This window comes from Oncorhynchus mykiss, chromosome 9, assembly GCF_013265735.2.
Source record: "Oncorhynchus mykiss isolate Arlee chromosome 9, USDA_OmykA_1.1, whole genome shotgun sequence".
NCBI lineage: Eukaryota > Metazoa > Chordata > Actinopteri > Salmoniformes > Salmonidae > Oncorhynchus > Oncorhynchus mykiss.
Window position 1 is genome coordinate 517,501 of NC_048573.1, and position 59,056 is coordinate 576,556.

Below are 59,056 nucleotides of genomic sequence, written 5' to 3' on the forward strand. Positions count from 1 at the left end.
GGTAAAGTAATAAAGAAGGTGAAATATTTTGGGTAAAAAAACAGATTATAAGTACAGGGCATTCAGAAAGTATTCAGGTCTCTTCCCTTCTTCCACATTTTGTTACAGCCTTATTCTAAAATTCATTAAATACTTTTTCGCCCCTCATCAATCTACACACAATAACCCATAATGACATAGTAAAAACAGTTTTTTTTAAAGATTTTTGCTAGTCAGGATCAAGGGAAAGATGGATGGAGCAAAGTACAGAGAATCTTTGATGAAAACCTGCTCCAGAGCACTCAGGACCTCAGACTGGGGCGAAGGTTCACCTTCCAACAGGACAACGACCCTAAGCACACAGCCAAGACAACGCAGGAGTGGCTTCTGGACAATTATCTGAATGTCCTTGAGTGACACAGCCAGAGCCCGGACTTGAACCCGATCAAACATCTCTGGAGAGACCTGAAAATAGCTGTGCAGCGACGCTCCCCATCCAACCTGACAGAGCTTGAGAGGATCTGCAGAGAAGAATGGGAGAAACTCCCCAAATACAGGTGTGCCAAGCTTGTAGCGTCATACCTAAGAAGACTCAAGGCTGTAATCACTGCCAAAGTTGCTTCAACAAAGTACTGAGCCAAAGGGTCTGAATACTGATGTAAATGTGATATTTCAGTTTTTGTTGCTTTGTCTTTTGGGCTATTGTATGTAGATTGATGAGGGGGAAAAAACTATTTCATCAATTTCAGAATGGCTGTAACATAACAAAATGTGGAAAAATATCCAAGGGGTCTGAATACTTTCCGAATGCCCTGTATATATTGACCTATAATAAAGTATGAGAAGGATTGTTCACTGTGTTTCACCATCATGTAGGTTTTATGTATTGTAGATCAAATGTGTTGAAAAGTGGGTTTTTTCTCAGACATAAATTAACAATTCCAGGTGAAGGCCAAAGGTCATAGTTTTCTGGGGGGGGGGGGGGGGGGGCACTATTGCATGAATACAATATTGCCCTCGTGCTTTACTGGTGACTAAAGCCATGGCAAAACGGTGCAAAACGTCTGTCAGCTCAACTGGTTAAACCCCCGGGGTCTCTCTCCCAGGCTGCAGGACATGGAGATTCAGTACCGGAGGGAGAAGGAGGAGGCTGACCTATTACTGGAACAACAGAGACTGGTGAGACTGACTGACTGACATATTACTGGAACAACAGAGACTGGTAAGACTGACTGACTGACCTGTTACTGGAACAACAGAGACTGGTGAGACTGACTGACTGACATATTACTGGAACAACAGAGACTGGTAAGACTGACTGACTGACCTGTTACTGGAACAACAGAGACTGGTGAGACTGACTGACTGACCTGTTACTGGAACAACAGAGACTGGTGAGACTGACTGACTGACATATTACTGGAACAACAGAGACTGGTAAGACTGACTGACTGACCTGTTACTGGAACAACAGAGACTGGTGAGACTGACTGGCTGACCTATTACTGGAACAACAGAGACTGGTAAGACTGACTGACTGACCTATTACTGGAACAACAGAGACTGGTAAGACTGACTGGGGGTTGGTACAGGAGAGAGAAGGAGGAGGCTGACGTATTACTGGAACAACAGAGACTGGTAAGACTGACTGACTGACCTATTACTGGAACAACAGAGACTGGTAAGACTGACTGGCTGACCTATTACTGGAACAACAGAGACTGGTAAGACTGACTGACTGACCTATTACTGGAACAACAGAGACTGGTAAGACTGACTGACTGACCTGTTACTGGAACAACAGAGACTGGTGAGACTGACTGACTGACTGACTGACTGACTGAGGGTTGGTACAGGAGAGAGGAGGAGGAGACTAACCTGTTACTGGGACAACAGAGACTGGTAAGACTGACTGACTGACCTGTTACTGGAACAACAGAGACTGGTGAGACTGACTGACTGACCTGTTACTGGAACAACAGAGACTGGTGAGACTGACTGACTGACCTGTTACTGGAACAACAGAGACTGGTAAGACTGACTGGGGGTTGGTACAGGAGGGAGAAGGAGGAGGCTGACCTATTACTGGAACAACAGAGACTGGTAAGACTGACTGACTGACCTGTTACTGGAACAACAGAGACTGGTAAGACTGACTGACTGACCTATTACTGGAACAACAGAGACTGGTGAGACTGACTGACTGACTGAGGGTTAGTACAGGAGAGAGGAGGAGGAGACTAACCTGTTACTGGGACAACAGAGACTGGTAAAACATGATGTGTGGATTAACCCTCTCCTCTCCTCAGTATACAGACTCAGACAGTGGAGACGACTCTGATAAGAGATCCTGTGAAGAGAGCTGGAGACTGATATCTTCACTCAGAGAGAAACTACCTGCTAACAAGGTACACACACATAGTTATATAACTACACTACCAGTCAAAAGTTTGGACACACCTACTCATTCAAGGGTTTTTCTTTTCTTACGACATTGTAGAATAATAGTGAAGACAACAAAATTATGAAATAACACACACGGAATCATGTAGTAACAAAAAAAGGGTTAAATAAATCAAAATATATTTTAGATTATTTGAGATTCTTCAAAATAGTCACCCTTTGCCTTGATGACTGAGGAACACACTCTTGGCATTTTCTCAACCATTTCAATTAACAGGTGTGCCTTGTTAAAAGTTCATTTGTGGATTTTTTTTCCTTCTGAATGTGTTTGAGCCAATCAGTTGTGTTGTGACAAGGTAGGGGTTATTTGGTAAAAGACCAAGTCCATATTATGTCAAGAACAGCTCAAATAAGCAAAGAGAAACAACAGTCCATCATTACTTTAAGACATGAAAGTCAGTTAATACGGAAGATTTCAAGAACTTTGAAAGTTTCTTCAAGTGCAGTTGCAAAAACCATCAAGCGCTGTGATGAAACTGGCTCTCATGAGGACCGCCACAGGAAAGGAAGACCCAGAGTTACCTCTGCTGCAGAGGATAAGTTCATTTGAGTAAACTGCAGCTCTGATTGCAGCCCAAGTAAATTCTCCACAGAGTTCAAGTAACAGACACATCTCAACATCAACTGTTCAGAGGAGACTGCGTGAATCAGGCCTTCATGTTCAAATTGCTGCAAAGAAACCACCACTAAAGAACACCAAGATGAGACTTGCTTGGGCCAAGAAACACTAGCAATGGACATTAGACCTGTGAAACTCTGTCCTTTGGTCTGATGAGTCCAAATTTGAGATTTTTGGTTCAAACCGCAATATCTTTGTGAGACGCAGAGTAGGTGAATGGATGTTCTCCACATGTGTGGTTCCCACCGTGAAGCATGGAGGAGGAGGTGTGAGGGTGTGGGGATACTTTGCTGGTGACACTGTCTGTGATTTCTTTAGAATTCAAGGCAGACTTAACCAGCATGACTACCACAGCATTCTGCAGCGATACACCATCCCATCTGGTTTGCACTTAGTGGGACTCATTTGTTTTTTAACAGGACAATGACCCAACTCACCTCCAAGCTGTGTAAGGGATTTATGACCAAGAAGGAGAGTGATGGATTGCTGCATCAGATGACCTGGCCTCCACGATCACCCGACCTCAACCCAATTGAGAGGGTTTGGGATGAGTCGGGCCGCAGAGTGAAGGAAAAGCAGCCAACAAGTGCTCAGCATATGTGGGAACTCCTTCAAGACTGTTGGAAAAGCATTCCAGGTGAAGCTGGTTGAGAGAATGCCAAGAGTTTGCAAAGCTGTCAAGGCAAAGGGTGGCTACTTTGAAGAATCTCAAATATAGAATACATTTTGATTTAACACTTTTTTGGTTACTACATGACTCCATATGTGTTATTTCATAGTTTTGATGCCTTCACTATTATTCTACAGTGTAGAAAATAGTAAAAATAAAGAAAAACCCTTGAATGAGTAGGTGTGTTTAAACTTTTGAATGGTACTGTACATGTATATGTTGTAATTCTATAGGTCCAGTCGATAGTAAAGCGTTGTGGCCTGCCCAGTAGTGGTAAACGTCGGGAGCCACTCAGGGTCTATCAGATCCCTCAGCGTCGCCGAATCAGCAAAGACCCCAAACGGGTTACCATCAGAGACCTGAGGATGCAGGCGGTCAAAGAGATCTGCTACGAGGTACAGTATTGTTACCACTCCAAATACAACACCTCACTGGCTCTGTCCCAGTCACATTACTGTCAAGAGATCTGCTACCAGGTTTTTAAAATGTTTTATTTAATCTTTATTTAACTAGGCAAGTCAGTTAAGAACAAATTCTTATTTACAATGACGGCCTACACCGGCCAAACCCGGACGACGCTGGGCCAGCTGTGCCTCATTCTTCTGAATACCTAACCCTGGGATAGAGGTTTATTTTTCAGCAAGACAATTCCACACATTTTAATGCAAAAGATGCACCATAATCTAAAAGGTGTGGAGTTCCTGAGTGGTCTAGTCTTAGTCATGATTTACATCTGAATCTAGTCCTGATTTACATCTGAATCTAGTCCTGATTTACATCTGAATCTAGTCCTGATTTACATCTGAATCTAGTCCTGATTTACATCTGAATCTAGTCTTGATTTACATCTGAATCTAGTCCTGATTTACATCTGAATCTAGTCCTGATTTACATCTGAATCTAGTCTTGATTTACATCTGAATCTAGTCTTGATTTACATCTGAATCTAGTCCTGATTTACATCTGAATCTAGTCTTGATTTACATCTGAATCTAGTCCTGATTTACATCTGAATCTAGTCCTGATTTACATCTGAATCTAGTCCTGATTTACATCTGAATCTAGTCCAGATTTACATCTGAATCTAGTCCTGATTTACATCTGCATCTAGTCCTGATTTACATCTGCATCTAGTCCTGATTTACATCTGAATCTAGTCCTGATTTACATCTGAATCTAGTCCTGATTTACATCTGAATCTAGTCCTGATTTACATCTGAATCTAGTCCTGATTTACATCTGAATCTAGTCCTGATTTACATCTGAATCTAGTCCTGATTTACATCTGAATCTAGTCCTGATTTACATCTGAATCTAGTCCTGATTTACATCTGAATCTAGTCCTGATTTACATCTGAATCTAGTCCTGATTTACATCTGAATCTAGTCATGATTTACATCTGAATCTGAGGTCCTGGGGTGAATAGATACATATTAACCCTGGACTCTGTGTCTCTCCCTATAGGTTACCTTGGGTGATATTAATAGATACATATTAACCCTGGACTCTGTGTCTCTCCCTATAGGTTGCCTTGGGGGATTTCCGTCACTCTCGTCAGGAGATTGAGGCTCTGTCCATTGTGAAGATGAAGGAGCTAACCAGGATGTATTCTAAGAAAGACAACACAGAAGCAGACAGCTGGAGGGCTGTGGCTCAGGATGTCTGGGACACCGTGGGGATAGGGGAGGACAGGAGGGAGGAGGTGGAGGAGGGAGGAGGAGGGGCAGGGCCTGGGGGTGTGTACGACCTGAAGGCTCATATTGATAGGCTGACGGATGTTCTACAGGAAGTAAAGATTCAGAATAATATGAAGGTATGTCTCTCTTTTTATGGACTCCTCAATTAGTGTCAGCTGCTTGCTGTTGTGCTGTGCTATTTTGGTACTGATTGTACGTTTATAGACTTTTAAAGTCTCTCTCATCTCTCTCTCTCTGTGTGTCTCTGTGTGTCTCCCTCTCATCTCTCTGTCTCTCCTCTCTCTCTCTCACTATCACTCTTTCTCTCTCTCTGTGTCTGTCTCTCTCACTCTCTCTCCCTCTCTCTCTGTCTGTTTCTCTCTCTGTCTCTCTCTCTCTCTCTCTCTCTCTCTGTGTCTCTCTCTCTCTGTGTCTGTCTGTCTCTCTCTCTCTCTCTCTGTGTGTCTAATTGTGATTGGTTGTGATTCTGATTCTAATTGTGATTGTTTGTGATTCTAATTGTGATTGGTTGTGATTCTGATTTTAATTGTGATTGGTTGTGATTCTGATTCTAATTGTGATTGGTTGTGATTTTGATTCTAATTGTGATTGGTTGTGATTCTGATTTGTATTGTGCTTGGTTGTGATTCTAATTGTGATTGGTTGTGATTCTGATTCTAATTGTGATTGGTTGTGATTCTGATTCTAATTGTGATTGTTTGTGATTCTAATTGTGATTGGTTGTGATTCTGATTTTAATTGTGATTGGTTGTGATTCTGATTCTAATTGTGATTGGTTGTGATTTTGATTCTAATTGTGATTGGTTGTGATTCTGATTTGTATTGTGCTTGGTTGTGATTCTAATTGTGATTGGTTGTGATTCTGATTCTAATTGTGATTGGTTGTGATTCTGATTCTAATTGTGATTGGTTGTGATTCTGATTCTAATTGTGATTGGTTGTGATTCTGATTCTAATTGTGATTGGTTGTGATTTTAATTGTGATTGGTTGTGATTCTGATTCTAATTGTGATTGGTTGTTAATCTGATTTTAATTGTGATTGGTTGTGATTCTGATTCTAATTGTGATTGGTTGTGATTCTGATTCTAATTGTGATTGTTTGTGATTCTGATTCTAATTGTGATTGGTTGTTATTCTGATTCTAATTGTGATTGGTTGTGATTCTGATTCTAATTGTGATTGGTTGTGATTCTGATTCTAATTGTGATTGTTTGTGATTCTGATTCTAATTGTGATTGGTTGTGATTCTGATTCTAATTGTGATTGTTTGTGAAGGATGAAGAGATCAAAGCTCTGAGAGACAGGATGGTCAAGATGGAGAGCATTATACCTACTGGACAGGTAGAGAGACACACTGCACACCACACTTTAAATGTTTTTTATTCAACCTTTATTTAACTAGGCAAGTCAGTTAAGAACAAATTCTTATTTACCAAAAGGCCTCCTGTGGGGACGGGGTTGGGATTCAAATACAATATAATACAATATAAATACAGGACAAATCACACACCACGACAAGAGAGACACCACAACACTACATAAAGAGAGACACCACAACACTACATAAAGAGAGACACCACAACACTACATAAAGAGAGACACCACAACACTACATAAAGAGAGACACCACAACACTACATAAAGAGAGACAACACAACACTACATAAAGAGAGTCCTAAGACAACACAACACTCACTACATAGAGAGAGACACCACAACACTACATAAAGAGAGACAACACAACACTACATAAAGAGAGTCACCACAACACTACATAAAGAGAGACACCACAACACTACATAAAGAGAGACACCACAACACTACATAAAGAGAGTCCTAAGACAACACAACACTACATAAAGAGAGACAACACAACATTACATAAAGAGAGACAACACAACACTACATAAAGAGAGACACCACAACACTACATAAAGAGAGACAACACAACATTACATAAAGAGAGACACCACAACACTACATAAAGAGAGTCCTAAGACAACACAACACTACATAGAGAGAGACACCACAACACTACATAAAGAGAGACAACACAACACTACATAAAGAGAGACAACACAACACTACATAAAGAGAGACACTGCAACACTACATAAAGAGAGTCCTAAGACACCACAACACTACATAAAGAGAGACAACACAACACTACATAAAGAGAGACACTGCAACACTACATAAAGAGAGACACCACAACACTACATAAAGAGAGACACTGCAACATTACATAAAGAGAGTCCTAAGACACCACAACACTACATAGAGAGAGACACCACAACACTACATAAAGAGAGACAACACAACACTACATAAAGAGAGACACCACAACACTACATAAAGAGAGTCAACACAACACTACATAAAGAGAGACAACACAACACTACATAAAGAGAGACACTGCAACACTACATAAAGAGAGACACCACAACACTACATAAAGAGAGACAGCACAACACTACATAAAGAGAGTCCTAAGACAACACAACATAAAGAGAGACACCACAACACTACATAAAGAGAGACACCACAACACTACATAAAGAGAGACAACACAACACTACATAAAGAGAGACACCACAACACTACATAAAGAGAGACAACACAACACTACATAAAGAGAGACAGCACAACACTACATAAAGAGAGACAACACAACACTACATAAAGAGAGACACCACAACACTACATAAAGAGAGACACCACAACACTACATAAAGAGAGACAACACAACACTACATAAAGAGAGACACCACAACACTACATAAAGAGAGTCAACACAACACTACATAAAGAGAGACACCACAACACTACATAAAGAGAGACAACACAACATTACATAAAGAGAGACACCACAACACTACATAAAGAGAGTCCTAAGACACCACAACACTACATAAAGAGAGACACCACAACACTACATAAAGAGAGTCCTAAGACAACACAACATAAAGAGAGACACTGCAACACTACATAAAGAGAGACACCACAACACTACATAAAGAGAGACACCACAACACTACATAAAGAGAGTCCTAAGACAACACAACACTACATAAAGAGAGACACCACAACACTACATAAAGAGAGACACCACAACACTACATAAAGAGAGACAACACAACACTACATAAAGAGAGACCACAACACTACATAAAGAGAGTCAACACAACACTACATAAAGAGAGTCACCACAACACTACATAAAGAGAGACACCACAACACTACATAAAGAGAGACACCACAACACTACATAAAGAGAGACACCACAACACTACATAAAGAGAGACAACACAACACTACATAAAGAGAGTCCTAAGACACCACAACACTACATAAAGAGAGACACCACAACACTACATAAAGAGAGACACCACTACATAGAGACAACACAACACTACATAAAGAGAGACACCACAACACTACATAAAGAGAGACAACACAACACTACATAAAGAGAGTCCTAAGACAACACAACATAAAGAGAGACAACACTACACTACATAAAGAGAGACACTACAACACTACATAAAGAGAGACAACACAACACTACATAAAGAGAGACAACACAACACTACATAAAGAGAGACACCACAACACTACATAAAGAGAGACACCACAACACTACATAAAGAGAGACAACACAACACTACATAAAGAGAGACACCACAACACTACATAAAAAGAGACACCACAACACTACATAAAAAGAGACACCACAACACTACATAAAGAGAGACACCACAACACTACATAAAGAGAGACACCACAACACTACATAAAGAGAGATACTACAACACTACATAAAGAGAGACACCACAACACTACATAAAGAGAGACAACACAACACTACATAAAGAGAGACACCACAACACTACATAAAGAGAGACACCACAACACTACATAAAGAGAGACACCACAACACTACATAAAGAGAGACACCACAACACTACATAAAGAGAGACAGCACAACACTACATAAAGAGAGTCCTAAGACAACACAACACTACATAAAGAGAGACACCACAACACTACATCAAGAGAGACACCACAACACTACATAAAGAGAGACCTAAGACACCACAACACTACATAAAGAGAGACACCACAACACTACATAAAGAGAGACCTAAGACACCACAACACTACATAAAGAGAGTCCTAAGACAACACAACACTACATAAAGAGAGACACCACAACACTACATCAAGAGAGACACCACAACACTACATAAAGAGAGACCTAAGACACCACAACACTACATAAAGAGAGACACCACAACACTACATAAAGAGAGACAACACAACACTACATAAAGAGAGACAACACAACACTACATAAAGAGAGACACCACAACACTACATAAAGAGAGACAACACAACACTACATAAAGAGAGACAACACAACACTACATAAAGAGAGACACCACAACACTACATCAAGAGAGATACCACAACACTACATAAAGAGAGTCCTAAGACACCACAACACTACATAAAGAGAGTCCTAAGACACCACAACACTACATAAAGAGAGACACCACAACACTACATAAAGAGAGACACCACAACACTACATAAAGAGAGTCCTAAGACACCACAACACTACATAAAGAGAGTCCTAAGACACCACAACACTACATAAAGAGAGACACCACAACACTACATAAAGAGAGTCCTAAGACACCACAACACTACATAAAGAGAGTCCTAAGACACCACAACACTACATAAAGAGAGACACCACAACACTACATAAAGAGAGACACCACAACACTACATCAAGAGAGACACCACAACACTACATAAAGAGAGACCTAAGACACCACAACACTACATAAAGAGAGTCCTAAGACAACACAACACTACATAAAGAGAGACACCACAACACTACATCAAGAGAGACACCACAACACTACATAAAGAGAGACCTAAGACACCACAACACTACATAAAGAGAGACACCACAACACTACATAAAGAGAGACAACACAACACTACATAAAGAGAGACAACACAACACTACATAAAGAGAGACACCACAACACTACATAAAGAGAGACAACACAACACTACATAAAGAGAGACAACACAACACTACATAAAGAGAGTCCTAAGACACCACAACACTACATAAAGAGAGACACCACAACACTACATAAAGAGAGACAACACAACACTACATAAAGAGAGACAACACAACACTACATAAAGAGAGACACCACAACACTACATAAAGAGAGACAACACAACACTACATAAAGAGAGACAACACAACACTACATAAAGAGAGTCCTAAGACACCACAACACTACATAAAGAGAGACACCACAACACTACATAAAGAGAGACACCACAACACTACATAAAGAGAGACACCACAACATTACATAAAGAGAGACAACACAACACTACATAAAGAGAGACAACGCTACATAAAGAGAGACCTAAGACAACACTACATAAAGAGAGACCTAAGACAACACTACATAAAGAGAGACAACACTACATAAAGAGAGACAACACAACATAAAGAGAGACACCACAACACTACATAAAGAGAGACAACACAACACTACATAAAGAGAGACAACACAACACTACATAAAGAGAGACCTAAGACAACACTACATAAAGAGAGACCTAAGACACTACATAGAGAGAGACACCACAACACTACATAAAGAGAGACAACACAACATTACATAAAGAGAGACAACACAACACTACATAAAGAGAGACAACACAACACTACATAAAGAGAGTCCTAAGACAACACTACATAAAGAGAGACACTGCAACACTACATAAAGATAGTCCTAAGACAACACAACATAAAGAGAGTCCTAAGACAACAACATAGCATGGCAACAACACATGACAACACAGCATAATAGCAACAACACATGACAACACAGCATAGTAGCAACAACACAGCATAGTAGCAACAACACATGACAACACAGCATAGTAGCAACAACACAGCATAGTAGCAACAACACATGACAACACAGCATAGTAGCAACAACACATGACAACATAGCATAGTAGCAACAACACAGCATAGTAGCAACAACACATGACAACATAGCATAGTAGCAACAACACATGACAACACAGCATAGTAGCAACAACACATGACAACACAGCATAGTAGCAACAACACATGACAACACAGCATAGTAGCAACAACACATGGCAACACAGCATAGTAGCAACAACACAGCATAGTAGCAACAACACATGACAACACAGCATAGTAGCAACAACACAGCATAGTAGCAACAACACATGACAACACAGCATAGTAGCAACAACACATGACAACATAGCATAGTAGCAACAACACATGACAACATAGCATAGTAGCAACAACACAGCATAGTAGCAACAACACATGACAACACAGCATAGTAGCAACAACACATGACAACATAGCATAGTAGCAACAACACAGCATAGTAGCAACAACACATGACAACACAGCATAGTAGCAACAACACATGACAACACAGCATAGTAGCAACAACACAGCATAGTAGCAACAACACATGACAACACAGCATAGTAGCAACAACACATGACAACATAGCATAGTAGCAACAACACAGCATAGTAGCAACAACACATGGTGCAAACATTATTGGAGTATAAAGTACAGTGATATGTCCTATAAGGAGCATTGGTGGCAAATCTGATGCCCGAACGGTAAAGAACATCTAGCTGCTCGAGAACACCCTTACCTGCCGATCTATAAATTATGTCTCCGTAATCTAGCATGGGGAGGATGGTCATCTGAATCAGGGTTAGTTTGGCAGCTGGGGTGAAAGAGGAGCATTTACGATAGAGGAAACCAAGTCTAGATTTAACCTTAGCCTGCAGCTTTGATATGTGCTGAGAGAAGGGCAGTGTACCGTCTAGCCATACTCCTAAGTACTTGTATGAGGTGACTACCTCGAGCTCTAAACCCTCAGAGGTAGTAGTCACACTGATGGGAAGAGGGGTATTCTTCTTACCAAACCACATGACCTTTGTTTTGGAGGTGTTCAGGACAAGGTTATGGGCAGAGAAAGCTTGTTGGACACTAAGAAAGCTTTGTGTAGAGTGTTTAACACAAAATCCGGGGAAGGGCCAGCTGAGTATAAGACTGTATCATCTGCATATAAATGGATGAGAGAGCTTCCTACTGCCTTAGCTATGTTGTTGATGTAAATTGAGAAGAGAGTGGGGCCTAGGATTGAGCCTTGGGGTACTCCCTTGGTGACAGGTAGTGGCTGAGACAGCAGATTTTCTGACTTTATACACTGCACTCTGTGAGAGAGGTAGTTAGCAAACCAGGCCAAAGAACCCTCAGAGACACCAATACTCATTAGCCGGCCCACAATAATGGAATGGTCTACCATATCAAAAGCTTTGGCCAAGTCAATAAAAATAGCAGCACAACATTTCTTAGAATCAAGGGCAACGGGGACATCATTGAGGACCTTTAAGGTTGCAGTGACACATCCATAACCTGAGCAGAAACCAGATTGCATACCAGAGAGAATACTATACCATACTACTAGACATCAAGAAATCCAGTCAGTTGATTATTGACAAGTTTTGTCCAACACTTTTGATAAACAGGGCATAATAGAAATAGGCCTGGAACGGTTAGGATCAGCTTGAGGAAAATTGTTTAATGCATTTTAGAATAAGGTTGTAAAGTAACAAAGTGGAAAATGTCAAGGGGTCTGAATACTTTCTGAAGGCACTATATACACACACACACACTATACACACACACACACTATACACACACACACACACACAATACACACACACACACACACACACACACACACACACACACACACTATACACACACACACTATATATACCTCTCTCTTATCCTTCCTCTCTCTCTCTCTCATCCCTCCTCTCTCTCATCCCTCCTCTCTCTCTCTCATTCCTCTTCTCTCTTCTCAGGAGGAGGACATGGAAAATGACGAGGAGGAAGGGGGCGGTTCCCAATGTGATGGTGACGGGGTCGATGATGACGGACAGCCCAATCCACCCAATGAGAAGAGAGTAGTTAAGCTGATGACAGACGACCCAGCCTTTAGACGAGGGAGGATGAGGTGGCTGAAACAGGAACAGACCCGACTACAGAACCTTCAACAACAGAATATTACTAAAAGACTCAGACAGGTTTGAATACACTCCACCTTCTTTAGTATAGTCCCTGGGACGCAGCTCCACCAGGGGGCCTTGTAGTATAGTCCCTGTGACGCAGCTCCACCAGGGGGCCCTGTAGTATTTTCCTTGTGACGCAACTCCACCAGGGGGCCCTGTAGTATAGTCCCTGTGATGCAGCTCCACCAGGGGGCCCTGTAGTATAGTCCCTGTGACGCAGCTCCACCAGGGGGCCCTGTAGTATAGTCCCTGTGACGCAGAATATAAACCATTATATCTTTCTTCTCCTCCTCCAGAACACCCAGAACTCCCCAACCCCCAACACCCCTCTGGTCCCAGTGCACCCCCCCCCTGTGGTCCACCTCCCCGGGACCGGCCGCTTCATCCCCCCACAGGACTGTAAACTCAAGTTCCCCTTCAAGAGCAACCCCCACCATCGTCTCTCATGGAGCCCTGCCACTGCCCTGATGATGCTGGGGGAGGGGGGGATAGATGGTGAGTGGGAGGAGCGGGCAGAGGGAGGAGGTGGAAAAGCAACTCCCTCTCCTCCTCCTCCTGCTGCTCTCCTCCCACTCCCCTTCCAGATGGTCCCTAGAGGCCACACCCCCTCCCCACACCGCACCTGGCAACAACCACAACAGTACCGTAGCAACAGTAACCATGGGAACCCACACTTCCCAGTTCCAGGGCAACAGCAGGGGCCGCCTCCGTGGCGATATAGGCGGAACTCCCTGGACAGCTCCCCGCAGGGCAACAACAACAATCACCAGGGAAACAACTACCCCGGCAACCCCAACAACAACGGAGGTGGTCACCAGGGGCGACCGCGTTATCGTGGAGGAGGGGGGATGGAGGGAAGAGGAAGGGAGAGGGATCAGAGAGGAGGAGGAGGAGGGAGGTTTCAGCAGGGGGGAGACAGAGGAGGGTACCATCACCCCTACTACATCCCTCCTCACCAACACCTCTACCACAGCAGCAGTAACCACCACCCTCCACCAGGGGGCCACATTTCCCCCCAGGGAAGAGGAGGAGGTGCAGGGTGGTTTCAGGAGGGGTACAGCACCCCCCCTCGCATGAAGAGGCAGTTTAGTGCCCCCGATCTGAAGAGCAAGGAGACCCCTGTGTGACCTCTCACCCCTGACCCCACACACAGACAACCTTCCTATAAGGACACTGCATATCCAGCTGACAGGCTTATGACCTGTCATAACACTACATACTGCTGTTATAACTGATGCTACTACACTACATGGTGTATAATGTAGCTATATGGACTGGGGCATGTGTGTGTCTGCATGCTTCGGTCTCTGCCATTGTGTAATTGAATACAGAACAGAGTGTGTGTGTCAACGCTTTGCTTAGCACACAACAATGAGTCTGCACACTCTGTGTCCCTCACACACAACACTAAATAACGCCAGTGTGTGTGTGTGTATGTGTGTGTTCCTGCTGTAGTGGTTAGCGTTCTCATATACAACAGGTCTTTTTACATATTAGTTCTGAGGGTCTTTCTGAAGGTCAGCAGTTCTGTTTTAGTTGTTGATACGTTTTCATGCACCCGCAGGGCATTATGGGAGGTGCCTTCGGCGGCCTGGCCCACACGACCGTACCTGCTTTCCCGTCCAAATTACATTGATCCTTTATTTGACCTGGACGCGCGGCAACACAAAGACCCATCAATCTCAGATAAAGCATCCGAGTGACAGAAACAGCACCCCTCTGTCTGTCTGTCCCCTCTGTCTGTCTCCTCTGTCCCCTCTGTCTGTTTCCTCTGTCTGTCCCCTCTGTCTGTCTCCTCTGTCCCCTCTGTCTGTTTCCTCTGTCTGTCCCCTCTGTCTGTCTCCTCTGTCCCCTCTGTCTGTTTCCTCTGTCTGTCCCCTCTGTCTGTTTCCTCTGTCTGTCCCCTCTGTCTGTCCCCTCTGTCTGTCTCCTCTGTCCCCTCTGTCTGTTTCCTCTGTCTGTCCCCTCTGTCTGTCTCCTTTGTCTCCTCTGTGCCATCTGTCCCCTCTGTCTGTCTCCTCTGTCCCCTCTGTCTGTTTCCTCTGTCTGTCCCCTCTGTCTGATCTGTGTCCTCTGTGATACTATTTCTGGCCAGACAGCATCAGAGACATATAGTAACATTGAGGGGTGCTGATTGGCTCGAATGCTTTCTCCAGTGAGATAGTTACAGCGGAGAGGAAGTCTCTCCAGAATAAGCCCAATGCGTTTCTATGGGCATAATATGCAGACCTAAGCATGTCGCCTGCCTACCTGCCATTAGGACAACGACTCCCGTTGTTAGGGCGGAGACATGAGCATCTAGTCATTATATACAGATCTCTGGTTTCAGCGTCTTGGGAATTGGACAGTTGGCAGGTGCACAGGTCTCTGTTAGGATACTTCCCTTAAAGAAAATATATGTTTTGCCAAAATTATATAATTACTCCTGTTGTCCATTTTTTCATTGTCTTTTGTTTGGTGCGCTAAATGTGAGCAATGAGCATGTGTCTGGTTTCTCTGCCCTGATAACGTTGAGGGAGAGCATGTGTCTGGTTTCTCTTCCCTGATTGTGTTGAGGGAGAGCATGTGTCTGGTTTCTCTTCCCTGATAGTGTTGGGGGAGAGCATGTGTCTGGTTTCTCTGCCCTGCTAGTGTTGAGGGAGAGCATGTGTCTGGTTTCTCTTCCCTGGAAGTGTTGAGGGAGAGCATGTGTCTGGTTTCTCTGCCCTGATAATGTTGAGGGAGTGTGCGCACCTGAGCATGCCTAGCAGTAGGCCTACCTGGCCTGCTGCGTGCATATGTAGAAAAGCTCATTTGGGATGTCTGATTGTCTTAGCCACCACGTCCACAACTAACATTTTTTTTTACATCTATTGCGAACGATAATAGTTCCTCACGGTTTTTGAAAAAAACCACTCCTGGCCAATGAGAATCACCCAGCCCCGGGGTGAAAAAACCACTCCTGGCCAATGAGAATCACCCAGCCCCGGGGTGAAAAAACCACTCCTGGCCAATGAGAATCACCCAGCCCCGGGGTGAAAAAAGCTAAATATCATGATCTGATGATCGCATATATCCAGTGGAAATGGCAGAAACTGCTTTCTGTCCCGACCTCACTGGGCCGAAATAGTTGATACAATGTTGCAGGTTCGCTTGCCTTTGGGCTGGACTCAGTTGATGATCAAGTCAAGAACAATGGAAAGGGAGGCAGACAGCAGAGTAGAGAGATGAATGCGATTGAAAATGAAAGAATAAATATTTTATCGGGATATTTTTTGACTGTTTTTATTTGTTGGCTTTAGGAATATGTATTTTACTGAGTAGATGACGGGCGTTTTAGGTCTACTGCTATATTGACCTATAGACTATCTCTGAGTTCTAGGCTCTCATTTCTTTAGCAGCCAATGAATCACAGTGTATCAATGTGTCCATATGGCAGAGGCTCTCGCATTGGTTTCATTTTTAACCTTTAGATTTGTATGATTAACCATGTGACAATGATTTTGAGAAGTGAAAATGTTATTATTAAAATTAAACTTAAATGCACATACGCAAATCAATTGTAATCTTCCCCAAACTTAAAACTCATGTGCCGCCTGTGGTCTTTATATAACATTCATTATAAAAACATGCCGCTGGTCAAAAGCCCATCCAACTGATTTGTTCTGCCACCTGCGCTGTGCACCAGAAGAGATTTCAATGAAGATGGTAGTTAGATTCTTTCTGTATGAAGAGTTAGATTTGATGTATGAAGAGAACTTCTATCACAGAACAGACGCAAGTGTCTGGGTTGTTTCTGCCTTACCAGACGCCGTGATGGTTTAGCATGCTAGCCTGTTAGCATGTGTTAGCCTGAGTTAGCCATGCTATCATCGTAATGGTTTAACATGTTATACTGCGCTAAACAGGTTAGCATTTGTTAGACTGTGCTAGTCAGGTTAGCATGGGTTAGCCTTATGCTAGCCGGGCTCTTGTATTAGCCTGTGTTAGTGTGGGTTAGCCTTAGCCAGCATTTGTTAGCCTTGTTGTTATAATGTATCATAGCTGCATTCAACCCAAAGAGAGCAGAGCAGCAGGAAAGAAGCCTGTGGTGGAGCCCCCTAGTGGCTGGGAGGAACCACAGCACCCTGCCTCAGCTCAGCTGTACAGAGAGACCAGGTCAGGTATATACACTACAAAGGACGTAGTTGGATTCATAGTGTTGCTATAGAAACAGTCTTGGAGATTCTACCTCCATATTGACTTTGGGAATCAGGTTGGGAATATATTTCTGGGATATCAGGATCAACAGGAGCTGGCATCGTTGGGAATTGTGAATATGGCACACACCTTTGGGATTATATTGAGTTTTTATAATATTCTGTGTTACTATGGTTACTGCCGACTAGGACTTTATAAGACTATAAGAATCAGAGGATGAACTGAAATGACCATTGAATTACAGATAGCCTTCAAAGGCACAATCTGGAGAAGGATGGAGGATGGAAGGAGTAGACTGGAGGAGATTGAGCAGAGGAAAGCAGGAGAGAGATGGAGGATGGGATGGTGTAAAGTAGGAACTATAACCAAGTAGGAAGAGACGAAGTTAGGAGGAATGACCCCTGACACCCTCTGCAGGGAGCAGGGGCTTCTGGGAGATGACTAGTGGAGCTTTTCCACACTTTAACCATTTGACCTTTGATATGAACCAATGGGAAAGCTCCGTTCGGCCTCACGCATGGCTATGGAGTCACCATGACGATGACAAAAAACACAGGATGTGGTTCTGATTGGCCGGCACTGAGACGCAGACAGGAATGGGAGTGTCTTGGAACCCCCCCGCCCTCTCTGCTCTCTGACCAATCACAGGACAATCTGAGCATTGCTTTCTGGAAGTCGTATTTTCCTTGTTTTTCTTTTATCTGCTGTGTCTCTGACCATAAGCCTTCTCCAGTTTAATATTAGATTGGCTTTGTCTACATGTAATCTGCCTTGTGATCTCTTCAATAATGATCTACTGCTCTGCTGATACACACCGTCACCCCCCCCCGTCACCACCACCCCCATCACCACCACCCACGTCACCACTACCCCCAGTTACCCCCCCCCACCCCCCCACCCCGTCACCACTACCCCCAGTTACCCCCCCCCCATCACCACTACCCCCTCGTCATCACCACCCCAGTTGTACTCGAAGCTGCTGAAAGGAGCATCTGTGTGTTGCGCTCATGCTAACCGCTTGTGTGTGTTTGGGAGGTGTTCTTGATTTAAAGATGAAAGTGTGTTTTTAATTTGAATATCCTGTTTGTGTGTTAGTTTGGGTCTGGAGGAGGAGGGGGGAGTCACTGCCATGGTAACCAGACAGTAGAACCATCAGTAGAACTCTCAGGGTTCCGTGAGGTTCTAGAACTCCTCTGGTGGTTCTGTGGACTGAGACCACGCCCCCTCTAGCTGGTCTTTCTTTCGTCGTTCTTTTCATTTCTGTGTTGTTTTATTTCCTGCTTTGATGGTTGTTGAGGCTGAATGTGATGATGCAACGATGTGGCAATAAAGATTGACAGAGTCAAACTGATCAACACCGTCTTTGTCTCTGTGTTTTATCCAGTCCTCAACAGTGACAGCTGTTATTTCATCTCTGATACCTCCGCTCTTCTCTGGGTTTGACAGACAGACAGACCAAAAACCCGCTGACACTCGGCAGTCTGTGGAATGAGTTTGACCCCGCTGTACTACAAAGACCCACCTCTTACCTTCTGCTGAACGTTACTGCTGTGCTGTGTCTGTGTGTAGCAGCAGGCTGGTACAATACTGACAAAGCTGAGAACAGGAAACTGTTTTATACCCCTCCTGTGACATAAAACAAACTCTGGTTAGAGAATGCCTTTTGGCACAGATACAGGTTCAGCTTAACGTCCTCAAACCCTCACAGTAACCACTAGGAGGGAAATACAAAGCTGACCTCAGATCAGTATCCAGAGGGTGACTTCATCACTTCACCGCAAACAACTGCTCTGCTTGCTCTTTCCCCTAAGGGCCCCTCCCACCGTGAATTCTTATTGGCCAACTGTCCTGAAGTAGAGGTAACCGCTGGCGATGATTGTCAGCAATGATCTAAGGCAGCGTTTCCCAAAATAGGTCATCGAGACCTGAATAGGTGCACGTTTTGGTTTTTGCTTCAAACACTACACAGCTGATTCAAATTATCAAAGCTTGATGATTAGTTGGGGGGAAGAGGTGGAGAAGGAGGGAAGGATGGGGAGGAGGAGAAGAGGGAAGGATGGGGGAGGAGGAGAAGAGGGAAGGATGGGGGAGGAGGAGATGAGGGAAGGATGGGGGAGGTGGAGAAGGAGGGAAGGATGGGGAGGAGGAGAGGAGGGAAGGATGGGGGAGGAGGAGAAGAGGGAAGGATGGGGGAGGAGGAGATGAGGGAAGGATGGGGGAGGAGGAGATGAGGGAAGGATGGGGAGGAGGAGATGAGGGAAGGATGGGGAGGAGGAGATGAGGGAAGGATGGGGGAGGAGGAGATGAGGGAAGGATGGGGGAGGAGGAGAAGAGGGAAGGATGGGGGAGGAGGAGATGAGGGAAGGATGGGGGAGGATGGGGGAGGAGGAGAAGAGGGAAGGATGGGGGAGGAGGAGATGAGGGAAGGATGGGGGAGGAGGAGATGAGGGAAGGATTGGGGAGGAGGAGATGAGGGAAAGATGGGGGAGGAGGAGATGAGGGAAGGATGGGGGAGGAGGAGATGAGGGAAGGATGGGGAGGAGGAGATGAGGGGAGGATGGGGGAGGAGGAGAAGAGGGAAGGATGGGGGAGGAGGAGAAGAGGGAAGGATGGGGGAGGAGGAGATGAGGGAAGGATGGGGGAGGAGGAGATGAGGGAAGGATGGGGGAGGAGGAGATGAGGGAAGGATGGGGGAGGATGGGGGAGGAGGAGAAGAGGGAAGGATGGGGGAGGAGGAGATGAGGGAAGGATGGGGGAGGAGGAGATGAGGGAAGGATGGGGGAGGAGGAGATGAGGGAAGGATGGGGGAGGATGGGGGAGGAGGAGAAGAGGGAAGGATGGGGGAGGAGGAGATGAGGGAAGGATGGGGGAGGAGGAGATGAGGGAAGGATGGGGGAGGAGGAGATGAGGGAAGGATGGGGGAGGAGGAAATGAGGGAAGGATGGGGGAGGAGGAAATGAGGGAAGGATGGGGGAGGAGGAGAAGAGGGAAGGATGGGGAAGGATGGGGGAGGAGGAGAAGAGGGAAGGATGGGGGAGGAGGAGATGAGGGAAGGATGGGGGAGGAGGAGATGAGGGAAGGATGGGGGAGGATGGGGGAGGAGGAGAAGAGGGAAGGATGGGGGAGGAGGAGATGAGGGAAGGATGGGGGAGGAGGAGATGAGGGAAGGATGGGGGAGGAGGAAATGAGGGAAGGATGGGGGAGGAGGAGAAGAGGGAAGGATGGGGAAGGATGGGGGAGGAGGAGAAGAGGGAAGGATGGGGGAGGAGGAGATGAGGGAAGGATGGGGGAGGAGGAGATGAGGGAAGGATGGGGGAGGATGGGGGAGGAGGAGAAGAGGGAAGGATGGGGGAGGAGGAGATGAGGGAAGGATGGGGGAGGAGGAAATGAGGGAAGGATGGGGGAGGAGGAGAAGAGGGAAGGATGGGGAAGGATGGGGGAGGAGGAAATGAGGGAAGGATGGGGGAGGAGGAGAAGAGGGAAGGATGGGGGAGGAGGAGAAGAGGGAAGGATGGGGAAGGATGGGGGAGGAGGAAATGAGGGAAGGATGGGGGAGGAGGAGAAGAGGGAAGGATGGGGGAGGATGGGGGAGGAGGAGATGAGGGAAGGATGGGGAAGGATGGGGGAGGAGGGAAGGATGGGGAAGGATGGGGGAGGAGGAAATGAGGGAAGGATGGGGGAGGAGGAGAAGAGGGAAGGATGGGGAAGGATGGGGGAGGAGGAGATGAGGGAAGGATGGGGAAGGATGGGGGAGGAGGAAATGAGGGAAGGATGGGGGAGGAGGAGAAGAGGGAAGGATGGGGAAGGATGGGGGAGGAGGAGAAGAGGGAAGGATGGGGAAGGATGGGGGAGAAGGAGATGAGGGAAGGATGGGGAAGGAGGAGATGAGGGAAGGATGGGGGAGGAGGAAATGAGGGAAGGATGGGGGAGGAGGAGAAGAGGGAAGGATGGGGAAGGATGGGGAGGAGGAGAAGAGGGAAGGATGGGGAAGGATGGGGGAGGAGGAGAAGAGGGAAGGATGGGGGAGGAGGAGAAGAGGGAAGGATGGGGAAGGATGGGGGAGGAGGAAATGAGGGAAGGATGGGGGAGGAGGAGATGAGGGAAGGATGGGGGAGGAGGAGAAGAGGGAAGGATGGGGGAGGAGGAGAAGAGGGAAGGATGGGGGAGGAGGAGAAGAGGGAAGGATGGGGGAGGAGGAAAAGAGGGAAGGATGGGGGAGGAGGAGATGAGGGAAGGATGGGGGAGGAGGAGATGAGGGAAGGATGGGGGAGGAGGAGAAGAGGGAAGGATGGGGGAGGAGGAGAAGAGGGAAGGATGGGGGAGGAGGAGATGAGGGAAGGATGGGGGAGGAGGAGATGAGGGAAGGATGGGGGAGGAGGAGATGAGGGAAGGATGGGGGAGGAGGAGATGAGGGAAGGATGGGGGAGGAGGAGATGAGGGAAGGATGGGGGAGGAGGAGATGAGGGAAGGAAGGGGGAGGAGGAGAAGAGGGAAGGATGGGGGAGGAGAAGAGGGAAGGATGGGGGAGGAGGAGAAGAGGGAAGGATGGGGGAGGAGAAGAGGGAAGGATGGGGGAGGAGGAGATGAGGGAAGGATGGGGGAGGAGGAGATGAGGGAAGGATGGGGGAGGAGGAGAAGAGGGAAGGATGGGGGAGGAGAAGAGGGAAGGATGGGGGAGGAGAAGAGGGAAGAATGGGGGAGGAGGGATGAGGGGAGGATGGCAGAGGAGGGATGGTCCTAGAGAGAGATTGAGGCTGAATAATGCAGTGTGTTATGGTTAGGGACAGTGTGTTAGGGACAGTGTGTTATGGTTAGGGACAGTGTGTTTTGGTTAGGAACAGTGTGTTTTGGTTAGGGACAGTGTGTTTTGGTTAGGGACAGTGTGTTATGGTTGGGGACAGTGTGTTAGGGACAATGTGTTATGGTTGGGGACAGTGTGTTAGGGACAGTGTGTTTTGGTTAGGGACAGTGTGTTTTGGTTAGGGACAGTGTGTTTTGGTTAGGGAGGGTGTGTTTTGGTTAGGGACAGTGTGTTTTGGTTAGGGACAGTGTGTTTTGGTTAGGGACAGTGTGTTTTGGTTAGGGAGGGTGTGTTTTGGTTAGGGACAGTGTGTTTTGGTTAGGGACAGTGTGTTTTGGTTAGGGACAGTGTGTTTTGGTTAGGGAGGGTGTGTTTTGTTTAGGGACAGTGTGTTGTGGTTAGGGACAGTGTGTTTTGGTTAGGGACAGTGTGTTTTGGTTAGGGACAGTGTGTTTTGGTTAGGGACAGTGTGTTTTGGTTAGGGACAGTGTGTTTTGGTTAGGGACAGTGTGTTTTGGTTAGGGACAGTGTGTTTTGGTTAGGTACAGTGTGTTTTGGTTAGGGACAGTGTGTTGTGGTTAGGGACAGTGTGTTATGGTTGGGGACAGTGTGTTAGGGACAGTGTGTTATGGTTGGGGACAGTGTGTTAGGGACAGTATGTTGTGGTTAGGGACAGTGTGTTTTGGTTAGGGACAGTGTGTTTTGGTTAGGAACAGTGTGTTTTGGTTAGGGACAGTGTGTTATGGTCGGGGACAGTGTTTTAGGGACAGTGTGTTATGGTTAGGGACAGTGTGTTTTGGTTAGGGACAGTGTGTTTTGGTTAGGGACAGTGTGTTTTGGTTAGGGACAGTGTGTTTTGGTTAGGGACAGTGTGTTTTGGTTAGGAACAGTGTGTTTTGGTTAGGGACAGTGTGTTATGGTTGGGGACAGTGTTTTAGGGACAGTGTGTTATGGTTAGGGACAGTGTGTTTTGGTTAGGGACAGTGTGTTTTGGTTAGGAACAGTGTGTTGTGGTTAGGGACAGTGTGTTATGGTTGGGGACAGTGTGTTAGGAACAGTGTGTTGTGGTTAGGGACAGTGTGTTGTGGTTAGGGACAGTGTGTTAGGGACCGTGTGTTTTGGTTAGGGACAGTGTGTTATGGTTAAGCTAAATGGCTGGTTCAGTTAGCCAGTTCCTGTCGACTTGTTGCCATGGGCAGACCGATTTGAGACTGCATTATCTGTGGTAAGCGCAAACTTACGAGGCTGAATCGTCATCTGCTCTCAGTTTACAAACGTAACACTATGAGCCAGATGTACAAAGACGCTATGCGGGTGTCTTTGTCTACCGAGGTGTTAGAGAATACAGCTCCAGCAGAATCCCCATCCTCTGGTGACGAGACCAACCTTCCCCTGGGCAACTTCCAGGGATGGACGACAGCGGCCTTCTCCCCGGGCAACATCTAGGGATGGACGACAGCGGCCTTCTCCCCGGGCAACTTCCAGGGATGGACGACAGCGGCCTTCTCCCCGGGCAACATCTAGGGATGGACGACAGCGGCCTTCTCCCCGGGAAACTTCCAGGGATGGACGACAGCGGCCTTCTCCCCGGGCAACATCTAGGGATGGACGACAGCGGCCTTCTCCCCGGGCAACTTCCAGGGATGGACGACAGCGGCCTTCTCCCCGGGCAACTTCCAGGGATGGACGACAGCGGCCTTCTCCCTGGGCAACATCTAGGGATGGACGACAGCGGCCTTCTCCCCGGGCAACTTCCAGGGATGGACGACAGCGGCCTTCTCCCCGGGCAACATCCAGGGATGGACGACAGCGGCCTTATCCCCGGGCAACATCTAGGAATGGACGACAGCGGCCTTCTCCCCGGGCAACATCTAGGAATGGACGACAGCGGCCTTCTCCCCGGGCAACATCTAGGAATGGACGACAGCGGCCTTCTCCCCGGGCAACATCTAGGAATGGACGACAGCGGCCTTCTCCCCGGGCAACATCTAGGAATGGACGACAGCGGCCTTCTCCCCGGGCAACTTCCAGTCCTTTAGACAGACAGTAGGGTATATCTCCAGTCCTTTAGACAGACAGTAGGGTATATCTCCAGTCCTTTAGACAGACAGTAGGGTATATCTCCAGTCCTTTAAACAGACAGTAGGGTATATCTCCAGTCCTTTAAACAGACAGTAGGGTATATCTCCAGTCCTTTAGACAGACAGTAGGGTATATCTCCAGTCCTTTAAACAGACAGTAGGGTATATCTCCAGTCCTTTAGACAGACAGTAGGGTATATCTCCAGTCCTTTAGACAGACAGTAGGGTATATCTCCAGTCCTTTAAACAGACAGTAGGGTATATCTCCAGTCCTTTAGACAGACAGTAGGGTATATCTCCAGTCCTTTAGACAGACAGTAGGGTATATCTCCAGTCCTTTAAACAGACAGTAGGGTATATCTCCAGTCCTTTAGACAGACAGTAAGGTATATCTCCAGTCCTTTAGACAGACAGTAGGGTATATCTCCAGTCCTTTAAACAGACAGTAGGGTATATCTCCAGTCCTTTAAACAGACAGTAGGGTATATCTCCAGTCCTTTAGACAGACAGTAGGGTATATCTCCAGTCCTTTAGACAGACAGTAGGGTATATCTCCAGTCCTTTAGACAGACAGTAGGGTATATCTCCAGTCCTTTAGACAGACAGTAGGGTATATCTCCAGTCCTTTAGACAGACAGTAGGGTATATCTCCAGTCCTTTAGACAGACAGTAGGGTATATCTCCAGTCCTTTAGACAGACAGTAGGGTATATCTCCAGTCCTTTAGACAGACAGTAGGGTATATCTCCAGTCCTTTAAACAGACAGTAGGGTATATCTCCAGTCCTTTAAACAGACAGTAGGGTATATCTCCAGTCCTTTAGACAGACAGTAGGGTATATCTCCAGTCCTTTAGACAGACAGTAGGGTATATCTCCAGTCCTTTAGACAGACAGTAGGGTATATCTCCAGTCCTTTAGACAGACAGTAGGGTATATCTCCAGTCCTTTAAACAGACAGTAGGGTATATCTCCACTCCTTTAGACAGACAGTAGGGTATATCTCCAGTCCTTTAGACAGACAGTAGGGTATATCTCCAGTCCTTTAAACAGACAGTAGGGTATATCTCCAGTCCTTTAGACAGATAGTAGGGTATATCTCCAGTCCTTTAGACAGACAGTAGGGTATATCTCCAGTCCTTTAGACAGACAGTAGGGTATATCTCCAGTCCTTTAAACAGACAGTAGGGTATATCTCCAGTCCTTTAAACAGACAGTAGGGTATATCTCCAGTCCTTTAGACAGACAGTAGGGTATATCTCCAGTCCTTTAGACAGACAGTAGGGTATATCTCCAGTCCTTTAGACAGACAGTAGGGTATATCTCCAGTCCTTTAAACAGACAGTAGGGTATATCTCCAGTCCTTTAGACAGACAGTAGGGTATATCTCCAGTCCTTTAGACAGACAGTAGGGTATATCTCCAGTCCTTTAAACAGACAGTAGGGTATATCTCCAGTCCTTTAGACAGACAGTAGGGTATATCTCCAGTCCTTTACAGACAGTAGGGTATATCTCCAGTCCTTTAGACAGACAGTAGGGTATATCTCCAGTCCTTTAGACAGACAGTAGGGTATATCTCCAGTCCTTTAGACAGACAGTAGGGTATATCTCCAGTCCTTTAGACAGACAGTAGGGTATATCTCCAGTCCTTTAAACAGACAGTAGGGTATATCTCCAGTCCTTTAGACAGACAGTAGGGTATATCTCCAGTCCTTTAGACAGACAGTAGGGTATATCTCCAGTCCTTTAGACAGACAGTAGGGTATATCTCCAGTCCTTTAAACAGACAGTAGGGTATATCTCCAGTCCTTTAGACAGACAGTAGGGTATATCTCCAGTCCTTTACAGACAGTAGGGTATATCTCCAGTCCTTTAGACAGACAGTAGGGTATATCTCCAGTCCTTTAGACAGACAGTAGGGTATATCTCCAGTCCTTTAGACAGACAGTAGGGTATATCTCCAGTCCTTTAGACAGACAGTAGGGTATATCTCCAGTCCTTTAAACAGACAGTAGGGTATATCTCCAGTCCTTTAAACAGACAGTAGGGTATATCTCCAGTCCTTTAGACAGACAGTAGGGTATATCTCCAGTCCTTTAGACAGACAGTAGGGTATATCTACACTCCAGTCTCTCCCTTTCTGATTAACAATTAAACAGGCTGTTCATCAGTGACCACAAAAGAAACAATATTTACTTCCAAAACAACTTTATTTAAATTTGCTTATTTTTTATTAGAAATCTGAAGGGCTTTAGAAACTCATGCTGCATCACTGGTGCCTGGTCTGCCTAACAGAACTGTGTGTCTCTGTCTTTAAGCAGTAGACCATTTAGGTAGCTGGTTTCCCAGGATGACCTGTCTGTCCACTCCCGTCTCTGAGATGGCTGCCAGCCGGACCACGCCTCCACTGGACCCATCCCTCTCCATAGCCAGGGACAGGGCTGTCGGGGAAATAATATAGTTAACATGATAACAGGGACAGGGCTGTCGGGGGGATAATATAGTTAACATGATAACAGGGACAGGGCTGTCGGGGAAATAATATAGTTAACATGATAACAGGGACAGGGCTGTCGGGGAAATAATATAGTTAACATGATAACAGGGCTGTCGGGGGGATAATATAGTTAACATGATAACAGGGCTGTCGGGGGGATAATATAGTTAACATGATAACAGGGACAGGGCTGTCGGGGGGATAATATAGTTAACATGATAACAGGGCTGTCGGGGGGATAATATAGTTAACATGATAACAGGGCTGTCGGGGGGATAATATAGTTAACATGATAACAGGGCTGTCGGGGGGATAATATAGTTAACATGATAACAGGGACAGGGCTGTCGGGGGGATAATATAGTTAACATGATAACAGGGCTGTCGGGGGGATAATATAGTTAACATGATAACAGGGACAGGGCTGTCGGGGGGATAATATAGTTAACATGATAACAGGGACAGGGCTGTCGGGGGGATAATATAGTTAACATGATAACAGGGACAGGGCTGTCGGGGGGATAATATAGTTAACATGATAACAGGGACAGGGCTGTCGGGGGGATAATATAGTTAACATGATAACAGGGAGAGGGCTGTCGGGGGGATAATATAGTTAACATGATAACAGGGCTGTCGGGGGGATAATATAGTTAACATGATAACAGGGACAGGGCTGTCGGGGGGATAATATAGTTAACATGATAACAGGGACAGGGCTGTCGGGGGGATAATATAGTTAACATGATAACAGGGACAGGGCTGTCGGGGGGATAATATAGTTAACATGATAACAGGGCTGTCGGGGGGATAATATAGTTAACATGATAACAGGGACAGGGCTGTCGGGGGGATAATATAGTTAACATGATAACAGGGACAGGGCTGTCGGGGGGATAATATAGTTAACATGATAACAGGGCTGTCGGGGGGATAATATAGTTAACATGATAACAGGGACAGGGCTGTCGGGGGGATAATATAGTTAACATGATAACAGGGCTGTCGGGGGGATAATATAGTTAACATGATAACAGGGCTGTCGGGGGAATAATATAGTTAACATGATAACAGGGCTGTCGGGGGATAATATAGTTAACATGATAACAGGGCTGTCGGGGGGATAATATAGTTAACATGATAACAGGGACAGGGCTGTCGGGGGGATAATATAGTTAACATGATAACAGGGACAGGGCTGTCGGGGGGATAATATAGTTAACATGATAACAGGGACAGGGCTGTCAGGGGGATAATATAGTTAACATGATAACAGGGCTGTCGGGGGGATAATATAGTTAACATGATAACAGGGACAGGGCTGTCGGGGGGATAATATAGTTAACATGATAACAGGGCTGTCGGGGGGATAATATAGTTAACATGATAACAGGGACAGGGCTGTCGGGGGGATAATATAGTTAACATGATAACAGGGACAGGGCTGTCGGGGGGATAATATAGTTAACATGATAACAGGGACAGGGCTGTCAGGGGGATAATATAGTTAACATGATAACAGGGCTGTCGGGGGGATAATATAGTTAACATGATAACAGGGACAGGGCTGTCGGGGGGATAATATAGTTAACATGATAACAGGGCTGTCGGGGGGATAATATAGTTAACATGATAACAGGGACAGGGCTGTCGGGGGAATAATATAGTTAACATGATAACAGGGACAGGGCTGTCGGGGGGATAATATAGTTAACATGATAACAGGGCTGTCGGGGGGATAATATAGTTAACATGATAACAGGGCTGTCGGGGGGATAATATAGTTAACATGATAACAGGGCTGTCGGGGGGATAATATAGTTAACATGATAACAGGGACAGGGCTGTCGGGGGGATAATATAGTTAACATGATAACAGGGCTGTCGGGGGGATAATATAGTTAACATGATAACAGGGCTGTCGGGGGGATAATATAGTTAACATGATAACAGGGACAGGGCTGTCGGGGGATAATATAGTTAACATGATAACAGGGCTGTCGGGGGGATAATATAGTTAACATGATAACAGGGACAGGGCTGTCGGGGGGATAATATAGTTAACATGATAACAGGGACAGGGCTGTCGGGGGGATAATATAGTTAACATGATAACAGGGACAGGGCTGTCGGGGGGATAATATAGTTAACATGATAACAGGGACAGGGCTGTCGGGGGGATAATATAGTTAACATGATAACAGGGCTGTCGGGGGGATAATATAGTTAACATGATAACAGGGACAGGGCTGTCGGGGGGATAATATAGTTAACATGATAACAGGGACAGGGCTGTCGGGGGGATAATATAGTTAACATGATAACAGGGACAGGGCTGTCGGGGGATAATATAGTTAACATGATAACAGGGACAGGGCTGTCAGGGGGATAATATAGTTAACATGATAACAGGGCTGTCGGGGGGATAATATAGTTAACATGATAACAGGGACAGGGCTGTCGGGGGGATAATATAGTTAACATGATAACAGGGCTGTCGGGGGGATAATATAGTTAACATGATAACAGGGCTGTCGGGGGGATAATATAGTTAACATGATAACAGGGCTGTCGGGGGATAATATAGTTAACATGATAACAGGGACAGGGCTGTCGGGGGATAATATAGTTAACATGATAACAGGGACAGGGCTGTCGGGGGGATAATATAGTTAACATGATAACAGGGCTGTCGGGGGGGATAATATAGTTAACATGATAACAGGGCTGTCGGGGGGATAATATAGTTAACATGATAACAGGGACAGGGCTGTCGGGGGGATAATATAGTTAACATGATAACAGGGACAGGGCTGTCGGGGGGATAATATAGTTAACATGATAACAGGGCTGTCGGGGGGATAATATAGTTAACATGATAACAGGGACAGGGCTGTCGGGGGGATAATATAGTTAACATGATAACAGGGACAGGGCTGTCGGGGGGATAATATAGTTAACATGATAACAGGGCTGTCGGGGGGATAATATAGTTAACATGATAACAGGGACAGGGCTGTCGGGGGGATAATATAGTTAACATGATAACAGGGACAGGGCTGTCGGGGGGATAATATAGTTAACATGATAACAGGGCTGTCGGGGGGATAATATAGTTAACATGATAACAGGGACAGGGCTGTCGGGGGGATAATATAGTTAACATGATAACAGGGACAGGGCTGTCGGGGGGATAATATAGTTAACATGATAACAGGGACAGGGCTGTCGGGGGGATAATATAGTTAACATGATAACAGGGACAGGGCTGTCGGGGGAATAATATAGTTAACATGATAACAGGGACAGGGCTGTCAGGGGGATAATATAGTTAACATGATAACAGGGCTGTCGGGGGGATAATATAGTTAACATGATAACAGGGACAGGGCTGTCGGGGGGATAATATAGTTAACATGATAACAGGGACAGGGCTGTCGGGGGGATAATATAGTTAACATGATAACAGGGCTGTCGGGGGGATAATATAGTTAACATGATAACAGGGCTGTCGGGGGGATAATATAGTTAACATGATAACAGGGCTGTCGGGGGAATAATATAGTTAACATGATAACAGGGCTGTCGGGGGGATAATATAGTTAACATGATAACAGGGACAGGGCTGTCGGGGGGATAATATAGTTAACATGATAACAGGGCTGTCGGGGGAATAATATAGTTAACATGATAACAGGGCTGTCGGGGGGATAATATAGTTAACATGATAACAGGGCTGTCGGGGGGATAATATAGTTAACATGATAACAGGGACAGGGCTGTCGGGGGGATAATATAGTTAACATGATAACAGGGACAGGGCTGTCGGGGGATAATATAGTTAACATGATAACAGGGCTGTCGGGGGGATAATATAGTTAACATGATAACAGGGCTGTCGGGGGGATAATATAGTTAACATGATAACAGGGACAGGGCTGTCGGGGGAATAATATAGTTAACATGATAACAGGGCTGTCGGGGGGATAATATAGTTAACATGATAACAGGGACAGGGCTGTCGGGGGAATAATATAGTTAACATGATAACAGGGACAGGGCTGTCGGGGGGATAATATAGTTAACATGATAACAGGGCTGTCGGGGGGATAATATAGTTAACATGATAACAGGGACAGGGCTGTCGGGGGGATAATATAGTTAACATGATAACAGGGCTGTCGGGGGGATAATATAGTTAACATGATAACAGGGCTGTCGGGGGGATAATATAGTTAACATGATAACAGGGACAGGGCTGTCGGGGGGGATAATATAGTTAACATGATAACAGGGCTGTCGGGGGGATAATATAGTTAACATGATAACAGGGACAGGGCTGTCGGGGGGGATAATATAGTTAACATGATAACAGGGACAGGGCTGTCGGGGGATAATATAGTTAACATGATAACAGGGCTGTCGGGGGGATAATATAGTTAACATGATAACAGGGCTGTCGGGGGGATAATATAGTTAACATGATAACAGGGACAGGGCTGTCGGGGGGATAATATAGTTAACATGATAACAGGGCTGTCGGGGGGATAATATAGTTAACATGATAACAGGGACAGGGCTGTCGGGGGGATAATATAGTTAACATGATAACAGGGACAGGGCTGTCGGGGGGATAATATAGTTAACATGATAACAGGGCTGTCGGGGGGATAATATAGTTAACATGATAACAGGGACAGGGCTGTCGGGGGGATAATATAGTTAACATGATAACAGGGACAGGGCTGTCGGGGGGATAATATAGTTAACATGATAACAGGGACAGGGCTGTCGGGGGGATAATATAGTTAACATGATAACAGGGACAGGGCTGTCGGGGGAATAATATAGTTAACATGATAACAGGGACAGGGCTGTCAGGGGGATAATATAGTTAACATGATAACAGGGCTGTCGGGGGGATAATATAGTTAACATGATAACAGGGACAGGGCTGTCGGGGGGATAATATAGTTAACATGATAACAGGGACAGGGCTGTCGGGGGGATAATATAGTTAACATGATAACAGGGCTGTCGGGGGGATAATATAGTTAACATGATAACAGGGCTGTCGGGGGGATAATATAGTTAACATGATAACAGGGCTGTCGGGGGAATAATATAGTTAACATGATAACAGGGCTGTCGGGGGGATAATATAGTTAACATGATAACAGGGACAGGGCTGTCGGGGGGATAATATAGTTAACATGATAACAGGGCTGTCGGGGGAATAATATAGTTAACATGATAACAGGGCTGTCGGGGGGATAATATAGTTAACATGATAACAGGGCTGTCGGGGGGATAATATAGTTAACATGATAACAGGGACAGGGCTGTCGGGGGGATAATATAGTTAACATGATAACAGGGACAGGGCTGTCGGGGGATAATATAGTTAACATGATAACAGGGCTGTCGGGGGGATAATATAGTTAACATGATAACAGGGCTGTCGGGGGGATAATATAGTTAACATGATAACAGGGACAGGGCTGTCGGGGGAATAATATAGTTAACATGATAACAGGGCTGTCGGGGGGATAATATAGTTAACATGATAACAGGGACAGGGCTGTCGGGGGAATAATATAGTTAACATGATAACAGGGACAGGGCTGTCGGGGGGATAATATAGTTAACATGATAACAGGGCTGTCGGGGGGATAATATAGTTAACATGATAACAGGGACAGGGCTGTCGGGGGGATAATATAGTTAACATGATAACAGGGCTGTCGGGGGGATAATATAGTTAACATGATAACAGGGCTGTCGGGGGGATAATATAGTTAACATGATAACAGGGACAGGGCTGTCGGGGGGGATAATATAGTTAACATGATAACAGGGCTGTCGGGGGGATAATATAGTTAACATGATAACAGGGACAGGGCTGTCGGGGGGGATAATATAGTTAACATGATAACAGGGACAGGGCTGTCGGGGGATAATATAGTTAACATGATAACAGGGCTGTCGGGGGGATAATATAGTTAACATGATAACAGGGCTGTCGGGGGGATAATATAGTTAACATGATAACAGGGACAGGGCTGTCGGGGGGATAATATAGTTAACATGATAACAGGGCTGTCGGGGGGATAATATAGTTAACATGATAACAGGGACAGGGCTGTCGGGGGGATAATATAGTTAACATGATAACAGGGACAGGGCTGTCGGGGGGATAATATAGTTAACATGATAACAGGGCTGTCGGGGGAATAATATAGTTAACATGATAACAGGGACAGGGCTGTCGGGGGAATAATATAGTTAACATGATAACAGGGACAGGGCTGTCGGGGGGATAATATAGTTAACATGATAACAGGGACAGGGCTGTCGGGGGAATAATATAGTTAACATGATAACAGGGACAGGGCTGTCGGGGGAATAATATAGTTAACATGATAACAGGGACAGGGCTGTCGGGGGGATAATATAGTTAACATGATAACAGGGACAGGGCTGTCGGGGGGATAATATAGTTAACATGATAACAGGGCTGTCGGGGGGATAATATAGTTAACATGATAACAGGGCTGTCGGGGGGATAATATAGTTAACATGATAACAGGGACAGGGCTGTCGGGGGAATAATATAGTTAACATGATAACAGGGACAGGGCTGTCGGGGGGATAATATAGTTAACATGATAACAGGGCTGTCGGGGGGATAATATAGTTAACATGATAACAGGGCTGTCGGGGGGATAATATAGTTAACATGATAACAGGGCTGTCGGGGGGATAATATAGTTAACATGATAACAGGGACAGGGCTGTCGGGGGGATAATATAGTTAACATGATAACAGGGACAGGGCTGTCGGGGGGATAATATAGTTAACATGATAACAGGGCTGTCGGGGGGATAATATAGTTAACATGATAACAGGGCTGTCGGGGGGATAATATAGTTAACATGATAACAGGGCTGTCGGGGGGATAATATAGTTAACATGATAACAGGGCTGTCGGGGGGATAATATAGTTAACATGATAACAGGGACAGGGCTGTCGGGGGGATAATATAGTTAACATGATAACAGGGCTGTCGGGGGGATAATATAGTTAACATGATAACAGGGCTGTCGGGGGGATAATATAGTTAACATGATAACAGGGCTGTCGGGGGGATAATATAGTTAACATGATAACAGGGCTGTCGGGGGGATAATATAGTTAACATGATAACAGGGACAGGGCTGTCGGGGGGATAATATAGTTAACATGATAACAGGGACAGGGCTGTCGGGGGAATAATATAGTTAACATGATAACAGGGACAGGGCTGTCGGGGGGATAATATAGTTAACATGATAACAGGGACAGGGCTGTCGGGGGATAATATAGTTAACATGATAACAGGGACAGGGCTGTCGGGGGGATAATATAGTTAACATGATAACAGGGACAGGGCTGTCGGGGGGATAATATAGTTAACATGATAACAGGGACAGGGCTGTCGGGGGGATAATATAGTTAACATGATAACAGGGACAGGGCTGTCGGGGGGATAATATAGTTAACATGATAACAGGGACAGGGCTGTCGGGGGGATAATATAGTTAACATGATAACAGGGACAGGGCTGTCGGGGGGATAATATAGTTAACATGATAACAGGGACAGGGCTGTCGGGGGGATAATATAGTTAACATGATAACAGGGACAGGGCTGTCGGGGGGATAATATAGTTAACATGATAACAGGGCTGTCGGGGGGATAATATAGTTAACATGATAACAGGGCTGTCGGGGGGATAATATAGTTAACATGATAACAGGGACAGGGCTGTCGGGGGGATAATATAGTTAACATGATAACAGGGCTGTCGGGGGGATAATATAGTTAACATGATAACAGGGCTGTCGGGGGAATAATATAGTTAACATGATAACAGGGCTGTCGGGGGGATAATATAGTTAACATGATAACAGGGCTGTCGGGGGGATAATATAGTTAACATGATAACAGGGCTGTCGGGGGGATAATATAGTTAACATGATAACAGGGCTGTCGGGGGAATAATATAGTTAACATGATAACAGGGACAGGGCTGTCGGGGGATAATATAGTTAACATGATAACAGGGCTGTCGGGGGGATAATATAGTTAACATGATAACAGGGACAGGGCTGTCGGGGGATAATATAGTTAACATGATAACAGGGACAGGGCTGTCGGGGGAATAATATAGTTAACATGATAACAGGGCTGTCGGGGGATAATATAGTTAACATGATAACAGGGCTGTCAGGGGGATAATATAGTTAACATGATAACAGGGACAGGGCTGTCGGGGGGATAATATAGTTAACATGATAACAGGGACAGGGCTGTCGGGGGGATAATATAGTTAACATGATAACAGGGCTGTCGGGGGGATAATATAGTTAACATGATAACAGGGACAGGGCTGTCGGGGGGATAATATAGTTAACATGATAACAGGGCTGTCGGGGGGATAATATAGTTAACATGATAACAGGGACAGGGCTGTCGGGGGGATAATATAGTTAACATGATAACAGGGACAGGGCTGTCGGGGGGATAATATAGTTAACATGATAACAGGGACAGGGCTGTCGGGGGGATAATATAGTTAACATGATAACAGGGACAGGGCTGTCGGGGGGATAATATAGTTAACATGATAACAGGGCTGTCGGGGGGATAATATAGTTAACATGATAACAGGGACAGGGCTGTCGGGGGGATAATATAGTTAACATGATAACAGGGCTGTCGGGGGGATAATATAGTTAACATGATAACAGGGACAGGGCTGTCGGGGGGATAATATAGTTAACATGATAACAGGGACAGGGCTGTCGGGGGGATAATATAGTTAACATGATAACAGGGACAGGGCTGTCGGGGGAATAATATAGTTAACATGATAACAGGGACAGGGCTGTCGGGGGGATAATATAGTTAACATGATAACAGGGCTGTCGGGGGGATAATATAGTTAACATGATAACAGGGACAGGGCTGTCGGGGGATAATATAGTTAACATGATAACAGGGACAGGGCTGTCGGGGGGATAATATAGTTAACATGATAACAGGGCTGTCGGGGGGATAATATAGTTAACATGATAACAGGGACAGGGCTGTCGGGGGGATAATATAGTTAACATGATAACAGGGCTGTCGGGGGGATAATATAGTTAACATGATAACAGGGCTGTCGGGGGGATAATATAGTTAACATGATAACAGGGCTGTCGGGGGGATAATATAGTTAACATGATAACAGGGACAGGGCTGTCGGGGGGATAATATAGTTAACATGATAACAGGGCTGTCGGGGGGATAATATAGTTAACATGATAACAGGGCTGTCGGGGGATAATATAGTTAACATGATAACAGGGCTGTCGGGGGGATAATATAGTTAACATGATAACAGGGACAGGGCTGTCGGGGGGATAATATAGTTAACATGATAACAGGGCTGTCGGAGGGATAATATAGTTAACATGATAACAGGGACAGGGCTGTCGGGGGGATAATATAGTTAACATGATAACAGGGACAGGGCTGTCGGGGGGATAATATAGTTAACATGATAACAGGGCTGTCGGGGGGATAATATAGTTAACATGATAACAGGGACAGGGCTGTCGGGGGGATAATATAGTTAACATGATAACAGGGACAGGGCTGTCGGGGGGATAATATAGTTAACATGATAACAGGGCTGTCGGGGGAATAATATAGTTAACATGATAACAGGGACAGGGCTGTCGGGGGGATAATATAGTTAACATGATAACAGGGACAGGGCTGTCGGGGGGATAATATAGTTAACATGATAACAGGGACAGGGCTGTCGGGGGGATAATATAGTTAACATGATAACAGGGCTGTCGGGGGGATAATATAGTTAACATGATAACAGGGCTGTCGGGGGGATAATATAGTTAACATGATAACAGGGACAGGGCTGTCGGGGGAATAATATAGTTAACATGATAACAGGGACAGGGCTGTCGGGGGGATAATATAGTTAACATGATAACAGGGACAGGGCTGTCGGGGGGATAATATAGTTAACATGATAACAGGGACAGGGCTGTCGGGGGGATAATATAGTTAACATGATAACAGGGACAGGGCTGTCGGGGGGATAATATAGTTAACATGATAACAGGGACAGGGCTGTCGGGGGGATAATATAGTTAACATGATAACAGGGACAGGGCTGTCGGGGGATAATATAGTTAACATGATAACAGGGACAGGGCTGTCGGGGAAATAATATAGTTAACATGATAACAGGGACAGGGCTGTCGGGGGGATAATATAGTTAACATGATAACAGGGCTGTCGGGGGATAATATAGTTAACATGATAACAGGGCTGTCGGGGGAATAATATAGTTAACATGATAACAGGGACAGGGCTGTCGGGGGGATAATATAGTTAACATGATAACAGGGCTGTCGGGGGGATAATATAGTTAACATGATAACAGGGCTGTCGGGGGGATAATATAGTTAACATGATAACAGGGCTGTCGGGGGGATAATATAGTTAACATGATAACAGGGACAGGGCTGTCGGGGGGATAATATAGTTAACATGATAACAGGGACAGGGCTGTCGGGGGGATAATATAGTTAACATGATAACAGGGACAGGGCTGTCGGGGGGATAATATAGTTAACATGATAACAGGGACAGGGCTGTCGGGGGGATAATATAGTTAACATGATAACAGGGACAGGGCTGTCGGGGGGATAATATAGTTAACATGATAACAGGGACAGGGCTGTCGGGGGGATAATATAGTTAACATGATAACAGGGCTGTCGGGGGGATAATATAGTTAACATGATAACAGGGCTGTCGGGGGGATAATATAGTTAACATGATAACAGGGACAGGGCTGTCGGGGGAATAATATAGTTAACATGATAACAGGGACAGGGCTGTCGGGGGGATAATATAGTTAACATGATAACAGGGACAGGGCTGTCGGGGGGATAATATAGTTAACATGATAACAGGGACAGGGCTGTCGGGGGGATAATATAGTTAACATGATAACAGGGCTGTCGGGGGGATAATATAGTTAACATGATAACAGGGCTGTCGGGGGGATAATATAGTTAACATGATAACAGGGACAGGGCTGTCGGGGGGATAATATAGTTAACATGATAACAGGGCTGTCGGGGGGATAATATAGTTAACATGATAACAGGGCTGTCGGGGGAATAATATAGTTAACATGATAACAGGGCTGTCGGGGGGATAATATAGTTAACATGATAACAGGGCTGTCGGGGGGATAATATAGTTAACATGATAACAGGGCTGTCGGGGGGATAATATAGTTAACATGATAACAGGGCTGTCGGGGGAATAATATAGTTAACATGATAACAGGGACAGGGCTGTCGGGGGATAATATAGTTAACATGATAACAGGGCTGTCGGGGGGATAATATAGTTAACATGATAACAGGGACAGGGCTGTCGGGGGAATAATATAGTTAACATGATAACAGGGCTGTCGGGGGGATAATATAGTTAACATGATAACAGGGACAGGGCTGTCAGGGGGATAATATAGTTAACATGATAACAGGGACAGGGCTGTCGGGGGAATAATATAGTTAACATGATAACAGGGCTGTCGGGGGATAATATAGTTAACATGATAACAGGGCTGTCAGGGGGATAATATAGTTAACATGATAACAGGGACAGGGCTGTCGGGGGGATAATATAGTTAACATGATAACAGGGACAGGGCTGTCGGGGGGATAATATAGTTAACATGATAACAGGGCTGTCGGGGGGATAATATAGTTAACATGATAACAGGGACAGGGCTGTCGGGGGGATAATATAGTTAACATGATAACAGGGCTGTCGGGGGGATAATATAGTTAACATGATAACAGGGACAGGGCTGTCGGGGGGATAATATAGTTAACATGATAACAGGGACAGGGCTGTCGGGGGGATAATATAGTTAACATGATAACAGGGACAGGGCTGTCGGGGGGATAATATAGTTAACATGATAACAGGGCTGTCGGGGGATAATATAGTTAACATGATAACAGGGCTGTCGGGGGGATAATATAGTTAACATGATAACAGGGCTGTCGGGGGATAATATAGTTAACATGATAACAGGGACAGGGCTGTCGGGGGATAATATAGTTAACATGATAACAGGGACAGGGCTGTCGGGGGGATAATATAGTTAACATGATAACAGGGCTGTCGGGGGATAATATAGTTAACATGATAACAGGGCTGTCGGGGGGATAATATAGTTAACATGATAACAGGGACAGGGCTGTCGGGGGGATAATATAGTTAACATGATAACAGGGCTGTCGGGGGGATAATATAGTTAACATGATAACAGGGACAGGGCTGTCGGGGGAATAATATAGTTAACATGATAACAGGGACAGGGCTGTCGGGGGATAATATAGTTAACATGATAACAGGGACAGGGCTGTCGGGGGAATAATATAGTTAACATGATAACAGGGCTGTCGGGGGATAATATAGTTAACATGATAACAGGGCTGTCAGGGGGATAATATAGTTAACATGATAACAGGGACAGGGCTGTCGGGGGAATAATATAGTTAACATGATAACAGGGCTGTCGGGGGGATAATATAGTTAACATGATAACAGGGACAGGGCTGTCGGGGGATAATATAGTTAACATGATAACAGGGACAGGGCTGTCGGGGGGATAATATAGTTAACATGATAACAGGGCTGTCGGGGGGATAATATAGTTAACATGATAACAGGGCTGTCGGGGGATAATATAGTTAACATGATAACAGGGCTGTCAGGGGGATAATATAGTTAACATGATAACAGGGACAGGGCTGTCGGGGGAATAATATAGTTAACATGATAACAGGGCTGTCGGGGGGATAATATAGTTAACATGATAACAGGGACAGGGCTGTCGGGGGATAATATAGTTAACATGATAACAGGGACAGGGCTGTCGGGGGGATAATATAGTTAACATGATAACAGGGCTGTCGGGGGGATAATATAGTTAACATGATAACAGGGCTGTCGGGGGGATAATATAGTTAACATGATAACAGGGCTGTCGGGGGGATAATATAGTTAACATGATAACAGGGACAGGGCTGTCGGGGGGATAATATAGTTAACATGATAACAGGGCTGTCGGGGGGATAATATAGTTAACATGATAACAGGGCTGTCGGGGGATAATATAGTTAACATGATAACAGGGCTGTCGGGGGGATAATATAGTTAACATGATAACAGGGACAGGGCTGTCGGGGGGATAATATAGTTAACATGATAACAGGGCTGTCGGGGGGATAATATAGTTAACATGATAACAGGGACAGGGCTGTCGGGGGGATAATATAGTTAACATGATAACAGGGCTGTCGGAGGGATAATATAGTTAACATGATAACAGGGACAGGGCTGTCGGGGGAATAATATAGTTAACATGATAACAGGGCTGTCGGGGGATAATATAGTTAACATGATAACAGGGCTGTCGGGGGGATAATATAGTTAACATGATAACAGGGACAGGGCTGTCGGGGGATAATATAGTTAACATGATAACAGGGACAGGGCTGTCGGGGAAATAATATAGTTAACATGATAACAGGGCTGTCGGGGGGATAATATAGTTAACATGATAACAGGGACAGGGCTGTCGGGGGATAATATAGTTAACATGATAACAGGGACAGGGCTGTCGGGGGGATAATATAGTTAACATGATAACAGGGCTGTCGGGGGAATAATATAGTTAACATGATAACAGGGCTGTCGGGGGGATAATATAGTTAACATGATAACAGGGACAGGGCTGTCGGGGGGATAATATAGTTAACATGATAACAGGGACAGGGCTGTCGGGGGGATAATATAGTTAACATGATAACAGGGACAGGGCTGTCGGGGAAATAATATAGTTAACATGATAACAGGGCTGTCGGGGGGATAATATAGTTAACATGATAACAGGGACAGGGCTGTCGGGGGGATAATATAGTTAACATGATAACAGGGCTGTCGGGGGGATAATATAGTTAACATGATAACAGGGACAGGGCTGTCGGGGGGATAATATAGTTAACATGATAACAGGGCTGTCGGGGGGATAATATAGTTAACATGATAACAGGGCTGTCGGGGGGATAATATAGTTAACATGATAACAGGGACAGGGCTGTCGGGGGAATAATATAGTTAACATGATAACAGGGACAGGGCTGTCGGGGGGATAATATAGTTAACATGATAACAGGGACAGGGCTGTCGGGGGGATAATATAGTTAACATGATAACAGGGACAGGGCTGTCGGGGGGATAATATAGTTAACATGATAACAGGGACAGGGCTGTCGGGGGGATAATATAGTTAACATGATAACAGGGACAGGGCTGTCGGGGGGATAATATAGTTAACATGATAACAGGGACAGGGCTGTCGGGGGATAATATAGTTAACATGATAACAGGGACAGGGCTGTCGGGGAAATAATATAGTTAACATGATAACAGGGACAGGGCTGTCGGGGGGATAATATAGTTAACATGATAACAGGGCTGTCGGGGGATAATATAGTTAACATGATAACAGGGCTGTCGGGGGAATAATATAGTTAACATGATAACAGGGACAGGGCTGTCGGGGGGATAATATAGTTAACATGATAACAGGGCTGTCGGGGGGATAATATAGTTAACATGATAACAGGGCTGTCGGGGGGATAATATAGTTAACATGATAACAGGGACAGGGCTGTCGGGGGATAATATAGTTAACATGATAACAGGGACAGGGCTGTCGGGGGGATAATATAGTTAACATGATAACAGGGACAGGGCTGTCGGGGGATAATATAGTTAACATGATAACAGGGACAGGGCTGTCGGGGGGATAATATAGTTAACATGATAACAGGGCTGTCGGGGGGATAATATAGTTAACATGATAACAGGGACAGGGCTGTCGGGGGATAATATAGTTAACATGATAACAGGGACAGGGCTGTCAGGGGGATAATATAGTTAACATGATAACAGGGCTGTCGGGGGGATAATATAGTTAACATGATAACAGGGCTGTCGGGGGGATAATATAGTTAACATGATAACAGGGACAGGGCTGTCGGGGGATAATATAGTTAACATGATAACAGGGACAGGGCTGTCGGGGGGATAATATAGTTAACATGATAACAGGGCTGTCGGGGGGATAATATAGTTAACATGATAACAGGGCTGTCGGGGGGATAATATAGTTAACATGATAACAGGGACAGGGCTGTCGGGGGATAATATAGTTAACATGATAACAGGGACAGGGCTGTCGGGGGGATAATATAGTTAACATGATAACAGGGCTGTCGGGGGGATAATATAGTTAACATGATAACAGGGCTGTCGGGGGGATAATATAGTTAACATGATAACAGGGACAGGGCTGTCGGGGGATAATATAGTTAACATGATAACAGGGCTGTCGGGGGGATAATATAGTTAACATGATAACAGGGACAGGGCTGTCGGGGGGATAATATAGTTAACATGATAACAGGGACAGGGCTGTCGGGGGGATAATATAGTTAACATGATAACAGGGCTGTCGGGGGGATAATATAGTTAACATGATAACAGGGCTGTCGGGGGGATAATATAGTTAACATGATAACAGGGACAGGGCTGTCGGGGGATAATATAGTTAACATGATAGCAGTTAATATAATAATAGCTAATATAATCATAATAGTTAATATAATAATGATGCAGGGAATATAACAATACTGTTAATATAATAATAGCTAATATAATAATAGCTAATATATTCATAATAGTTAATATAATCATAATGATGCAGGGAATATAACAATATAACAATACTGTTAAACCACGAAATTGGGGAGGAGAAAAGGGGTGAAAATACTAAATAATAATAATGCAGTGAATATAATAATATAGTTCATTTAATTATAGTTAATATAATAATATAGTTCATTTAATTATAGTTAATATAAGTTAACAAGTTAATATAATAGTATAGTTAATATAAGTTAACAAGTTAATATAATAGTATAGTTAATATAAGTTAACAAGTTAATATAATAGTATAGTTAATATAAGTTAACAAGTTAATATAATAGTATAGTTAATATAAGTTAACAAGTTAATATAATATTATAGTTAATATAAGTTAACAAGTTAATATAAGTTAACAAGTTAATATAATATTATAGTTAATATAATATTATAGTTCATTTAATTATAGTTAATTTAAGTTAACAAGTTAATATAATATTATAGTTAATATAAGTTAACAAGTTAATATAGTTACTATTATAAAACAGTTAATAATAATAATAATAATAATAAAGCAGTTTTTTATATTTTTTTAATGTAATAAAAGCTTTAAATATGTATTTCCGTTAGAACACTCTGTTTTTACTTAGAATTTATTTAGTGTTGTTTACACTGTTCCAAACGGTCAGAAAAATTATAATACTGTAATCTAACAGCACCTGTTTGTCACACATCTGGCCTAGAATATGTGGACAACTACAAATACCTGGATGTCTCCTTCCAGACTCACATTAAGCATCTCCAATCTAAAACCGTCTTCCTATATCGCAACAAAGCATCCTTCACTCATGCTGCCAAACATACCCTCGTAAAACTGACCATCCTACCGATCCTTGACTTCAGTGATGTCATTTATAAAATAGCCTCCAACACTCTACTCAGCAAATTGGATGCAGTCTATCACAGTGACATCCGTGTTGTCACCAAAGCCCCATATACTACCCACCACTGCGACCTGTGTGCTCTCGTTGGCTGGCCCTCGCTTCATATTCGTTGCCAAACCCACTGGCTCCAGGTCATCTATAAGTCTTTGCTAGGTAAAGCCCCACCTTATCTCAGCTCACTTGTCACCATAGCAACACCCACCCGTAGCATGCGCTCCAGTCTCAAAACTGAACAAAGAACAAGATTTGTTTTGTGTTTGTACCTCCAGATACCAGGCGAAGACACTGGTCCTTTGTCATGTTGGGTTTGTAGTTGGAGTCCATGTAACCATAGATATAGGTGGATCCTGACCCTCCAACTGATACAGGCTGTCTGACCAGCATACCTCCTACTGGGACAGTGTACACCTGGGGGGGGGGGGAGTGTCGCGAGAATTATGTTCTCAATGTTCATAAACCAATTCAATTAAACTACTCAGTCTGTTAATCAGGATTTGTAAGATACTGATTGAAATGAAACAGACGGAGGCCCAGCTAAAATAGTCAATAAGGTTTATTCACGGGAACGTTCTGGTCTGTTGTACAAAACAATTCATTTTATACTGACTTCTCATGCACACACACATTCACACAAATATACTCACACACATTCACACAAACATACGCACACACATTCACACAAACATTCACACGCACACACATTCGCACGCACGCACACTAACATACGCACACACATTCACACACACATACGCACACAATGTCCTGCTACCCAGCCGACAAAGATTAGGGGATTCCGTGAGACTTACTCCCCATCCTCCCTCTTCATTTAAATTCCATCAACAGGGAGAGAAGCGGAAAAAAAGAGAGAGTGTGTGTGTGTGTGTGTGTGTGTGTGTGTGTGAGTGAGTGAGTGAGTGAGTGAGTGAGTGAGTGAGTGAGTGAGTGAGTGAGTTAGGGTCTGACTGATACAGGCTGTCTGACCAGCATACCTATATATCCTACTGGACAAGAGGAAAGAGAGAGAGAAGGACAGAGTAAGTATTGAGTAGTGTCTGGTAGTGGAGAGAGTAAGTACTGAGTAGGGTCTGATAGTGGAGAGAGAAGGACAGAGTAAGTATTGAGTAGTGTCTGATAGTGGAGAGAGAGAAGGACAGAGTAAGTACTGAGTAGTGTCTGATAGTACTTACTCTGTCCTTCTCTCTCTCCACTGAGTAGTGTCTGATAGTGGAGAGAGTAAGTACTGAGTAGTGTCTGATAGTGGAGAGAGTAAGTACTGAGTAGTGTCTGATAGTGGAGGGAGAAGGACAGAGTAAGTATTGAGCAGTGTCTGATAGTGGAGAGAGTAAGTATTAAGCAGTGTCTGATAGTGGAGAGAGAAGGACAGAGTAAGTATTGAGTAGTGTCTGATAGTGGAGGGAGAAGGACAGAGTAAGTATTGAGCAGTGTCTGATAGTGGAGGGAGAAGGACAGAGTAAGTATTGAGCAGTGTCTGATAGTGGAGAGAGTAAGTATTGAGTAGTGTCTGATAGTGGAGGGAGAAGGACAGAGTAAGTATTGAGCAGTGTCTGATAGTGGAGAGAGTAAGTATTGAGTAGTGTCTGATAGTGGACAGAGAAGGACAGAGTACCTACTGAGTAGTGTCTGATAGTGGAGGGAGAAGGACAGAGTAAGTATTGAGTAGTGTCTGATAGTGGAGAGAGAAGGACAGAGTAAGTACTGAGTAGTGTCTGATAGTACTTACTCTGTCCTTCTCTCTCTCCACTGAGTAGTGTCTGATAGTGGAGAGAGTAAGTACTGAGTAGTGTCTGATAGTGGAGAGAGTAAGTACTGAGTAGTGTCTGATAGTGGAGGGAGAAGGACAGAGTAAGTATTGAGCAGTGTCTGATAGTGGAGAGAGTAAGTATTAAGCAGTGTCTGATAGTGGAGAGAGAAGGACAGAGTAAGTATTGAGTAGTGTCTGATAGTGGAGGGAGAAGGACAGAGTAAGTATTGAGCAGTGTCTGATAGTGGAGGGAGAAGGACAGAGTAAGTATTGAGCAGTGTCTGATAGTGGAGAGAGTAAGTATTGAGTAGTGTCTGATAGTGGAGGGAGAAGGACAGAGTAAGTATTGAGCAGTGTCTGATAGTGGAGAGAGTAAGTATTGAGTAGTGTCTGATAGTGGACAGAGAAGGACAGAGTACCTACTGAGTAGTGTCTGATAGTGGAGGGAGAAGGACAGAGTAAGTATTGAGTAGTGTCTGATAGTGGAGAGAGAAGGACAGAGTAAGTACTGAGTAGTGTCTGATAGTGGAGAGAGTAAGTACTGAGTAGTGTCTGATAGTGGAGAGAGTAAGTACTGAGTAGTGTCTGATAGTGGAGAGAGTAAGTACTGAGTAGTGTCTAATAGTGGCGAGAGTAAGTACTGAGTAGTGTCTGATAGTGGAGAGAGTAAGTACTGAGTAGTGTCTAATAGTGGAGAGAGTAAGTACTGAGTAGTGTCTGATAGTGGAGAGAGTAAGTACTGAGTAGTGTCTAATAGTGGCGAGAGTAAGTACTGAGTAGTGTCTGATAGTGGAGAGAGTAAGTACTGAGTAGTGTCTGATAGTGGCGAGAGTAAGTACTGAGTAGTGTCTAATAGTGGAGAGAGTAAGTACTGAGTAGTGTCTGGTAGTGGAGAGAGAAGGACAGAGTAAGCATTGAGTAGTGTCTGATAGTGGAGAGAGAGAAGGACAGAGTAAGTACTGAGTAGTGTCTTATAGTGGAGAGAGAGAAGGACAGAGTAAGTACTGAGTAGTGTCTGATAGTGGAGAGAGAGAAGGACAGAGTAAGTACTGAGTAGTGTCTGATAGTGGAGAGAGAGAAGGACAGAGTAAGTACTGAGTAGTGTCTGATAGTGGAGAGAGAGAAGGACAGAGTAAGTACTGAGTAGTGTCTGATAGTGGAGAGAGAGAAGGACAGAGTAAGTACTGAGTAGTGTCTTATAGTGGAGAGTCTAACCTGTCCTCCCCGTCTCTTGTCCCATCCCGCCACGATGATCCCGGCCATCAGCTCCTCTCTGTACCTATAGCAGGACGCCTTAAATAGATTGGCAGCTGTCTGGACCAAAGGGGCTTCATCCAGCTCAATACTGGGGAAGAGAGGGAGGAAGTATTTTTACAGTAGTGTGGATGCAGTAGAGGACAGTGTGTACCTAACATACCGTTGTATTTTTTACAGTAGTGTGGATACAGTAGAGGACAGTGTGTACCTAACATACTGTTGTATCCTGTTGTATTTTACAGTAGTGTGGATGCAGTAGAGGACAGTGTGTACCTAACATACTGTTGTATCCTGTTGTATTTTACAGTAGTGTGGATGCAGTAGAGGACAGTGTGTACCTAACATACTGTTGTTTCCTGTTGTATTTTACAGTAGTGTGGATGCAGTAGAGGACAGTGTGTACCTAACATACTGTTGTATTTTTACAGTAGTGTGGATACAGTAGAGGACAGTGTGTACCTAACATACTGTTGTTTTCTGTTGTATTTTACAGTAGTGTGGATACAGTAGAGGACAGTGTGTACCTAACATACTGTTGTATTTTTACAGTAGTGTGGATGCAGTAGAGGACAGTGTGTACCTAACATACTGTTTCCTGTTGTATTTTACAGTAGTGTGGATACAGTAGAGGACAGTGTGTACCTAACATACTGTTGTTTCCTGTTGTATTTTACAGTAGTGTGGATGCAGTAGAGGACAGTGTGTACCTAACATACTGTTGTTTTCTGTTGTATTTTACAGTAGTGTGGATACAGTAGAGGACAGTGTGTACCTAACATACTGTTGTTTCCTGTTGTATTTTACAGTAGTGTGGATACAGTAGAGGACAGTGTGTACCTAACATACTGTTGTTTCCTGTTGTATTTTACAGTAGTGTGGATGCAGTAGAGGACAGTGTGTACCTAACATACTGTTGTTTCCTGTTGTATTTTACAGTAGTGTGGATGCAGTAGAGGACAGTGTGTACCTAACATACTGTTGTATTTTTACAGTAGTGTGGATACAGTAGAGGACAGTGTGTACCTAACATACTGTTGTATTTTTACAGTAGTGTGGGTACAGTAGAGGACAGTGTGTACCTAACATACTGTTGTTTCCTGTTGTATTTTACAGTAGTGTGGATACAATAGAGGACAGTGTGTACCTAACATACTGTTGTTTTCTGTTGTATTTTACAGTAGTGTGGATGCAGTAGAGGACAGTGTGTACCTAACATACTGTTGTTTCCTGTTGTATTTTACAGTAGTGTGGATGCAGTAGAGGACAGTGTGTACCTAACATACTGTTGTATTTTTACAGTAGTGTGGATACAGTAGAGGACAGTGTGTACCTAACATACTGTTGTTTTCTGTTGTATTTTACAGTAGTGTGGATACAGTAGAGGACAGTGTGTACCTAACATACTGTTGTATTTTTACAGTAGTGTGGATGCAGTAGAGGACAGTGTGTACCTAACATACTGTTTCCTGTTGTATTTTACAGTAGTGTGGATACAGTAGAGGACAGTGTGTACCTAACATACTGTTGTTTCCTGTTGTATTTTACAGTAGTGTGGATGCAGTAGAGGACAGTGTGTACCTAACATACTGTTGTTTTCTGTTGTATTTTACAGTAGTGTGGATACAGTAGAGGACAGTGTGTACCTAACATACTGTTGTTTCCTGTTGTATTTTACAGTAGTGTGGATACAGTAGAGGACAGTGTGTACCTAACATACTGTTGTTTCCTGTTGTATTTTACAGTAGTGTGGATGCAGTAGAGGACAGTGTGTACCTAACATACTGTTGTTTCCTGTTGTATTTTACAGTAGTGTGGATGCAGTAGAGGACAGTGTGTACCTAACATACTGTTGTATTTTTACAGTAGTGTGGATACAGTAGAGGACAGTGTGTACCTAACATACTGTTGTATTTTTACAGTAGTGTGGGTACAGTAGAGGACAGTGTGTACCTAACATACTGTTGTTTCCTGTTGTATTTTACAGTAGTGTGGATACAATAGAGGACAGTGTGTACCTAACATACTGTTGTTTTCTGTTGTATTTTACAGTAGTGTGGATGCAGTAGAGGACAGTGTGTACCTAACATACTGTTGTTTTCTGTTGTATTTTACAGTAGTGTGGATACAGTAGAGGACAGTGTGTACCTAACATACTGTTGTTTTCTGTTGTATTTTACAGTAGTGTGGATACAGTAGAGGACAGTGTGTACCTAACATACTGTTGTATTTTACAGTAGTGTGGATACAGTAGAGGACAGTGTGTACCTAACATACTGTTTCCTGTTGTATTTTACAGTAGTGTGGATACAGTAGAGGACAGTGTGTACCTAACATACTGTTGTTTCCTGTTGTATTTTACAGTAGTGTGGATGCAGTAGAGGACAGTGTGTACCTAACATACTGTTGTATCCTGTTGTATTTTACAGTAGTGTGGATACAGTAGAGGACAGTGTGTACCTAACATACTGTTGTATCCTGTTGTATTTTACAGTAGTGTGGATACAGTAGAGGACAGTGTGTACCTAACATACTGTTGTATCCTGTTGTATTTTACAGTAGTGTGGATACAGTAGAGGACAGTGTGTACCTAACATACTGTTGTATCCTGTTGTATTTTACAGTAGTGTGGATACAGTAGAGGACAGTGTGTACCTAACATACTGTTGTATCCTGTTGTATTTTACAGTAGTGTGGATGCAGTAGAGGACAGTGTGTACCTAACATACTGTTGTATCCTGTTGTATTTTACAGTAGTGTGGATACAATAGAGGACAGTGTGTACCTAACATACTGTTGTTTCCTGTTGTATTTTACAGTAGTGTGGATGCAGTAGAGGACAGTGTGTACCTAACATACTGTTGTTTCCTGTTGTATTTTACAGTAGTGTGGATGCAGTAGAGGACAGTGTGTACCTAACATACTGTTGTTTTCTGTTGTATTTTACAGTAGTGTGGATACAGTAGAGGACAGTGTGTACCTAACATACTGTTGTTTTCTGTTGTATTTTACAGTAGTGTGGATACAGTAGAGGACAGTGTGTACCTAACATACTGTTGTTTTCTGTTGTATTTTACAGTAGTGTGGATACAGTAGAGGACAGTGTGTACCTAACATACTGTTGTTTCCTGTTGTATTTTACAGTAGTGTGGATACAGTAGAGGACAGTGTGTACCTAACATACTGTTGTTTTCTGTTGTATTTTACAGTAGTGTGGATGCAGTAGAGGACAGTGTGTACCTAACATACTGTTGTATTTTTACAGTAGTGTGGATACAGTAGAGGACAGTGTGTACCTAACATACTGATTCCACTTGTACTATGACTGATACGGCTGTGATACGTGGTTGAACTGTAAATATAGTCTACCTGTGGAACCCCAGCTGGTAGGTAACAACATCAGCTATAGCCTGAGTATCGGCAGCAGAACCAGACCGACAGCAGAAGATTCTATCATGAATAGGAGTCAACTTGTCTGTCACGCGGTTGGCTATGTAGGCCCTAGAGACAGAGAGAGAGACAGAGACAGAGAGAGAGAGAGAGAGAGAGGCAGAGAGAGGTGAGAGAGAGACGGTTAGATACACACCCTAGGGCTGAATGATTGTACAGTTGTGTAACCAACCATTATGAACAATCAGGTGTAAATAATCATGACAATGGTCTTAACACATTGACTTTAGGTGGGGGGGGGGGGGGGGGGGTGAACTTTACTTTCTAGCAGATAGTAGTAGTAGTTTATCCAATAGAAGTTTATTATTTTTACATGAAGTGGATAAAGTTGGTCATTTTACGAGCAGAACTGTTGGGTGGAGAAGCTTCATTTCCAGAAGTCCAAACCACTTGTTTTCGAGACAGGGGTTTCATCACTAGGTACAACAGTCTTTTCTTTATGCATTACAAGCTCATCAACAAAAATGACAACTATCACAATAACTGTAGCCATTTGTAGGAAATGAATTGTTAGCCAAAATACCATAATGGTCACATCCCTAACACACACAGACATCTCAGTGAGTGAGACAGACAGACACAGAGAGACAGTGGAGAGAGAGAGAGAGAGACAGTGGAGAGAGAGAGACAGTAGAGAGAGACAGTGGAGAGAGAGAGAGAGAGAGAGACAGTAGAGAGAGACAGTGGAGAGGGACAGTGGAGAGAGAGAGAGAGAGAGAGAGAGAGAGAGAGAGAGACAGTAGAGATAGACAGTGGAGAGAGAGAGAGAGAGAGACAGTAGAGAGAGAGAGAGACAGTAGAGAGAGAGACAGTAGAGAGACAGGAGAGAGAGAGAGAGACAGTAGAGAGAGAGAGAGAGAGAGTAGAGAGAGAGTAGAGAGAGAGAGAGTAGAGAGAAACAGTAGAGAGAGGAGAGAGAGAGAGACAGAGACAGTGAGAGAGAGACACACAGAGAGAGAGAGAGAGAGAGAGAGAAAGTAGAGAGAGAGAGAGTAGAGAGAAACAGTAGAGAGAGGAGAGAGAGACAGAGAGACAGAGACAGCAAGAGAGAGAGAGAGACAGAGAGAGAGAGAGAGAGAGAGAGAGAGAGACACAGACACACAGACAGACAGAGGGAGACAGACAGAGAGAGACAGAGAGAGAGAGAGAGAGAGAGAGACAATCATAATGGTCACATCCCTAACGGGCTGACTTCACAGCTCGCGTCACGTGCGCCAACGATCGTCTGCGTTGCCACGGGCTAAAATAGAAATCAGTTTTATTTCTGACGCAGATCACGCCGCCAGTCCTGCCTCTCCCATCTCCTCATTGGTTTATAGAAGCAGGTACCCACGTGCCATCTCCTCATTGGTTATACCCACATGGGTGACTGAAGACGAACGAGGTCAGTGGCGGTAATGCACCTAATTTATGAAAGTTGTCAATCGCAATATAAATTCAAGAGAAGAAAAGGCCTGGAAGGAGGAGAGATGACTAGAAACGATTCGGTTGACCGTTTTATGTGTGGATTAATTGTCGGAGTAGAAAGCTTTTGTGCATTTTAGGTAAAATAACAAATCAATGTTTATATCCCAGGACAAATTAGCTAGCTAAATAGGACAAATTAGCTAGCAAGTGCAAGCTACCTAGCTAAATTACTATAAATGTTTAATGCTTTTCAACCTGTCCCCAAATTAATATCATTGGTTCAGAGTTTGTTTTGATATTTTAACCTGCGTGTCGTGGTCGCGTTTGGTGTATGTACGATGGCACAGCCGGTTTGGGTTCTGTGTTACAGACAACTCACCCAGTAGTAGTACGGGAGTCTGCACCAATCACCACACCTCCATCATACTCCACTGCCATAATGGTGGTCTGAAAGAGAAAGAGAGAGAGACAGAAAGAGAGAGAGACAGAGATACAGAGAGAGACAGAGACAGAGAGAGAGACAGAAAGAGACATGTAAACATAGGGTTATATAAGGTTAACATATATAATATATTTTTTTTTTATTTTTATTTTTTTATTTCACCTTTATTTAACCAGGTAGGCTAGTTGAGAACAAGTTCTCATTTGCAACTGCGACCTGGCCAAGATAAGGCATAGCAGTGTGAACAGACAACACAGAGTTACACATGGAGTAAACAATTAACAAGTCAATAACACAGTAGAAAAAAGGGGAGTCTATATATACATTGTGTGCAAAAGGCATGAGAAGGTAGGCAAATAATTACAATTATGCAGATTAACACTGGAGTGATAAATGATCAGATGGTTATGTACAGGTAGAGATTGGTGTGCAAAAGAGCAGAAAAATAAAAATAAATAAATAAAAACAGTATGGGGATGAGGTAGGTGAAAATGGGTGGGCTATTTACCAATAGACTATGTACAGCTGCAGCGATCGGTTAGCTGCTCGGATAGCAGATGTTTGAAGTTGGTGAGGGAGATAAAAGTCTCCAACTTCAGCGATTTTTGCAATTCGTTCCAGTCACAGGCAGCAGAGAACTGGAACGAAAGGCGGCCAAATGAGGTGTTGGCTTTAGGGATGATCAGTGAGATACACCTGCTGGAGCGCGTGCTACGGATGGGTGTTGCCATCGTAACCAGTGAACTGAGATAAGGCGGAGCTTTACCTAGCATGGACTTGTAGATGACCTGGAGCCAGTGGGTCTGGCGACGAATATGTAGCGAGGGCCAGCCGACTAGAGCATACAAGTCGCAGTGGTGGGTGGTATAAGGTGCTTTAGTGACAAAACGGATGGCACTGTGATAAACTGCATCCAGTTTGCTGAGTAGAGTGTTGGAAGCAATTTTGTAGATGACGTCGCCGAAGTCGAGGATCGGTAGGATAGTCAGTTTTACTAGGGTAAGTTTGGCGGCGTGAGTGAAGGAGGCTTTGTTGCGGAATAGAAAGCCGACTCTTGATTTGATTTTCGATTGGAGATGTTTGATATGGGTCTGGAAGGAGAGTTTAGAGTCTAGCCAGACACCTAGGTACTTATAGATGTCCACATATTCAAGGTCGGAACCATCCAGGGTGGTGATGCTGGTCAGGCGTGCGGGTGCAGGCAGCGAACGGTTGAAAAGCATGCATTTGGTATATAGGGTTATATAGATAACATATATAATATATAGGGTTAACATATAGAATATATAGGGTTATATGGGGTTAACATAATATATAGGGTTATATATATAATATATAGGGTTATATAGAGAACATATAGAAAATATATAATATATAGGGTTATATAGAGAACATATATAATATATAGGGTTATATAGATAACATAAATAATATATAGGGTTATATAGATAACATAAATAATATATAGGGTTATATAGAGAACATATATAATATATAGGGTTATATAGATAACATAAATAATATATAGGGTTATATAGAGAACATATAGGGTTATATAGGGTTAACATAATATATAGGGTTATATAGAGAACATATAGAATATATAGGGTTAGATAGAGAACATATAGAATATATAGGGTTAACATATATAATATATAGGGTTAACATACATAATATATGGGGTTATATAGAGAACATATATAATATATAGGGTTATATGGGGTTAACATATAAAATATATAGGGTTATATAGATAACATATATAATATATAAGGTTATATAGAGAACATATAGAATATATTGGGTTATATAGGGTTAACATATATAATATATAGGGTTATATAGTGAACATATAGAATATATTGTGTTATATAGGGTTAACATATATAATATATAGGATTATATAGAGAACATATATAATATATAGGGTTATATAGAGAACATATATAATATATAGGGTTATATAGGGATAGCATATAGAATATATAGGGTTAACATATAGAATATATAGGGTTAACATATAGGGTTATATAGAGAACATATAGAATATATAGGGTTATATAGATAACATATAATATATAGGGTTATATAGGGTTAACATATAGAATATATAGGGTTAACATATAGGGTTATATAGAGAACATATAGGGTTATATAGATAACATATATAATATATAGGGTTATATATAGGGTTAACATATAGGGTTATATAGAGAACATATAGAATATATGGGGTTATATAGAGTTACCATATAGAATATAGGGTTATATAGAGAACATATAGAATATATAGGGTTATATAGGGTTAACATATAGAATATATAGGGTTAACATATAGAATATATAGGGTTATATAGGGTCGACATATAGAATATATAGGGTTATATAGATAACATATAGAATATCTAGGGTTATATAGGGTCAACATATAGAATATATAGGGTTATATAGGGTTGACATATAGAATATATAGGGTTAACATATAGAATATATAGGGTTGTATAGAGAACATATAGAATATATAGAATAATATAGAGAACATATATAATATATAGGGTTATATATAGAACATATAGAATATATAGGGTTATATAGGGTTAACATAGAATATATAGGGTTAACATAGAATGTATAGGGTTATATAGAGAACATATAGAATATACAGGGTTATATAGATGACATATAGAATATACAGGGTTATATAGGGTTAACATATAGAATATATAGGGTTATATAGGGTCAACATATAGAATATATAGGGTTATATAGGGTCAACATATATAATATATAGGGTTATATAGGGTTAACATATAGAATATATAGGGTTATATAGGGTTAACATATAGAATATATAGGGTTGTATAGGGTTAACATATAGAATATATAGGGTTAACATATAGAATATATAGGGTTATATAGGGTCAACATATAGAATATATAGGGTTATATAGGGTCAACATATATAATATATAGGGTTATATAGGGTTAACATATAGAATATATAGGGTTATATAGGGTCAACATATAGAATATATAGGGTTATATAGGGTCAACATATAGAATATATAGGGTCAACATATAGAATATATAGGGTTATATAGGGTCAACATATAGAATATATAGGGTTATATAGGGTCAACATATAGAATATATAGGGTTATATAGGGTCAACATATAGAATGTATAGGGTTATATAGAGAACATATAGAATATACAGGGTTATATAGATGACATATAGAATATACAGGGTTATATAGGGTTAACATATAGAATATATAGGGTTATATAGGGTCAACATATAAAATATATAGGGTTATATAGGGTTAACATATAGAATATATAGGGTTACATAGATAACATATAGAATATATAGGGTTATATAGGGTTAACATATAGAATATATAGGGTTAACATATAGAATATATAGGGTTAACATATAGAATATATAGGGTTAACATATAGAACATAGAGAGAACTTTCTGAATACACTGTGTGTTTTCATCTTGTTCACATGCTTCTGGTAATAGAAATCAGAACAACACTACCAGGGCTTTGAGAAGGTGATCTGAACAACACTACCAGGGCTTTGAGAAGGTGATCTGAACACCACTACCAGGGCTTTGAGAAGGTGATCTGAACGACACTACCAGGGCTTTGAGAAGGTGATCTGAACACCACTACCAGGGCTTTGAGAAGGTGATCTGAACACCACTACCAGGGCTTTGAGAAGGTGATCTGAACGACACTACCAGGGCTTTGAGAAGGTGATCTGAACGACACTACCAGGGCTTTGAGAAGGTGATCTGAACGACACTACCAGGGCTTTGAGAAGGTGATCTGAACGACACTACCAGGGCTTTGAGAAGGTGATCTGAACGACACTACCAGGGCTTTGAGAAGGTGATCTGAACGACACTACCAGGGCTTTGAGAAGGTGATCTGAACAACACTACCAGGGCTTTGAGAAGGTGATCTGAACGACACTACCAGGGCTTTGAGAGGTGATCTGAACGACACTACCAGGGCTTTGAGAAGGTGATCTGAACGACACTACCAGGGCTTTGAGAAGGTGATCTGAACACCACTACCAGGGCTTTGAGAAGGTGATCTGAACACCACTACCAGGGCTTTGAGAAGGTGATCTGAACGACAATACCAGGGCTTTGAGAAGGTGATCTGAACGACACTACCAGGGCTTTGAGAAGGTGATCTGAACGACACTACCAGGGCTTTGAGAAGGTGATCTGAACACACTACCAGGGCTTTGAGAAGGTGATCTGAACGACACTACCAGGGCTTTGAGAAGGTGATCTGAACGACACCACCAGGGCTTTGAAAAGGTGATCTGAACTACACTACCAAGGCTTTTGGCCGACATTCACATCTATGAAACATTTGATCTCCTCTGTTCCCAAAACTAAAATGTGTTATGAAAAGAGCGCCCTAAGATTTGTAGACTTTACCCTTCCCAAAAATATTTTTAAAATCGCGTTGTTTAGAAGGTACGCTAAGGCGAATCGAGTTCTTGCACAGGCGCACTTCACAGAGTAGACGTTCCCGAACGGACATGTGCAGATGTCTGTTAAAACAGGCCAATAGGATCTCACTACCTAGTGCTTGGCTCTGCCCACTATGACTGACTTGTTCCCATTAGAAACGACAGGCTGTGGTCTGTCATGGTTTACTTATAAAATATTTGGTGAAGTTTTGCTCAAACGTAACTAATCAAAAATCATTAGCCAACGGTCTCAACTTAACTAAATTAGTTGTATGAGATAGCTAGAAATGATAATGAATGAACTTGGTTTGATGGAGAGGCTATCATTAGTAATTTAGCTAGCAATGACTGTCGCCAGAAGTGCTGTCTCATTCAGCGGGGGTAACAAAGTTCTGGCCAACTTGCTAACTTTGCACTGGTACAACTTATCGGGACCGGTTTCAGCCACACCATGCGGACCACTTACCCCGGTGCTGACTTCCTTCATGGTCCAGTCCGGTGCCATGTCGCTACCGGAGGAGAGCTGACCGAACCGCATCGCCGTTGCTGCCGCCATTTTGAAACCACTTATTTAGTGAACGTCCAGGGTTGCCAGGTCAAGCTAAAATGTGCTTTTCCTCTGACTACTCAAAACCCGCACTCAAATCAAATGTATTTATAAAGCCCTTCTTACATCAGCTGATATCTCACAGTGCTGCACACAAGGTCTGAATAGTAGCCTACATTGTGATTTTTTTAACAGCAAGAGATAGGTTGACACATTTAGTCAATAAACCCATTTTCTATAACGTTATCGAGCGAATTAAGAAGGAATCTCGATTTAACTTCTAACGACCTTTGAAGCTAAATTCGTTTTTCCATCAAAATAATAATTATTGCTAGCTAATGTATTTGAATGTCGCAAGAGAAAATATAATTTGCCCTTATTGAACTTCAAAAAACGAATGTTAGGCTATTTTCTGGAAATTGAGCCGTTATTATATGCCAGATGTTAAGACTACAAACCGTTATAAATAGTTAACTGTAATTAGGCCATTTGTTTAACTGCATCTAGTTAACCAAACCACTTTTCCATGGTTTGGTACTAGCTAGATTCAGGCAGCCAAAAGCCACCGATAGGCCGACATCTAATAGATAGCCTACAGTAGCCTAGGCAAGATGTAAAATGGACGATTTGGCAGCTTGCTTAGTTTAAATTTACTGACGAATTTATTCAACATGAATAGCAAGGCAATTTCGAGGTGAGAAGTGCTTCCGTTGCCCAATTATAGCCTACTAGGCTACTGGGGATGGGGTCATAATTTCAAACACTGAATGAAATATTAATAATATGGATTTGAACTGAATTAGGCCTACGCTTGTCAACAACAGCCAGTGTTTTTGGGGGTTTATTTTACCTGTTGCCTAATCTAACTGACTATTACCTTCAATCTAATGCATTCTAACAGCTGATCGACAATTGCGATAAAACTGTGACTGTGATCACAATTGATAATTTCCCATTTCATTAACTAAACATGGTCATTAAGAACTGCATAATGACACAAACAATAAACTGAAGTTACAGGCTATTTATTAAATCAGTTTGACAGCTTCAGGTAAGCTACACAAGTGGCACAAATTGATTTGCACTGACTCCAGTGGTATCATCATTTCAACATATTTATCGTAGCCTATAAAACGGTAGGCTACAAGAGCCTACATTGTCATAGAAAGTAATAGGCTAATTAATGGCCAACATATGCAAATGTGTCTTTGTCAGTTTCATTGTGGACTTTTAACCATAACAGAAGCAGCTGAGGGAATTCCATAACTTCCATTTCAAATGTTCACTCGAGCAGCGCTCGATACCCAAGAAACCTTCACTTGATATGGTTTACTATAAGCAGTTGGTATGGTTTACTATAAGCAGTTGGTATGGTTTACTATAAGCAGTTGGTATGGTTTACTATAAGCAGTTGATATGGTTTACTATAAGCAGTTGGTATGGTTTACTATAAGCAGTTGGTATGGTTTACTATAAGCAGTTGATATGGTTTACTACTATAAGCAGTTGGTATGGTTTACTACTATAATCAGTTGGTATGGTTTACTATAAGCAGTTGATATGGTTTACTATAAGCAGTTGGTATGGTTTACTATAAGCAGTTGGTATGGTTTACTATAAACAGTTGATATGGTTTACTACTATAAGCAGTTGGTATGGTTTACTATAAGCAGTTGGTATGGTTTACTATAAGCAGTTGGTATGGTTTACTATAAG

The 59,056-nt window shown here is 43.5% G+C and overlaps 2 protein-coding genes across 2 annotated transcripts in view; one reads left to right on the forward strand and one right to left on the reverse strand.

The window, feature by feature from the left end:
* kif1c (kinesin family member 1C) overlaps positions 1-15,445 on the forward strand; it is an 85,162-nt gene extending 69,717 nt beyond the window's left edge. Inside the window, exons 19-25 of the mRNA XM_036986994.1 lie at positions 1,086-1,158; positions 2,289-2,387; positions 3,965-4,126; positions 5,258-5,545; positions 6,706-6,771; positions 13,414-13,635; positions 13,917-15,445. Of these exons, the coding sequence (XP_036842889.1) occupies positions 1,086-1,158; positions 2,289-2,387; positions 3,965-4,126; positions 5,258-5,545; positions 6,706-6,771; positions 13,414-13,635; positions 13,917-14,747 (1,741 nt within the window). The 3' untranslated portion in view covers positions 14,748-15,445. The remainder of the gene's footprint in view (positions 1-1,085; positions 1,159-2,288; positions 2,388-3,964; positions 4,127-5,257; positions 5,546-6,705; positions 6,772-13,413; positions 13,636-13,916) is intronic.
* An 11,425-nt stretch (positions 15,446-26,870) lies between these two features.
* On the reverse strand, positions 26,871-57,440 carry psmb6 (proteasome 20S subunit beta 6). The gene is made up of 6 exons (XM_036986995.1): positions 57,260-57,440; positions 52,233-52,300; positions 50,366-50,497; positions 46,958-47,087; positions 44,244-44,388; positions 26,871-27,120 (listed from the first exon to the last, which is right to left on the reverse strand). The coding sequence occupies exons 1-6, from the start codon at positions 57,347-57,349 to the stop codon at positions 26,993-26,995; spliced, it is 693 nt and encodes a 230-aa protein (XP_036842890.1). The 5' UTR covers positions 57,350-57,440; the 3' UTR covers positions 26,871-26,992.
* Between the last annotated feature and the right edge of the window lie 1,616 nt (positions 57,441-59,056).

Bases quoted from the DNA above. Each gene is read 5' to 3' on its own strand.
- psmb6 (XM_036986995.1), bottom strand. From the start codon at position 57,349: ATGGCGGCAGCAACGGCGATGCGGTTCGGTCAGCTCTCCTCCGGTAGC. The intron at 50,498-52,232 runs GTGAGTTGTCTG...CTCTGTCTCTAG, and splicing joins GACTCCCGTACTACTACTGG to GGCCTACATAGCCAACCGCG. The intron at 27,121-44,243 runs GTACAAACACAA...TTTCCCCGACAG, and splicing joins TCTTCGCCTGGTATCTGGAG to CCCTGTCCCTGGCTATGGAG.